Raw genomic sequence first — 70,865 nt, 5'->3', positions numbered from 1 at the left:
GCTGCATCTGACCTTGAATTTAGGAGAGTCTTTTACAGATAGGAAATAATGTATAGGAATAAATGGTCAGATTTTAGAATGGAGAGGTAACCAGAGTGGTCTGTACTGGGAGCAATTTTATTCAACATATTCCTAACTGATCTGGAGAAAGGGGTAAACAGTGAGGAGGAAAAATTTGAAGATGATACTAAACTGCTCAAGATAGTTAAGTCCAAAGCAGACTGTGGAGAATGAAGAGCTTCAAAGGGAGTGTTCAAATCTAGGAGATTGGGCAACAAAATGGCAGATTAATTTTGATGTTGATAAATGCAAAATAATGCATACTGGAAAACACAATCCCAATACCGCATATAAAATGATGGTGACTAAATTAGCTATTACTACTCAGGAGAGGGTCATTGTGGATGGTTTTCTGAAAGCATCCACGCAGTGTACAGCAGCAGTCAAAAAGCAAACAGAATGTTAGGAATCATGAAGAAAGGGATAGAGAATAAGACAGAAAATATCTTATTGCTTTGATATAAATCATGTTACGCCCACATCTTGAACGCTGCATGTAGATGTTGTCGCCTCAGTTCAAAAAAGATATCTTGGCATTGGAAAAAGGTCAGAAAAGGGCAACAAAAATGATTAAGGGTTTGGAACGGCTGCCATATGAGAAGAGATTAATAAGACTTGGACTTTTCAGCTTAGAAAAGAGGAGACTAAGGCAGGCTATGATAGAGGTCTATAAAATCATGACTGGTGTGGAGAAAGTAAATAAGGAGAAGTTATTTATTTGCTCCCATAACACAAGAACTAGTGGTCACCAAATGAAATTCATAGGTGGCAGGTTTAAAATAAACAAAAGGAAGCATTTTCCTCAAACAACACACAGTCAACCTATGGAACTCCTTGCTACAGGATGTTGTGAAGGCCAGAACTTTAACAAGACTCAAAAAAGAGCTAGATAAATTCATAGAGGTTAGGTCCATGAATACTTATTAGCCCAGATGGGTAGGAATGGTGGCCCTAGGCTCAGTTTGTCAGTAGCTGGAAATGGGTGATGGGAGAAGGATCATTTGACGATTACCTGTCATTCATTCCCCTCGGGCACCTGGCATTGGCCACTCTCAGAGGACAGGATGCTGGGCTAGATGGACCTTTGGTCTGACTTAGTATGCCATTCTTATGGTTTTATCAAAATTGGGTTACTCTAAGTGTTCTTACCTTGTGGGCAAGTTGTGTGCAAGTTATGGGTTACTACTATTGGGCCCATGGTCAAGACAGCAGCTTTTGAGGCAGTTCACCAATGATTGTGCTGTCTCTAAATCTTCTATTTTAAGAGAAGTCCATTGAAGTATTTTTACTACCCCTGGGACTGGTGGGGAGGCATTTAAATAGTTCTGAGGCGCCAAAGGATGCTATTGGGCAGTTGCTTGTGTACTCTAATGTTTCATTTGTGTGATGTTCCAAAGGCGCTTTTATGCGACTATTATGTCATCTCTAATTCATTTCTCCCGATTGGTCTGACAGAGATTGATGCTGTTGCACTTCAGAAAGAATAGCAAATAGGATAGGCCACCAGCTTGGCTTAAGAGAAAAATCTTCAGTGAGCTTAAACATAAAAAGGAAACTCACAAGAGGTGGAAACTTGGCCAGATGACTACTGAGGAATATAAAAACATTGCTAGAGCTTGCAGAGGTGTAATCAAGAAGGCCAAAGTGCAACTGGAGTAGCAGCTAGAGAGGGATGTGAAGGGTAACGAGAAGGGTATCTTAGCAACAAGAAGGTTAGGAAACACGTGGGACCCTTTCTGAATGGGATAGGTAACCTAGTGACAGCTGGTGTGGAAAAAGCTAAAGTACTCAATGCTTTTTTTGCCTCAGTCTTCAAAGACGGGGTCAGTCCCCAGTCAGCTCTGCTGGGGAGCACAATATGGGGAGGGGGTGAGCATCACCCACTAGTAAAAGAACAAGGTAAGGCCTATTTAGAAAAGCTGGAAATGTGCAAGTCTATGTGGCTGGATGCAGTGCATCTGAGGGTGCTGAGAGAGTTGGCTGATATGATTGCAGAGCCATTGAGAAAACTCATAGAGATCAGGGAAGGTCCGATATCATGGGGAAAAGGCAGATATCATGCCCATTAAAAAAAAAGGGGGGGAAGAAGGAGAATCTGGGGAACTACAGACCTGTCAGCCTCACCTCAGTCCCTGGAAAAATCATGGAGTAAGTCCTCAAGGAATCCATTTTGAAACACTTGGAAGAGAGGAAGGTGATCATGAACAGTCTATATGCAGGCCCACCAATGGGGAGGGGGGAATTGAAGGGGGCAACTGCTTCGGGACCTTGAAGTTGAGAACCCTAGATCCTTTAAATTTCTGTGGGAGCCATGCAAGGTGCACTTTGGGCACTGAGAACTGCCTATGGGTAGGCATGGTGTGCTCCAGGTGTTCCGAAGAACTGTCTGGGGCAGGCTAGCTCCAGCCCTGCCCAATCTTCCGAGGCCCCGCTCCTTCCCAAGGTGTGGAGATGCCTCCATGCCTTGCCCAGGAGTCTGGTGAATCTGTCAGCCCCACCACTGTCAATAGAGATCCACCAAGGGCATGTCATACCTGACCAACCTAATTGCCTTCTCTGATTCGATAACTGGCTCTGGGGATATGAGTGGACGTGATAAATCTTGACTTTAGCAAAACTATTGATATAGTCTCCTACAGAATTCTTTTGCCAGAAAGTTAAATGGCCTGAATGAATGGACTATAAGGCAGACAGAAAGCAGGCTAAATCGTCAGACTCAGTAGGTAGTGATCAACATCTCAAAGTCTACCTGGCAGCCGGAATCCAGCAGAGTGCCCCAAGGTTTGGTTCCAGGGTTGGCTTTGTTCCATATCTTCATTAATGGTGTGGATGATGGCATGGATTGCATTCTTAGCAAGTTTGCAGATGACACTAAGATGAGGAGAAGAGGTAGATATGTTGGAGGGTAGGGATAAAGTTCAGAGTGATCTAGACAAACTGGAGGATTGGACCAAAAGAAATCTGATGAGGTTCAACAAGGACAAGTGCAAAATCCTGCACTTAAGATGGAAGAATCCCATGCACTGTTATAGGCTGGGAACCAATTGGCTAAGTGGTAAATTTTGCCAAAAAGGGCCTGGGGATTACAATAGACAAGAAGCTGGATATGAGTCAACAGTGTGCCCTTGTTGCTAAGAAGGCTGATGGCATAGTGGGCTACATTAGCAGAAATATTGCCAGCAGATGGAGGGAAGTGATTATTCCCCTCTATTCAGTGCTGGTGAGGCCACGTATGAATTATTGAGTGCAATTTGGAGGTCCCCACTACAGAAAGGATGTGGACAAATTGGAGCAAGTCCAGTGGAGGGCAACAAAAATGATCAAGGGTCTAGGGCACATGACATATGAGGAGAGGTCTCATTTAGTTTACAGAAGAGAAGAATGAGATAGGGATTTGATAGCAGCCTTTAACTAACAGAAAGGGGATCCAAAGAGGATCAAGCCAGGCTATGCTCAGTGGTGGCAGATGACACACCAAGGAGCAATGGCCTCAAGTTACAGTGGGGGTGGTCTATGATAGATATTAGGAAAAACTATTTCACTAGGAAGGTGGTGAAGCATTGGAATTGGTTACCTAAGGAGTTGATGGAATCTCCATCCTTAGAAGTTTTTAAGGCCAGGCTTGACAAAGCCCTGGCTGGGATGATATATCTGGAATTGGTCATGCTTTGAGCAGGGAGTTGGACTAAATCAGTGTTTCTCAATTTTTTTTCAAATAAAGTACACCTTTAAAAAAATTATAAGTACCCCCACTGTTTTCAGACACACACAATTTTTTTCTACCATTGCAACACATTTCTTTAAACAACTTTATCGTAGCTGGGCAGGTGATGAAATTTTTGGGTGTAAAAAGTACAAAAATAATAAAGTACTGTAAAACTTAAAAATTCTGTTTTCTCCAAATTTCAGTTGTGTTGATGTATCTTCCCAGACTTCTCTCGAGTATGCCTAAGGATACTCGTACCACTGGTTGAGAAACACTGGACTAGATGACCTTCTGAGATGTCTTCTAATCCTGATCATCTATGATTCTGTGATTCAAGCCACTTTGCAAGGCCTGCTTTTGTTCAATGTTTCGCCAAGCATGCTGATTTGAAGGCATCTGAATTTTTGTGCATTTTAGAGCATGTTGAATTGACTTTTCTGTCAACTTGGGTATGTTTTACTTTATGTGTGTTTCAGCACCAAAGAAAATTTGCTTATACCTATGATATGCATATTCTATAAATAGAATGATATCCATATACATAGAAAGAGTCTGAAAATTTAAGAATTAGTGAACAATTTTAAAAATACAAAAATCTGGATTTAATCGTCTAAAAATAATCATTGTGTTTTATTTTGGGCACAAGCCATAGAGAGAAAAAAAATCTATGCAATTTAATTTGCGCCTTTGTATTAGTCTCAGTATTTGCCAGTAATGGCAACACTATAATTTGTAGAATTAATTAATGATCTGGCATCTGATTTTGATGCATTAATGCTTAAGCTAGCTAAGTCTCAATTATCCTCTAGACTATTTATTCCTTAACAAGCTTTTAGTTAATGTGATTTTAAAAATAAGTCTTAACTTGCCTTTAAAAGGACAATATTTTTAACACTCCTCTTTAAAATAATAACAACAACTATAATAAAACCCTGCCTAACCTTGGTTCTACTATTGCTATTTTCAAATATAGGTTTAGGGAATTTCAGTGCTTTCACTAAATAAATATTGTGTGTGTGAGTATATATATATATATATATATATATATATATATATATATATATATATATATATATATATATATATATAAAACCATGCTTCAATTTAATCTTGATTAAAAATTTACTGAATTGGAAACTGTGTAATAAAGGACACCTAAATCAGGCTGACCCAGAATAGTTTACTCAGACAGACAGTTAGTAAATAAGAGCACAAGCAAGCAGAAAATACAAGAATTCAAAATTAATTTTATTCTCCAAGGATACAGAATCTAGTACTAAGGGGTGGATTCTGATCTCAGTCACTCTGGTGCAAATCTGAGTTAATTCCTGTAATGTGGATTGCACTACAATTGATTTCAGTGTAACTGAGATGAGACTCTGACCTGGACTCTCCTGGATTATCAGAGTAGGGCCTGCGGTTGGATTAAATTGGATGAAATTAGAGCAATATTGCTCAGAGACATTTTTTATCACCAAACTGGAAATATTTACCAATTAGCAAGCATTTCCCATTTCCCTATAGTAATGATTAACCAATTTACCACAGTAATTAAAGACTTCAAAAAATTTCCCCATGTACTGAAATTTAAGTAACTACTGGGAGCTTTAGGAAAATTTGCTCCAAGATCTCATCTGTGCTTTGGATACAATGACACGAGTAGTCTCAGAAAGTTCCGCAGTTTGGTTTAGATCGTCATGAAACAATTTCATTACCTTTCAGAAGCTGACCTGAACATATCTAGAGCAGATGTGTTCTGCCACTGAGCATTTTTGGTCTCTCCCCACTTTGGGATTCTCCACTTTAAAAGTAATAAAATCCTTAGAAAAATATAAAAGGACACAAAATGTTTTTGTCATTTAGGGTATGTCTACACAGCAATATTATTTCAAAATAACTTAGTCCGCATCTACACAGCATGCAGTTATTTCAAAATAATGTTGAAATACTGTCAATCTGGATATTGAATTAAGATATGCAACTTTTTATTCATTGTACAAGGAGTAAGGGAAGTCAGAGGAAGAGTGCCCTATTTTGAAATAAGTGCTGTGTAGACACTCCCAATTTCAAAATAAGCTATGCAATTCATGTAGCTCAATTTGCGTAGCTTATTTCGAGTTAAGCCCTGCAGTGTAGACTCACTCTTAGATTTGTTTTTAAAGCACATAGCCAAGGGTCTTAAGGCATGTCTACACTAGGAAATTATTTTGAATAGTTATTTCAGGAGTTATTATTTTGAAATAAGTTAATTCAAAATATCGTGTCCACAGGAAAGCCTCAAAATTAGTCAGAGGCAGGCTCCCTTAATGTGGACGTGCTGCCTCGACTTACAGTCTCAGGAAGCACTGGGGTGTAATTACTTTGAATGATTCTGGGAAGCAGTTATTTAGAAATAGCAGAAGTAAAGCATCCACACTACCTCTATTTCAAAATAACTAGTTCAAAATAAGTGTTATTCCCTCAGGAAAGCAAAAGTTATTATTTCAAAATAACCAGCCCATTATTTTGAAATAATGAGCTTGGTAGGGTGGACACTCCACTTGTTTGCTTCTACACAGCAATATTATTTTGGAATAGCGGCCATTATTCCGAAATAACAATACAAGCATCTAACAGCATTTCCATTATTTTGAAATAAATTCGAAATAATGGATGGCTCATTCTGACTTCTGTAAACCTCATGCCACAAGGAATAAGGCCTATTCCGAAATAGCTATTTTGGAATAGCAGTAGAGTGGCTGCTCTACTACTGCTATTTCGAAATAGCTCCTTCCCAAGGCGATTCAGAGTAATTATTCCCCAGTGCCTCCTAGGGCTCTAAATCAAGGTAGAACATCCACATTAGGGAAGCCTGCCTTGGACTAATTTTGAGGCTTCTCTGTATTGTAGACATGCTATTTCAAAATAAGCATGCAGTGTAGGTGTATCCATTTTGAAATAAGGGGAGTGATTTCGAAATAACTCCCTGGTGTAGGCCAGGGCAATTGTGCAAACATTAAAAGATGCACTAAGAAATCAGTGTCATATTACATAAAATAATACATTGTCTCTTCCTACCATTTCTCTTTTTCCCAATGTATCACCCATCCTCTCATCCAGAACTTGGGGTCCAGCTAGGCCCTGATTGTCAACATGGTGATATTTTAGCCACGGAGTCTAAACCCTGCGAGTCTGAATCAGTTGACCCAGCCCAGCTGTGTGTTCTTTATCCCTGTGTAGATGTAGCCTAGGACTTCAGCTCATGTGGCAGAGGCTCATGCACTAAGCTCCAGAGGACCCACAGTTGATTCTGCCCACAGATTTCTGGGGTCTGCTGACATTACACCAGGACTCCTCATAGACAAAGCCCTGGTGCATCTTCCCTTTTTAAACAAGGTAGTTGTTAGCTCACACAATCCCATTGATCACATCTGAAATAGTATCACGCAGGGATGGGTCACATTTTTCAAATCCCAAATCATTTAGGGCTGTATAAGTCAAAGCCAACACCTCACACTCTCTGGGTCAGATTCTCTGGCCCGTTAAATCTGCTTTGCACTGCTCTGGAGACACAAAACAAATTTAAACTCAGTTTAACTGGCCAGTGGAGAATTCTTTTTTACAGGGTCAAGAAATCTACTATTTTAGGGCATGTGTAAGAGGCAGGGAACAATTTATTGCATCTGCATCTGCTGAAGCTTAAGGAGAGTTCAAGGTATGTGGGTAACAATAATACGAGTATATTTTACCAAAAGGCAAATAGAGGAAATAGTATTCAGTCTCTGAGAATAGCACTGGACTGTTGACAACATACCTTTTCTATATTGTGCAGAGAAAAGGTCCGGTAAAAAGCCCTGATCATTTGTAATCAGTCAAATAAGTAGTAAATGTCAATGCGAGGGTTGTTCAATACCAAAAATATGCAAAGCATATAAGTTACAGCTGCTGTTCTCTAATGGAGTCTCCCTTCCTGGTGAATGGTGGAATAGTTAGGCCATCTGGTGGTAAGAGGCAAACTGGCAACCTTTGCAAATTCCAAGAAGGAATAAACATGCTGAAGTTTTGTTGTTGTTGTTGGGGTTTTTTTGGTTTTGGGGGGAGGAGGGGTGTTAAAGAACTGGATAGCTCAGAAAAAAGATAATAGGCTGTCGAGCCCTTCATTTCAAGGTGGTTGGTTTGGAGCCACTTCTGCATAATAGCAACTAAAAATTCTCACAGTCCAATAACTATTCAGTTGTCTGTGTGAAATGGAGCTCTTGATCTGGTTACTGGCCAGTTTCTGCTGGAAGGGTATCCATTATTACAGCTGGCAATCTTAGCAGAGACGCAAAGGAGTGACTGGAAACTGAGCAGGACTTTAAGCTCTAGAGATGGTCAGAATTGAGACAAACTTAGCGGAGCAGGGAGTAGAAGCTCACATTGCTACAGCTACTTGTTATGTGAGTACAGCCCAGACTTCAGCTTCTAGGTCTGTCAATCTGTCACTTTTATTAGCATTTGAACCACTCAGATTATTATTTTATACTTCACCAAAAAAATGGTGCAAATACTCATCACTGCACATTTGAAATTCATTTTTCATGAATATTCGGCAGCATTGTCTGTTGTTTCTGCAAACAGGCCTGCCAGTAAATCTAGTCATCAGAATAGCTGCAGAATATCAGAAACATAAGGGGAGCACATGGCAGGTGTTAACCAATGTAAATCCTGTTTCAGCAAAGCATTTAAGCATATGCTTAAATTTAATGCTTAAAGGCTGAATCCTCCAAAGGAATTAGGCTCCTAACTTCTATTTATGCTCCTAGCTCCCACTGAAGTCAACGGAAGTCAGTAGCATTCAACCTTAATTGCTTTGCTGAACCAGACCATCATGCATTATGGGAAGGTGTTCAGTATCACAATAGATACAAGATAACAATCTACATCAAATAGACACAAAATCATTTTAAAATGAGAAACAATATGCACATTTAATCTTTTTTCCAGTTGTGTTCATAGGAGCCTTTACCAGAGCTCAGATTTCTGAGGTGGAAACAAGTCCTCATTTCTATATATTACCCTTTTGCTGAGCATTGCTCCTGAGCTTGTCTCCTTCCTTCTGTGCCAGTCTAGCCTGAGTGTTCTCATCATTTTCTTGAACGCTTTACAACTCGCCAGACTTGTGACTCACGTTTCAGTCTTCTCCAAGCTATAATGTTTATTTCACAGGATGCCCAATTAAACAGTAATTCAATCTGCTGTGGAGTTTTGTTTCCTTCGCCTCGGGTGATTAGTATAACCTGAATAATGCAGCAAGCCAAATATATATAAAATCAGTAAACAATTTTACCAATATCTGGAGAGCAATCTGCAACTTTTCACACTATCAGCTCAGGTCACAATTTCTGGCATTCCCAAACCCTCATCACTCTCATGAATGACAGTGGGTTCTATGCTGTGATCTTATTACATCGTGAGAAATCTGCCTTTTATGGAACCAATGGACCAGAAAGATAACATGGGGAGGAGGCCCTAGCATGATGCCTCCCTCATTTTCCCCCCAGTTCATATGGCTAATTCTCTTTATGGGGCATAGTGGACTTTTCACCGTGTACTGGTCTTGTTTCTGAGCCACTGTGGCCAAGGCCCCACTCTTCCAATTCATTTTGGAACGGTGCTCTGTGCCCCTCTAAGGGGAGTCTGAAGGAACCAGTTACTGTACTCCCCTAGTTGCATGGAGTACAAGGGTATATCTACACTACAAAGTTAATTCCAACTAACAACCGTTAGTTCGAATTAACTTTGATAGGCGCTACACATACAAACCGCTAGTTCGAACTTAATTCGAACTAGCGGAGCGCTTAATTCAAACTAGGTAAACCTCATTCTATGAGGACTAATGCCTAGTTCGAATTAAGCAGTTCGAATTAAGGGCTGTGTAGCCACTTAATTCGAACTAGTGGGAGGCTAGCCCTCCCCAGCTTTCCCTGGTGGCCACTCTGGCCAACACCAGGGAAACTCATCTGCCCCCCTCCCGGCCCCGGAGCCCTTAAAGGGGCATGGGCTGGCTACGGTGCCCGTGCCAGGAGCAAGCCTGCCAGCACCCAGCCAGACCCTGCACCTGGCATTGCACGAACCAGCTACCCGCCGCCACCCAGCCCTCCGCCTCTTCCTGGGACCAGGCTGGCAGCTCCTGGGAGCCTGCCCGGGTCCGCAAGAGGCGGGCGCCCACCTGGTCTAGTGCGGAGATCGTGGACCTCATCCACGACCTCCGCACTAGGCACAGGAAAGTGGCCATCTAGGGCAGGATAGCTGCCAGCCTGGCCACCCAGGAGCAGGTTTGCATGAAAATCAAGGTGGTCCACTGAGACCCCCGACCCTGAGCCCTGAGCTTAGAATGTCCGTACTGGGTCAGACCAAAGGTCCATCTAGCCCAGTAGCCTGTCTGCTGACAGTGGCCAACACTAGGGACCCTGGAGGGGATGGACCGAAACAATGACCAAGCCATTTGTCTCGTGCCATCCATCTCCAGCCTTCCACAAACAGAGGCCAGGGACACCATTTCTACCCCCTGGCTAATGCCACTCCATGGACCCAACCTCCATGACTTTATCTAACTTCTCTTTAAACTGTGTTATAGTTCTAGCCTTCACAGCCTCCTGCAGCAAAGAGTTTCACAGGTTGACTATTTGCTTTGTGAAGAAGAACCTTCTGTTATTAGTTTGAAGCCTGCTACACATTCATTTCATTTGGTGTCCTCTAGTTCTTCTATTATGGGAACTAATGAAGAACTTTTCTTTATGCACCCTCTCCACAGCACTCATGCTTTTATAGACCTCTATCATATCCCCTCTCAGTCTCCTCTTTTCTAAACTGAGAAGTTCCAGTCTCTTTAGCCTCTCTTCATATGGGACTTGTTCCAAACCCCTGATCATTTTAGTTGCCCTCCCCTCTCCCACCCTCTCTCTTTCCCTCTCCCACCTCCTTTTCCCAGACTCCCCGAGTTTTGTTCAATAAAGAGAGTTTCTATTTTTGAACACGTGTCCTTTATTTTGTACATCAGGAAGGGGGGCTAGGGAGGGGTAAGTGGAAGGAGGTGAGGGAGGAATGGGGTACGAGCCCCTGATGGGGAGGACTGGGCTGGCTCTGCGGGCTTCTCGGGGTGGAAGCTCTCCTGAAGCCCCTTGATTGACCACCCCCCCCCGGATGGCAGCCTGTGGCAAGTGTAGCCGGGCTGATGGCCGAGTGCTGTGATGTGCCGAGTGTGGGCACTCAGGGCACTCCAAGTCAGGACTGCTTTGCAAGCGGGGAACCCCTGAGAACTGTCTGTCCGGGGTGGGGGTCAGGTCCCTTTAAGCACGGCCCTCGGCTAGCCTGAGACAGCATCTCCACGCTCTAAGTCCTAACCTGATGCCCTGCCGGCACTGCTTCCAGCCATCCTTAACCTCGGTTAAGGGTCCACTCAATGTGGACATGCTAGTTCGAATTAGCAAAATGCTAATTCGAACTAGTTTTTAGGTCTAGATGCACTAATTCTAATTAGCTTAGTTCGAATTAACTAATTCAAATTAAGTTAGTTTGAATTAGTGCTGTAGTGTAGACATACCCTAAATGTGCCAGTCAATGCACCTTCTGTCAACAACTGAACACCATTGCAATGGGCAAACACAATCTGGCATTGGATGAGCAATGGGATTGCACCAACCCTCTGCATGGCGTTATCCATCACTCATTTGGCTTCCAAATCATCACTGACTGACTGTAGGGGAATCCCACAGCTTCTCTCATTAATATTTACTTTCCTGCATTCTTTGGGTAGGTTTTTTCCTCCCCAAGTGACCTCCTGTGTTGGTGTGTATGGAAGGAGAAAGATACAAGAAGCTTCCGCTCCCCACACAGTAAGCAGCCAAAAAAATCCACATTCCCTGCCCAAGGCTTCCAAGTCACATGATACTCATGCATATGGCATCCCTGGCCCACATCCCTGGAGCTGATTTTGCAGAGTAGCGTTAATTTGGAGTCAAGGAAATAAAGCTGGGATCAGCAGGATGAATTGGTGTTAATTTTTCAAACATTCAAGAACTATAAACAGGCTGCTGTACATTACACTGGGAGCCAGTAGACACCGCCCTCCCCCCGGCAAATCCAAAATTATTTGCCCTTCCCAAACCCCTACACTCTTCTGTGGTACACTCTGCTCAGAAGAGACTCTGGCCCATTATACTTAACAAAAGAACCCTAACTTTGGAATCCTGGCCAAATTCAACCCTCTCATAAGGAAGTGCAATTTTATTGAAAGCAATGGATTTGCTCCTGTTTACACCAGTGCTGAATTGAGCCTGTTTACACACAAAAAAATTCAAATAGGAATTTACATTTTCAAAAGCACGGTACAAAAATTAACAAGTTCACGGCCACATTAGGCTGATCTTTTACTTACCACCATTGAGGGGAGGCCATGGGGTGTGAGATGCTTGCAGCGGTCCTCCAGGGCCAAGCAAAATTTTATCCCTGGGCACAGGGACTTTTGCATCCTTTTTCCTGAGGACTGTACAATGCCACAAAGGTGGAAGGAAGGCAGTGAGGCCCTGTTCAAATCTATTTTCACTCAGAGCGGCTCATGGAGGGCAACTGGTACACAATAGGTTGTGTAGACTGAGCAGCTGTGTATTCAACATTACATTGGACTGTGCATACATGGCATAACTAAGTTCTCTATTTACAGTATTCTGCCTCTCTTTTCTAACTTTTCTTTTTGGATTGTATGGATGAGAAAGAGATCTGAGCTTTCATTTGTTTGGCTCTAACATCCCAAAATTCTTTCCCAAAACATTTTCAGTGTATGCTTCCCTGAGACTTTTTTTATTTTAGATAGATTAATCGTGATAATTAAATTTCCCTCTGAGTGATCTCTTTGATGAATGGGGCTAGTTAGAATGTTCAATTAAGAACCATGGCCTGCTGTGAAGTCAGACTCAGGTGTCATTTACACTGAGATCATCTGAATTTTTTTTATATTTGATATTTATTTATAGTTTACTTCTTTTTTCACCTGGTTTTCTTTCTAATCCACCTTTTAGAATCCCAGTTTATCAGAGTGTTGCTAAAAAAGGTTTGGTCGTGCTATTTTAATACACTTGAACCGCTTTAGTCAGGCAGCCCTAGGAAACAGGGTTTACCAGACTAAAGATTTTGCTGGGACAGGGAGTGGGTGAGGGGGCTAGGGTAGGGAGTTTACCTGACATTCTGTGTCCCCCTCTCCCCTCCACGTCCCAGGAACCACCCCCTGCTGCTATGAGAGTGCTGGGGAAAAGCCTCTGGCAAAATGTGTCACTATGCCACAGTTCCCCCAGCTGGGGGTGGGGAGGAGAGAAGCAGTGCACAAAGCTGCTTCCTCCTCTCCCTGCCAGAGTCCATACCAGAGATGTTCCCAAGTTAGGGACATCTACAGTATAGAGGTTACAGTGTATTTTTATAACCAGCGTCCTGGAATACTGAAACCTATATATTTTCTCTTACCATACTGATTTCCTTCGCTGCAGGTGCTTGCTAATTTGTTATCACAAGGCTGTTCACAAATTCCAGATTGCTGGTACAGATAAAAAGAATGTGAAACGAAATAGTTTCAAGTAACAACTTAAAAAAAGATAAGGAACACAACCTTGGAAACAGATGAAGTCAAAGTTAAGGACATCAATAGTAATATGCAAATCACGTTCGACTTCATTTGAAGCCAAGGGTTTAATATTTTTATATACTATACACTATACATAAATGTACAACTACTAGGAACTTTTGCATTGCCTGGAATACTGATGTTGGGTTATAATGAATTGCACTGCTGCATTCTAGTTATGTTTGGGGAATAATTTTGTGGCATTTGTAAGTTGCATCAAGGGTTCTTAGAGCCCCATTTTAGTATGTAATTAAAATAAATAAATCTTCCTAATATCTCTTCTTAAGTGTTTCCAACTATTAATCTTTTCCCTCTAATCATATAGCTATAGATATATAAATAATTTTAGGCATAAAATGACATGTGTTTGTATAAGTAGACACACAAGACATCCACCAACTAAATTAAAAAAGCAAAAGCAGTCTGTCAAAATGGTTTTTTAATTGTTATTACACAATAGGCAATTAACCTGTAGAACTCTGTCATAGATGCTATTGAGGACAAGACCTTACTAGACTCCAAAAATGACTAAACATTTATATGAATGGTAAGAAACCATCCACAGATACCCTAACACGAGTTACCAACTTATGTACTTCAAGACAAACCAACCCCTAATTGCCTGGGGTTGGAAGACTATTCTATCCTCCCACCCCACCACCACATTAATATATGGTAAAATTGTCCACTTGGATTTTTACACCTTCCTCTGAAAAATCTTGAAATGACACCTCAAATCCAGGATGCCGGAATGAGGGACTATTTGTTTGATATTCTGTGGCAATTCCTAGTCTTTGCATATTGATATCTTAAGACTCTTTCTCTCCCTCCCTCCCTCCCTTTCTCTCTCCTCTAATACTATGTAATTCATAAGATGTTCATATACAGGCAGTCCCCGGGTTACATGGATCCGACTTACATCGGATCCCTACTTACAAACGGGGTGAGGCAACCCCGCACTAGCTGCTTCCCCCCAGCAGACCAGGGAGACGCGAAGCTAGCGCCCCCTCCCAGCAGACCAGGGAGACGCGGAGCAGCTTTTCTCAGCAGACACCTCAGCTTGAGAATAAAGGACTGAGGGAAGTGAGGTGTGGGAGAATAAAACTGAGCTCTGGAGAAATGTTTGGCTAGAGTTTCCCCTACAATATGTACCAGTTCCGACTTACATACAAATTCAACTTAAGAACAAACCTACAGTCCCTATCTTGTACGTAACCTGGGGACTGCCTGTAATGGATAATAGAATACAGATTGGACCTCGCAAAACTGGGACTCTCTGGTCCAGCAACATCCATTGTCAGCCAGGACAACAGATGTTCCTGGACCAGGGAGGCCTGGCTGGGAGCCCAGTGGTAGGATGGTTGGGAGCTGGGACCAGGGACCAGGGACCAGGGCTGCAGCAGCACAGCAGCCTGATAATAGAGGTGAGTCGTGGCAGCCCGGGGGGGGGGGGGGGGGGAGGTGGAGGGGCAGTGGGCTGGGGCCAGTAGCAGCAGACCTCCCCTGGTCTGACAAATACCCTCATTCAGGATCGGTCAGATATCGAAAGTGTCAGACCAGAGAGATCCAACCCATATATCTAATATATAATTGTATATGTTTACAATCTAAACTTCTAGGCTTGGCCTCAATACAACCAATTATATTGAAATTCTCCATATGCCAGAGTTAGTTTAACATAAATTAAATCTTCCCACTGCACTTTTTTCTTAGAATTTGAAAGGATTGTATGCCATTGGAAGACATCATGTCTTCTCTCCACATATGCATCTAAATGCAGTCCAACCTCAGCTTGTCTGTATGATGCAAAGGATGTTGAATGGATTGTGACCACTGAGAGTTTAGATAATTGAGGGAAATTTCAATGCAATTAATGTAAGTCAAGGAACATGAACTCATTGCAGATGAATTAGGGTTTGTGGATTATTAAAGTGTGAATGTAAATTCAAATGTCAGGTCCCTTTTCTCTCTTCAAAACAAACAACAAGTCTCTATGCATCCAATACAGATTTGTTATACTTAGTGCATGTTTAACTGTTCAAACCATTAATATAAACATGACCAATGCAAAATATTATAGATTTAGGATTAAAAAATGTGATTGTAGTAGACAAATACATGAACTATTAACGAGACAGCATTATATGATTAATATTTATCCAACAGTCTCTCCCTTTGAAGCACATCTTACTGTCCTAGAGGATTGAACTGTTAAAGCAGTATAGGGAAAAAATGTACCTGGCTCCTTTTTTGCTAATGGGAGCTCTGTGAATACCTCTCCATGTGATGCATAGAACAATTTAGTTGTTATTGCTCTGAGGAGGAGAGAACTTGAATAGCAGTGGCTTTGGAGAGCAAAATAAAAAGAAACCTGCTAAGGGCATTTGAAAATACACTTGCTGTGGGTTTTTTTCTTCCTAAGCATTACTGCAGTAAATAACTGCTTTAAGATTTTTCTTTACATAAGTGACATGAAAGGGATAAGAGCATGACTTGCATCATAATCTATTCAAAATGGATGCTTAAGTAACAGTTCTGCTCCCAAACCATCATTTTCCCCCTTCTGGCCTCACTGGGATTGTTTTGAGCCAGGATTTTCACAAATGGGTGCCTAAATTAGGCCTCTAAATCTGTATAGGCAGGAGTGACAGTAATTTAAAAATATTTCCAGTATGGGGGGCATGGTGCTAGGCCCCTGGGAGGGGCAGGGCCTCAGGCAGAAGGGTGTCTGCCTGCAACCCCAGCGGCTATTTAAAGGGCTCATGGCTTTGGTTGCTGCCATGGCAGCACTGGCAATGGTTGGGAGTCTGATAGGGCCTTTAAAATCTCTAGGTCCCATAACACCTGCCACTTTTGCCCCCACCCACCATCAATGGCCTTGCCCCCCTTTTTCTCTCTCCCCCACCCTTTCCCGGTCAGTGGTCCTGGGGAGGGGAAAAGGGAAAGCAATGTTAAAGCATTGCCATGGTAACACTGCTGGACCTTATTGGCAAGGCTGCTGACACGACGGGTGGAAAGGGTGAGGAGAAGCTGTGGCAGTGCTTTAACATTGGGTGTGTACGGGCCGGTACTGGTGGCCACTTCTTACCAGTATGCCATACCGGCCCACTTTCATGTCTGCCTAGAGTGTAAATTTTTTCAGAAATTCTGATGAAACACTTTTCCCCTCAGAGAATGCAGATTTGTCCAAGTAGAAACCTTTCATGGAGATTGTTCAATTTGCCACGAAAGGGCAATGGAAGCTGTGCAGGCTCCTGACAGTACCCTGTCTGGCTTCCCATCAACTAGCTTGCTAAGCTCTTGCACAGTCCACCTGGCAGACAGCAGAGAGCCAAGAAGCCTTGCCTCCCATGCTTACGAACATAACATAAGAAAGGACATACTGAGTCAGACCAAAGGTCCATCCAGCCCCCATCATATTATATGTATAGTTGGGGTTATTTTTTCCAATGTGCATTACTTTACATTTATCAACATTAAATTTCATTTGCCATTTTGTTGCCCAATCACTTAGTTTTGTGAGATCTTTTTGAAGTTCTTCACAATCTGCTTTGGTCTTAACTAACTTGAGCAGTTTAGTATCATCTGCAAACTTTCCCACCACACTGTTTACTCCTTTCTCCAGATCATTTATGAATAAGTTGAATAGGATTGGTCCTAGGACTGACCCTTGGGGTACACCACTAGTTACCCCTCTCTATTCTGAAAATGTACCATTTATTCCTACCCTTTGTTTCCTGTCTTTAACCAGTTCTCAGTCCAGGAAAGGATCTTCCCTCTTATCCCATGACATCTTAATTTACGTAAGAGCCTTTGTTGAGGGACCTTGTCAAAGGCTTTCTGGAAATCTAAGCACACTATGGCTGTGTCTAGACTGCATCCCTTTTCCATAAAAGGGAGACAAATTAGACATATCGCAATTGCAAATGAAGCGGGGATTTAACCCTCCCCCACTTCATTAGCATAAAAATGGCTGCCACTTTTTTCCGGATCGGAGATTTGCCCGAAAAAAGTGCCAGTCTAGACGCGGATCTTTCGGAAAATAAAGCCTTTTCCGAAAGATCCCTTATCCCATTCATTTAAAGAGGGATAAGGGCTCTTTTGGAAAAAGCTTTATTTTCCGAAAGGTCCGCATCTAGACTGGCGCTTTTTTCCGGCAAAGCTCCGAGCCAGAAAAAAGCGGTAGCCATTTTTATGCTAATGAAGCAGGGGGGATTTAAAACCCTGCTTCATTTGCAATTGCGATATGTCTAATTTGCCTCCCTTTTACAGAAAAGGGATGCAGTCTAGACACAGCGTATATCTACTGGATCCTCCTTTGTCCACATGTTTGTTGACCCCTCCAAAGAACTCTAAGGGTATGTCTACACTACAGAGTTAGTTCGAACTAACGGATGTTAGTTCGAACTAACTTTCATAGGCGCTACACTAGCGCTCCGCTAGTTCGAACTTAATTCGAACTAGCAGAGCGCTTAGTTCGAATTAGGTAATCCTCATTTTACGAGGATTAAGCCTAGTTCAAACTAGCTAGATCGAATTAAGGGGTGTGTAGCCCCCTAATTCGAACTAGTGGGAGGCTAGCCCTCCCCAGGTTTCCCTGGTGGCCACTCTGGCCAACACCAGGGAAACTCTATTGCCCCCCTCCCGGCCCCGGATCCCTTAAAGGGCACGGGCTGGCTACGGTGCCCGTGCCAGGTGCAAGCCTGCCAGCACCCAGCCAGCAGACCCTGCACCTGGCACGGATCGAGCCAGCCACCCGATGCCCCCCAGCCCTCCCCCTCTTCCCGGGACCAGGCTGGCGGCTCCTGGGAGCTTGCCCGGGACTGCAAGAGGCGGGCACCCGCCTGGGCTAGTGCGGACATCGTGGACTTCGTCCGCGATCTCCGCACTAGGCACAGGAAAGTGGCCGTCTAGGACAGGAGAGCTGCCAGCCTGGCCACCCAGGAGCAGGTGTGCATGAAAATCAAGGGGGTCCACTGAGACCCCCAACCCTGAGCCCTGAGCTTACAATGGCCGTACTGGGTAAGACCAAAGGTCCATCTAGCCCAGTAGCCTGTCTGCTGACAGCGGCCAACCCTAGGGACTTTGGAGGGGATGGACCAAAGACAGTGACCAAGCCATTTGTCTCGTGCCATCCCGCTACAGCCTTCCACAAACCTTGGATCAGATCAATCCACTAATTCTTTCATCTTGGAGATCAAAGCTAGCAAAATGTTATTGTTCGAAAAAGTGTCAACTACAGGCAAGAAAGAGACAACAGAATTTTCTCAGTTGAGAAGCCTTTTCCTAAGTGTGTTTGGATAGGGAACTTGAATGGGATGGAGAAGACCAGGGTTAATTCCTACTTCAGCCTCGCACCTACTGTGTAACCTGGAGCAAGGTGATTAATTTAGCAAGTTCACCATCTATAAAATGGGATGTATTTTTCCACCTACAATCCATTACAGAGTGTGAGGTTCTTTGAATGGCCAAACACCTAGATTCCTCATTACAGGAACTTTGAGAGCAAAATTATCCAACAGAAGTGTGCATGCCTCTTGATTAGGTTTATCAGCACGTGCTATCCTTATTCCCAATGCTTAATTTATTACAAAATATTAACGGATTTTTGTGCATGTTTGGGAGGTATAACTGGGAGGGGGTACAGAGGGAAGAAAAGTGTTCTCTGTATTAAAGGAATAATAACATAATGAGAAAAAGGGAAATAGTATCTTTGCATGCAATAGAGATAATAAATATGTGCCTTCCATTTTGATCTATATATCCAATACATTCTCAAGCATTCTTTGTCTTTTGCATTATTTTCTGCCTATTGTGCCTTCTTTGATATGAAGAATTCATGTATAAAGATTGCAAAAATTCTCCAAATATATCCAAGTCACACAAAAGAGCTATGTACACGTATTTCCTGGACTGAATATCATCAAGTCTCTTACTAGTCCTTCACAAATCCAGTTATCATTTTCAGCCCCCCCCCCCTTTTTTTTACCTTTCTATGCATCTAACTTCCTTGAGTATGTGGGCTTCAATTAGATTGTGCCTATCAAAAACTAAGTGTGTGAGACAGGCTTGAGCTCTGTAAATCTGGGTTCAGAATAGGTTACAGAAACTGTACTGCTTTAACGTCTTTGGTGATTTGCTTCTCTTTCCCAAGGTTTAATTTTACTTGACGTACCACATCTGCAAACTCAATACCATTGATCAAAGCATTCCCTCTGATCAGTTAGTCTGTGTTCATGTTTCAGTGCCTATGCTATATTTATTCATGTTATAATTTAACCATCCATGTTATTTCTAAAGGGTACCATACATGTTTTCTCTTATACGTTGTTGATGGTTATCTTTGAGGGTTCTGTTAGACTCTCGTTGATTTTTCTTTCTTAGCATCCTCCTGGGGAAGCTAATTTCAATGAGCGGAGTTAAGGATAACATTTCCATTGGTGATATTCAGAATTATTTGTTTTCTAATGCTATCTATGGATGTGCTATGCAACATCTCGTTGTTTACAGACAATGGAAATATCTTTCCTTTTCTTAATTATAGATTGTAAAGTCAGAACTTTCAGGATAATAGGCACTAAATAAATACAAGATGTTTCATTATCACTATAAATATGGACAAAATTGAAATCTCATATTTATCCTTTGATATTTCTGTACAATGACTTTGTTTCTACTACTATGGATTTGATTCTTGTCCTGTTTATATAACATTCCTGAATGGAATCTGGAATTCATTGTTGAGTGCAATGTGTCTTACTATTGTATTTTAGTAATTCAGTGTTGTCAACATTTGTCTTATATTACAAGAAAAGCACACTGAGGCTATGTCTACACAGCAGAGTTTTTCCGGGATCCTGGGAAAACTCTGCCACATCCAGGGAACGCGTCTCCTCTTCCGAAACTTTTTTCGGAAGTACAGATGCGCTTTTTCGGCAGCCCTGTAAACCTCATTCTGAAAAAGGGATGTTCTGAAAAAGTCTTTTTTTCAACATTTGGCCCAGTGTAGATGGGCCAAATGTCGGAAAAGGCTCTTCCAAAAAAAGAAGCAGAAAAAGCTACGCAAATTGCGAATTGCAATTTGCATAGCTTTTTCCGGAAGAATAGTGTAGTGTAGACATAGGCTGAGATTCCATGCTGTGCTCCAATACTGAGGAGGCCTTAAGCATCCTTTGTGTATTCTGGATTCTGGGCCCCTCCCAGTAACTTCTTTAATTTATGTCAACCTCCAGAAGACATCAAAATGACCATACTTGGTCAGATCTATGGTCCTGGTAGCCCAGTATTTTGTCTTCTGACAGTGGCCAATGCCAGGTGCTCCAGAGGGAATGAACAGAACAGGTAACCATCAAGTGATCCATCCCCTCTCATCTATTCCCAGCTTCTGACAACCAGAAGGTAGGGACACCTGACCACCTTGGCTAATACCCATTGATGGACCTAGCCTCCGCAAACTTATCTAATTCTTTTTTGAACCTCATTATAACTTTGGCCTTCACAAAATCTCCTGGAAATGAGTTCCGCAGGTTGAGTCTGTGCTGTGTGAAAAAATACTTCCTTTTGTTTGTTTCAAACCTGCTACTTGTTGATTTTAGTGAGTGACCCCTGATTCTTGTGCTTTACTTTTTCCAGCTCAGTCATAATTTTATAGATTTCTATTAGATTGCCTCACAGTTGTCTCTTTTCCAAGCTGAAAAGTCTCCATCTTTTTAATTTCTTCTTATAGGGAAGATGGTTCATACCTTTAATCATTTTTGCTGCCCTTCTGTGTACCTTTTCCAGATCTAATGTATCTTTTTTGAGATGAGGTTACTGGAAATGCACACAGTATTCCAGGTGTGGTTGTACCATGAAGTGATATAGCAGGTAGTTGGTGGATGTCTTTTTATCTTTCCATTTCCTTATGGTTTCTAATGTGTTATGTTTTTATTGCTGTTGCACAAAAAGCAGATGTTTTTAGGGAATTATCCATAATGATGCCATGAGCTCTTCTTGACTGGCGGCAGCTAATTTAGATGTCATCCTTTGGTCTGTATAGTTAGGAATATGTTTTTCAATGTGCATTACTTTGCATTTATCTAAAGTGAATTGAATATGCCATTTTTTTGCCCATGTTCCCTGCTTAGTGAGATACCATTGTAAGTCTTCACGCTGTGCCTCAGACTTAATCATAGGTGACCCCAGACTTGTAATGCAATTGGTTCCCGGGGAAGCGTTGCAAGTTGGGGGCATCGTAACTCAAAACCCTCATTGACACCAGGTGCCATTGTAAATGCATGCCGAGGAGCTTTCAGCCATTTCTTCACTTTAAAAAATGCTGTAAGTGCAGGGGGTTGCAATTCGGGAGTTTCCTTTATTTTGAATGAGTTCAGAGCAGCTCACAATCTCCAAAAGTGCTTTGGGTTTTGGATCCATTGTCTGGCATGCACTGATGTATGCGGGCCAAAGTAAAACCCCTTCCACAGTTCTCTGCTGCTAAAACAATAGTTCAAGCCATCATAGGCACTGGGTTCTTCAGGGCTGGAAAAAATAGTGGGTGCTCAACTTCTCAGTGATCAGCTTCTCAGTGGCAGGAGGAAGGTGCTGGGACAGGAAAGAGCAGGGACGGGAAGGTGAAGGGACAGAAAAGTGCAGGGAAGGGTGCTGGAAGGTGCTGGAAAATGAAGGTGCAGGTGCCAGAAGGTGCGGGGACAAGAAGAGGAAGTGTGATGATGGGGCTTTGGGAGAAGGAATGGAATAGAAGGGAAGGTCTTTGGAGTGGAAGGGGCGTGGAGCACCCATCCTGAAATATGAAACAGCAACTATGCAAGCCATAATAACAAGCTTGTAAATCTTTACAATACTTTACCCCACATGCATTTTGTAACTTAGGTTATTAACTTGCAACTTATTGTCATCTTTTTATTGATGGAAAAGTGAGGCAAAGGCACCCATTTTTAGATGCCTACCATTACACACACACACATACCATGGCTAAAAATTTGATTGCTAACGGCTTCAGAGGAAGTTTAATTTACAGTCAAAATTTGAAACCTGTTTTCTAGCTCTGTGTCCAAACAGCTGGTCCCTTCCTTCACTACTTCCATTGCATTACATTTGGACTATTATAATGACCATTGCTACTTCTTCCTATTGATGGTATGAGAGTGAAAAGTTGATCTAGCCTTGTCATTCATGTTTCTTCATTATAGTGTTGTGTACTGTTGGTTACCAAGATAGCTGAGAATTAGCTCGTGAGAGTGGTTGTCTGTTCATTGATGGGACTGAGGATCTGGTCTTATAACTTTAACTAGAGGCAGGGAAAAAACCAGATATTTTCAAGCCTCCTTAAACATTAGAAAGATATGGGGTCCTGGGTGGGAGTAGGGGAAGGAGAGGCCACAAATACACTTTCATTCTCTCTTGGGAAACAAAAATAAACAGTGACTTTTCCCTGCTGCCCGCCACCAAAAGGGATCAGAATGCAGGGCTTTCATTTAAAGTGTTTTTGGCCAACTATAACATCAGAATCTAAGCATCTCATATGATATTGCTGTCATGTGTTGAGTTACCCATTTGAGTTATCCTCTTCTTATTCCATGAGTTCTCTATGAGCAGACTCCTGGAACCCTAATTTAACCCATTGAAGTAAGGAGGCACTACACAGGAGCAGAGGACCCTCCTCATATTAATATTATTATTATTATTATTATTTCCAAAGCACCTGGAGCTTCTGACCCCACTGTGCTAGGTTCTGTACAAATACTGAACAAAAAGGCAGTCCTCCTACCCCAAAGAGTGCCCAGACTAAGACAAGAAAAAACAAATGGGAACAGACAGACTTAAAAATACAAGGAAACATTGAGACAACTGGTCAGCATGATACGCTGAGGTACCAGTACATCAGTGACCTAATTATTGTCGAAGTCTGTAGGCATCAAAAGGAGCATTTTAAGGAGAGATTCAAAGGAGGATAATGAGGTAGCTTTGCAGATGTTTACAGGGTACACCTCTGTGTGTGTAGAGACCATGGGAGGCAGCATGAAGGTGCCTTGAAAATTTAACAAGTGGAGAGGCTGATATTGTGTGTTGATTGGAAATAGGGGTCAACATTTCAGTGGCAAAAAAGGGGATAAGTAGGCTGGAGACAGATTGTGAGAGCTCTGAAAGTGAACATTGGTAGTTTATGTTTGATGTAAAAGAGAAGGGGGAACCAGCAGATGGATGCAAAGACAGGGATTATGTGGTCAAAGTAATGAGCTAGGAAAATGAACTGGATGGATGGATAAATGGATGGATCTAAGCAGGGCAAGGTTGCATGAGTCATGGCCAGAGAAAAGAATGTTGCAATGACTGAGACATGGTATGATGAGAACCTGGATAAGAACGTTAGGTGTGTGGATGGGTAGCCAAGGCCATACCTTAGAGAAGTGATGCAGAAAAAAAACAAAATACATATCTTGTATGTGAGAGCCTAGAAACAGGTCTGAGTAGAACATGATACCCAGATTATGAGCTTGAGTGACAGGCAGGATTGTGGTGGTGTCCACAGTGGTTGAGGAAAAATGTGTCCGTCATTTGGAGGGGAGAATAAGGGGAAGGTTTAGCAAGATCATGATGGCACCCTCCCCCCCGTATTTGCTTCCTGACCTCCAGTTTAGCCTTCTTCTGTTTTACCATGAGTTAAATCAAAAGCAAGGTAAAGCAGTCCCTAGCTGGAACAAACCATTAGGAAAAAAGCATGCAAACATGATTTCTCCCTGCACGGACAAAATCTTGATCATCCGCGCTCACAAGTTTGTGTGTGTCTAGTCCAGTTCAGAAAATATGAATCTTTTCACCCAGCTCCAGTAATAACTGTACAGGCCATACCCAGTTCTGTTCTCTATTCCTGGAATAAGATTACCAGTAAGATTAAGACCTCTGGTTGTGAGGAGATTTCAGAGGATTAAATGTTATCCACTCTAGTTTCAAAACAGAGAACAAAATACAGGCAAGGACAGTGAATTATATTACTGAGAATACTGGAGACTGCAGGGGACTAGTACCTGCAATTAAAAAAATTAAAAGGTAAAAAATACAGGAGCAAAATAAATCACTTGGGAAAACCATTGTCAGGCTTACAATTCTTATATGCAACCAGAAGAGGGCACTTCCATCCTTCTTATGGTTTAAAAGATTTAAATCACAATTTCCCTGGATAACATTTTACAGGCATAAATCAAAACCAAACGAATAACCTTTGATTTATCATTCCTAAGGGAGATGTATATCATATTGGTGTGTCATCACATTTTACCATTGGCCATTATGATGCCAATCATATAGTAATTTTCTTCCATGTCATCATCAGTGATGAAGATGTACATTTCCATTCAGCACAATTAGATTTTTGCATTACTTAATGGTAGCTGAGGGCACTAGGCAGCATACCTGTTTATGCGGCTTCTCATTCTTTCATGTCTGGGCTTTTTTAAAATCATGTGCCAGCCAATGCCCCCCGACCAGTGTCCTGTTCTTAAACGTCACCTTTGCTCATATAGCTGAAAAATATATTGCTACCAACTGTAGACCTGTAGGGGTGTGTCTAAACTACATGGCTCCATCGATGGAGCCATGTAGATTAGGCTGATCGGCAAAGGGAAATGAAGCCGCAATTTAAATAATCGCAGCTTCATTTAAATTTAAATGGCTGCCGCGCTGAGCCGACAAACAGCTGATCAGCTGTTTGTTGGCTCAGCGCACTAGTCTGGACGCTCCCATGCCAACCTGAAAGGATGAGGTTTACCAGGGAGGTCGATAAAGGGCTTTCATGTCAGCGCGGGAGCGTCCAGACTAGCGTGCTGAGCCGACAAACAGCTGATCAACTGTTTGTCGGCTCAGCGCAGCAGCCATTTAAATTTAAATGAAGCCGCGATTATTTAAATAGCGGCTTCATTTCCCTTTGCCAAACAAACAAATCTACATGGCTCCGTCGACATAACCTGAGACTCTACATACCAGTTAAGTATATGCTATCAGAAAACACCTGCTCTTACATTTAAGAGCTATTCGGTACACTATGGGAAATTAGTTGGGGGCTATCAGTCTAATTGCCAGTGGACTAATGTCCACAACACAATACCCTTGTTATCAGGTTGAGCACAGAGGCCAAGGTCTGAATGGGCCTGGAGAATAAACTAGGTTCCCAGCCTTAGATGTCCCTCCAGCTCAGGTTTAAACAGCGTTGGCACAGAAAAAGTGAGCATTGCTGCTGTTTATATTGAAATTCTTCCACTTTTGATGCTTAAAGCCCTGAACTGGGCTTCAGGATATGTGGGTGCAATTCTTGTCTCTGTCAGACTTCCTGGGTGAGTTTGGGCAAGTCACAAGAGACCAGATTTTCAAAGGTCTTTAGAGGTGTATCTGCGCTTCACCATAGTTCGAAATAAGATATGCAGTTTGAGCTTTGCAAATTGTGTATCTTATTTTGGTCTTATTTCGAAATAGCTTATTTCAAAATTTGGCGCTATCCACACTTATTTCAAAATAAATTGCTATTCTGAAATGTCCCTTACTCCTCATGGAATGAGGTTTACAGGGATGTCGGAATAGCGAGCCCGTTATATTTCAAAATACCGCAGGTATCCCGAAATAGTGCAGCAGTGTAGATGTAGCCTAGGGTGTGTCTAAACTACATGGCTCCATCGATGGAGCCATGTAGATTAAGCTGATCGACAAAGGGAAATGAAGCCATGATTTAAATAATCGCGGCTTCATTTAAATTTAAAAGGCTGCCGCGCTGAGCCGACAAACAGCTGAGCCGACAAACAGCGCTAGTCTGGACGCTCCCATGCCAACCTGAAAGCCCTTTATCGACCTCCCCGTTATGCCTTGTAGGATGAGGTTTACCGGGGAGGTCGATAAAGGGCTTTCATGTCGACAGGGGAGCGTCCAGACTGCCCCGATCTGCCGACAAACAGCTCCGTCGACGGAGCCATGTAGTCTAGACATACCCGTAGTGTCCTAAAATGCAGACAGATGGCTGGCAGGACTTTCAACTGCATCAAGATGCCTAATACCCATAATTGCACAATGTAATTTGGACACCAGACACTTCTGCAAATGTCACTAATGCCTGTTTGCACTATTAGGTGCCTACTGACCTTTGAAAATCTGGGTCTTAATTTCTCTGCACCTATATTCTCCCTCTAACAAACTAGACTACTAATGCTGTCTTATTTCAAGAGGGTGCCGTAAGGATACATTACACATACTCTGGTGATGGGGGATAAATATATAGAGCAGTAGAGTTCTGTATAATCAACACAAATTTCGCAACCTCTATAAAAACACCTGCACTTTAAAATGATTGTATATTTTCAAATGTTATAAAGGCAAAGATTCACTTAATCTGTTACTTTGAGCTTACTGCATTAGTAAATACAGCTTGGGGGGGGGGGGGGCCCTGAGTACATTAGCTGAACACATCAGTAAGAGTGACATTATATATGGGTCAATGGAGTAGGAGCATGGTAAGCAAATAAAGTGCAGTTTAAATATTACCTACCTCCTCCTGTTTCAAGTTACATTTGAATGGGTCAGCAATTAGCAGACATCACTCTAAGGGTATGTCTACACTAGCCACCCGGGCATCATTTGCATGTTCCCAGGTGCTCCCATTTTTAAATGCCTGGTAGTTCGAACTACCTGCCCATGGCTACATGTGGCACAGGCTAGGCAGTTCGAATTAAAGCTCCTAATTGGAACTACTGTTACTCCTCCTGCAATGAGCCACGGGCAGGTAGTTTGAACTACTGGGCATTTAAAAATGGCGGCGCCCGGGAACATGGAAATGATGCCCGGGATAGTTAAATCCCGGGCTTCATTTGCAAGTTCGAATGACTACATTAGCCACCCTAGTTCGAACTAGGGTGGGTAGTGTAGACATACCCTAAGAGGCAAGTTACATTACAAACTGGAGAGGGAGGCATTTGGGCAGTTTAGAGCCACAAAAGAGAGTCAGCCAGGGTATCATTTCTGAATAAGTCAGAGGAGAGGTGTATGCCAGTGTAGCAGCAAATCTTTATTTTCTAGGACACTGTGCTTGTAAAGGATTCCAGTGCAGATCTCCTTGTCAGTCAGGCTCAAGGCCTCTCTCACAGTGAGCCCATGACAGCCAAACTATGGAAAGGTGGTGGAAGACACAGTGCCAAGTGGCATAATTTGGGGGGGGGAGGGGAAGGGTCATACTACAGCAGGGGACAAGGTTTTTTGGAATGTGGTATCAGGCAGCTAGCAGCAGCGTATCCGTGTATCCAGAGCCTCACAACAAACCGATCAGTTTGCAGGAGAAAGAAAAAGCTGCCCTGCTTGTGACCCGCTTGACAGCCTGCATAACCCAAGCTACATCTCTGCTGCCCTTGGTAGCACCTCTCTCTTCCACATAACACCCTTGCTCCCCTCCTTTCAACGGTGCCCTCCTTCTTCCACCTACTGCCTTCCTTCCCCCTCCTTCCCAGCCTATCAGTGTCTCTCCTGTGTTCTCAGAGCTCTCCCCAGCCACTAGAATTTGCTGCTCCCACCTGCACCAGGAATGAGACACACAAGCAGGCTGTGAACATGGCTCGTGCTGTGGGGGAAGGAGGGCCAGGATGTGCTAACACTGCAGCAGGTGCACGCAGGCAGCAGCTGGAGAACAGATCCCTTAGCAGCTCGGGGAACATCAATAGAGCGATGAGCCTTGCAGCATGCCCGCCTGGGGGATTAATTGTCCCTGGCTAATGACACCCCTGGTGTTCAGAGCGGTAGTTAACCATCAGGGCCACTGTCAACAGCGTAAAACTGTCTGTCGAGAGCCTGAAATGGCATGATTTAGATGCATATCAAAGCATATAAAAGCCAATCAGCTGCCTCCCCCTCGGCCAATGAGGGGAAAGAAAGAGTGGGAAACGGCAGAGCAGCTGCTAAGGCCCTTTTCACTCTGTGCAGGAGGAGAACATGGGAGGAGGGCAGGAAGAAGGAGGGGAGTTTAATCCAAAATATCATCTCTATTTTATCCCAAACCCACAGATCTTCCCAGTGTAGCTAGCGCCGACATTGGCAGTGACCCAAGATGCCTTAATCACGCCTTGCACTGAGAACATCAGCCTACCAAACTTCTCCCCCTGCATTTGCTCCTTGGAAGATATCAAGTCGGGCTCCAACAGAGCTCATTGTTAACCCCCTGGCACCAGGCTTGTTCCTTATATGGAGCACGACCTGCCCGAAAGTCAGTAGTACATGGCCTGTAGGCCATTTATGGCCCAATCAGCACACAGCTGTGGCACATGTCATCCTGATGGCCATGCAGGTAGGCTGTATAGTACGTGGAGGCAGCTCACAGAACACACGGGGAGCTGTATATGTGGCTGGCAGTGACGATGAGGCTGAGAACCACTAAGTGATCGATCATCAGAAGGCAGAGTCCTTCCCCCCCCCCCCCATCACAAATCAATCCGCTTGCAGTTTAAAACTCATGGAGCAGGGGGGTTTTAACACTGAGGGTGTGGGGCCAGAGAGGTGGCTGGGTTACAGTTGCGCTCCTTTGAGGAAATTTCCCGTCTTCCCCAGCAAGCTGGAGAGATACAAGCCAGCCCTGCCCAGCACTGATTTGTGATCATTCCTTTCAGTGTTGGGTTTCCAACCAGGGAGGCAGGGAGTGAAAAAACGAGTGTTCTCTCCACCCTGCTTGCCAGGGCCAGGGCTCCACACTGGGACCACCCACTCTGGTCCTTGGAGAAAGGTGGGGATGTCTGCTTCTCTCCACTCCCGTGTGGAGGGAGAGAGATCTGGCAAGTCGTTAGTGCTTCCTCTGAGCTCAGCTTCAACACCTCCTCCCCCCCAGTTCAGACAGGGATGCATAAAAGTGTATAGAAAAGAGACAGAATCATCAGGGAGGTGAAAGGGGCTGGCTGGGCCTGCTATACTTTGCTCATTGTTTTAATCATACTGGAATCATTTTGCATTTTAGTTAGAAGCATGATTTGATGATGTAACACAAGTCAAGGCAAGGACTGAGAGGTTCAGGAGGGTTTATAACAAACAAACGTTTGGGTTTAAGGCAAATGAGAAGAGTACATTCCATTCCCTTGCCTATAAATTATGAGAAAATCTGCATGGTGAAGATATATTGTTCCAAGGCAGTGGGTTAGTGAAAACAATTAGAAACCACTGGTCAATTCATGGATCCATGGGAAGGCCTGAGCAAGAACTAACTTAATGAATCAGAGGGGTTTTCCTTGGACAATTGCAAACACAGAATAGACTTTGATTGCTGAAGCATACAGGACCAGAAAGACAGGGAAGTATTAATGAGTGTGGATCTGGGAGGGAGTCAAGAGAACAACCTTCTTTGGGGCACATAACTGTCATAAGCTTATTTTGGCTTTTGGCGCTGTCTACACAACAAAAAATCCAAGAAAGAGCACTCTTCCTCTGATTTCCCTTACTCCTCATAAAATGAGGATTACAGGAGTTGGAGTAAGAAGTCTTCTAGCTCAACATTATTTTGACATTATATCGAAATAACTGCTTGTAGTGTAGATGTGGTCTGTGTTATTTTGGAATAATGTCAATTATTCTGAAATAACACTGCTGTGTAGACGTACCCACAGTGAGCTAACTCCTCAACAAAACCTTGAGAAAATCAAAGCAGCTTTTGTCTGAGAGAGAATGAGGAGGAAATTTAACTTTATTACATTTCCTATTGTTGGTTCCACATTTTTTAGTCTGCATCACTTTCTCATTCATAGGCTTTGTCTACACTGCCAGCTATTGCAGGCAGAGAGTATGCAAATGAAACATGGATTAGCATTCTATCACACTTCATTTGCATAATCTATTCAAGCCATTTTTGGACAAAAACAAGCAGTGCGGACATTTTCTTTTTGCTCAAAAACCCCTTTTGCACAAGATCCTTATGCCTCTCCCAGAAAGGGATAAGGATCTTGCACAAAAACAGGTTTTTGTGCAAAAAGTAAACGTCCACACTGCTTGTTTTTATGCAAAAACCCCTTGCACAAAAACTGATAGACTAGATTCTGCAAATGAAGTGTGACAAAATGCTAATCAGCACTTCATTTGCATACTCTCACATAGGCTGTGTCTACACTGGCAAGTTATTCCAGAAAATCAGCTGCTTTTCCGGAAAAACTTGCTAGCTGTCTACACTGGCCGCTTGAATTTCCGAAAAAGCACTGACAATCTAATGTAAAATCATCAGTGCTTTTCTGGAAAAACTATGCTGCTCCCGTTCGGGCAAAAGTCTTTTTCCAGAAAACTGTTCCGGAAAAGGGCCGGTGTAGACAGCACAGTAGTGTTTTCCGCAAAAAAGCCCCAATCGCGAAAATGACAATCGGGGCTTTTTTGCGGAAACGCGCATCTAGATTGGCCACGGACGCTTTTCCTCAAAAAGTGCTTTTCCGGAAAAGCGTCCTGCTAATCTAGACGCGCTTTTCCGAAAATGCTTTTAACGGAACACTTTGCCGTTAAAAGCATTTCTGGAAAATCATGCCAGTGTAGACGTAGTCATAGAGTATAAATGTGGATTAACTCCACTGAAAACAGTGGAAGCACACTAGAGTTAAAGCAGTCTAGGGAAGAGGCAAATGACACTCTTAATATAATATATGCTGCTAATGAGTGATACTAGCTGTAAATGTCATTCCCAGCCTCCTTGCTTTTTAGTTTTGTTTGTTGTTGGGTTTTGTTTTTGGGGGTTTTTTTTGTTTTGTTTTTTTGTGGTGCTCTTAAAGGAATTGTACAATTTTGTGGCTAAAGGCTTGGAGTTAGTTCTAACTAATAGGACTAGAAAAGGAGTAAAAACAGAACCTAAAATGTGATCCGTTTTGCATTTCTTTGTGAAGGATTCAAAATCCTCAGAACTGAACTTGTTCCTACAAGGTTTGATTCTGGGGCAGTTCACAGAAGTGATAAGACTGAAATTCCCAGTTTGTAGTTTGGATATGGGTGAAATCTTGCAAGAACTTCTGATTATGAGATTTCATGATTTTATGAGTAATTGGAAGTAAGAGAAGGTAGGCACACCTGCTATGTCTACACTACAGAGTTTTTATGGAAAAACAGCCATTTTCCTGCAAAAACTCACAGAATATCCACACTTCAAGCACGTTTTTGTGCAAGTAAATTGAAAGATCAGAGTGGTTTTTGTGCAATTGGTAATCCTCATTCTATGAGGAAGAATGCTTTTTTGCGCAAGAGCTCTTGCACAAAAAGGCATGTGTGGATGGGGAAGAGGGGTTTTTCGTGCAAGAAGAGGGAAGAGGAAAAAGCACAGGTGCCCTGGTAGCCATTCTTTTCATAGCAATCACTGCTTATTTGCGAGAAAGCATCCAGGCAGTCTGGATGCTCTCTTGCGCGAAAGCACATAGCTTTTTCGATATGCTTTTGCAGTGTGGACGCTCTCTTGCTCAAGAAGTTTGTGTAGAAGATCTTTTCCAGAAGCCAGCAGTCTAGATGTAGCCTCGGTTAACTTTGATTAGAGTAGTTGATGCTATTCGTCCTGCTTCCATGAGGAGTAAGGGAAATCGAAGGGAGAGTGTGATTCCTTCAACTTCCTGCTATATGGACAGCGCCAAAAGCAGAGTTAAAGTACTCTGACTTCAGCTATGCAATGAACATAGCTGAAATTGTGTATCTTAATTCAACTTTATCCCATAGTGTAGACATACCCTGAGTGTTTTAAAATGTGAAGATGAGAAGACTGAGTTGAATTCAGAAGAGCAGACCCTGTGCAGAGATTTGAAGAGAAGGAGGTGGGTGGGAGGAGAGGGGAAACATATATGACTAGGGCAAAGGAAAAGGCAGGTTTGGGTGGCAGTGTTTTAGGCAGACAAGAAGGGGTACCACTTAAGAGGAAAGTAATAAAAGTTTTCAGGGATGGAAATTACTGGGGCATAGCTCAAGTTTTAGCAATGATCTTCAGCTAGTTTCAGTGGGTATCATTTCTTTGAAGTCCATGGAGTTACACCAATTTATGCCAGGTGAGAATCTGGCCCACAGTTTTTAAACTGGTTTGAGGTCTTCCAGGAGAAAAGTGATATTCTGTGTAAAGTACTGTTACTATGGTCAGTGCATCAAATGGTCAGAAAGTGCCAAGGTGTTACTCTGCTTTCTCTTCATCCATGCTGAATTTCTTCTCCGAGCTATACAAAGCAACCTATGTTTTTTCTATTCAATACTGCAATTAATTCCTGTGATTTTGAAAGGGCAGCTCTAGCATGTGGCAGGGGAGGCCAGCAGAGATTATTATGCATCCATCATTTCCTTTTTCAATGTTTGAGATGTGGTGATAAATATTTTTTCCCCGTGGGGATAAAGTGTAGCTGAAAGCTTTCCCCTTACACGCCACATCCCACAGTATTGCCTACAGGTATCACCTTTATTCTGCAAGATGAGAAATTCTTTCATTGGATCAGCCATTTTACTGCGTGTGTGGGCCTGTGAGATAAGGAAACAGCAGTCTATCCTTGAAAAGAAAGCCTACGCATCTGAGCAGCATGTGTGTGTGTCTCTCTGTGTGTTTCTTTCCGTCTGTCATTTATTAACTTCCACACGTGACATACACCGATTTTTTGAGAAGGTCCAAGGGCCTGTGGCTGTGTAAGGGCTTCATCCTGCATCACTGACATCAACTTCTGTTGGGTTGGACCCTTAATGATTACTGATATAATCAATACATGAGGTTTTTTTTCAATGAAGGTTGTATCAAAATCATCCTCCCAGCATGACGTACAGGCTGTGAAGCAGGAAAAATGTAACTTCTCTGTGTCAGGAGTAAATGTGATTTTTATATTCAGGTCTAGAAAATGATACTTTACAATTATAATGCATGAGTGAAGCTTCCCCCGCCTCCAGTTCCCAGTGGTATTGATGTATTATTTAATCCCTTTGCAGTCAGCTAGAAGAAACCGCTTGCACAGGGATTCAGTAAGTCAATGGGAACTGAGATCTCTCAGTGCCTTGCAGAGTCATAGCTAATATGCTAACTGTGAGCATAGGAAGGGGATTCGGTGCCTTGTCTGGCCAGGCAGGAAAAGACCCACAACAGCCCCATGGTGGGCAGAACCAGGACATCGTAGCCACCCCGCCAGAAGTAGAAGGGCAGGACAGGGTATGGGATGATAAAGGGCCAGTCCTCTAACTTGGCTGGAGAAGAGCTGCCAGAGGAGAAGGATGTCTCTTCCCCACTGCAGGAGCCTGGAGCCGCCCAAGAGCTGCCAGAGGAATAGGACATCTCTCCCCAAAGGCTGGAACTAGTAACAGTCTGAGACTGCTGCTGTGTCAGAGGCCCAGCAGGACTTCCAGAGCTGCTGGATGCCAGCAACTCCAATGAGCTGCCATGGTTGTCACTTGCAGTTTACCCAAGAGAGATGGAGGACAAACCTGGAACCCTCAGACTGGGAAGGCAAGGTAGGAAGTAGCCCAGAGAAGCTGAATAGGATTTAGCTGGGGGACTGTTTGTGGACTGGCCAGGGAGTGAGGGCAGATCCAAGCTGATTTAGTGGCAGATTACCCTGCCATTGATAGGGCCCTAGGCTGGGTGGAATGGGAGATCCTGCTTCCCTCTACCCCAGCCACCTCATCCTTATAGGAGTAGCCATTTCCTCACCAATAGGCCAGGAGGTCTGGATAGGTCTGCTGCCTGCTGGAGCTAGGGTGTCAGACACATTTGCTTTAGTGTTGTACCAACTAAAAGCAAGCAGGATCTTATGAGGGGGATAAGGCAAAAAGCCACATTTATTGTAAATATAATAATAAAAAATAAAGAAAAGATAGAAGCAAACAACGTTGTTTAACTACTTAACCCTTATACATATAAACATTCATTCATCCATTCATTCAGGTTCTGTATATTTGTTATAGTTACCAGCCTGGAAGTTGCTTGTGACAGAATACTGGCCAGGTACTCTGTACACAAGTGATGGTAGTGGGGAGCGAAGTCCTGATCAGATGCACATCTGAAGCTCCTGGTAGGCTGGCAGCAGAACCTTGGACTCTGATTCCATAGTTTTTTAGTCCAGTTCTTATAGGAATTTCTTCCCATGCCAGTCTATGGAAATTGCTGCATCATGCTGATGTCTCCAGGGTGGCTGCCAGGTGCTCGTCAGTGATCTCATCGGGTGGACCTCCAGTACTTGGTTTTCTCCACTTGACACCTTTTGGTTGCACTGGCACCTGACGCCTTCTTCAGCCCTTTGTTGCTGTATTCTCAGGCTGGCACCTCTCAGAACCATTCACTCATCATCCAAGCACTCTCTCATACATTCCCTAATTAATGTTTCCCATACAGTATTTTGTATAATAATAAAAGTTGTAGTTACAAAAATTTCTGGGTGGTATTGCTTAAAACATTCTCTGAGAGCTGAGTAAAGTTATAATGTTTTAAAGAGAACGGGCGTCAATTATGTAACAATGCCCTTAGTCAATTACAGGGCTTGGCTCCCATAGCAGAGTTAGTGCCTTGACAATGCATTGTTACAATGTATCTCTGCAATGTCAATTTCAAGCAGCCCCTTGCACAAGCTTGAGCATGCCCTGGGGCACAGAGAGGGGGCTGTTTCTGGCTACATAGGATTATATTCTTAACAGTTCTAAGTTACATGACCTAATACATTATATTCTAAAGGGGCAATAATAATAATAAATCTAAACATTTAACAATCTTAACAAATAATAATAATAATAAGAGGAATTAATAATAAATCTAAACACTTTAAGTTGTGGGGAACAAATTATGGGGAGTCACTTCCATTTGGAGGAATCATTTTCAATACATTAATATGTTATCCCTATATTAGCTCCTGCCTGGGAGCTAATTCCCCCACTGAACTACCAATGGCACACTGACTGTTGGGTGTCCTACCCTGGCTGGTAGCAGTTTAAAAACAAAGGGAAGTTTTTCTTCACACAATGCACAGTCAACCTGTGGAACTCCTTGCCAGAGGATGTTGAGAAGACCAGGACTTTAAAAGGATTCAAAAAAGCGCGAGATAAATTTCATGGAGGTTAGGTCCATCAATGGTTATGGTGGCCATAGCCTTTGTTTGTCAGACATTGGGAATGAGTGATGGGGAGGGATCATTTGATGATCCCTGGTCTGTTCACTCCCTCTGGGGGATCTGGTATTGGCCATTGTCTGAAGACAGGATACTGGGCTAGATAGACCTTTGGTCTGACCCATACTAATGTTCTTATGACTGAGGGACCTGGGCAGTGAGACTGATTAATTGCGTGAACTGATTGTCAGCCAGGCCCTGTTAACTGTTGGCTGCCCTGAGAGAGATTGTGGAACAGAGAGACTTCCTGATAACCAGCTCTGCCCCAGTGATTCCTCACTGATTCCCCTGGACTGAGATGCTCCAGGAGGGGTGGGGGAAGCAAGGGAGTGTGGTCTCCTGCCCAGCTAGCCAGAGAGAGACTCACAGACCTCCTACAGTGAGACTGTCCTTATCTAAAGCCATTCTAGATGACAGTACAGAATCAGAACAGAACTGAACTTGATTTGCTGTGATTCTATTTTTCTTAGGTTTATTCATTGTATCCACCTTGCAAATGTGAGAGCTGAGACGCCATCACCTGGCCTATACAGTACACATCACAATGCTGTAAATCTCTTGATTTCTAGTCTTCCTTCATGGATTTAAAATTTTAATTTTAAATACAGTTTAATAATGTGTTCACTTTTTTAATTGTATTCCTTTGGTATATATGGTCATGCCAATTCTCTTTATGAATATGATCTGAGTAAGTGGGTCTGGCTCACGAAAGCTCATCACCTATTAAACCATCTTGTTAGTCTTTAAAGTGCTACATAGTTTTTTCTTTCATTTTAGCAAAGATCCGACTAAAACGGCTACCTTTCTATTACTATTCATGGATTTAAGACGTTTCATATATAGCTTCAAAGGAAACACAAACATCTTAAAATCCACATGAAATTTATTCTCTAAACTGCTTTATCTCTCTTGCTCTGATCATATACGTGTAACCCTTCTGCCAGGTAGCACCGGCAGCAGCCAGGGTCAGGTTCAATATCTAGGGGTTCCTTTTCATCCATCCATCACAGAACTAGCTCGAGGTCCCATGCTGTATCCTGGAAAATTCACACAACACCCCTGGGCACCTCTGGGAGGCATTGCTTCCCCACTTGCAAGCACAGAGTCTGAGCGTAGAAAATAAACTTATGGCTGTGTCTATACTGGCATGAATTTCCGGAAATGCTTAAAATGGAATACTATTCCGTTTTCAGTTTTTCTGGAAAAGGAGCATCTACATTGGCAGGCTGCTTTTCCGGAAAAGCCCCTTTTCCGGAAAAGTGTCTGTGGCCAATGTAGATGCGCTTTTCCGGAAAAGAGCCCTGATCGCCATTTTTGTGATCGGGGCTTTTTTCCAGAAAAGACTACTGGGCTGTCTACACTGGCCCTTTTCCGGAACAGTGTTCCGGAATAAGGACTTATGCCCAAGGGGGAGCAGAATAGTTTTTCTGGAATAGCGGCTGATTTTGTACAGTAGAGCGTCGTTTCTTTTCCGGAAATTCAAGGGCCAGTGTAGACAGCTCGCAGCTTATTCCGGAAAAGCGGCTGATTTTCCGGAATAAGTGGCCCAGTGTAGACACAGCCCTAATGAAAGAGGGAGAGAAGTCACATGGCATTATCTTGAGAAAACACCACAAACAGTGTTCATAACCAAACCATGAGTAAATGTCCCAGATCAAATGGATTGAGCAATGTCCTTTGCCTCTCAGGCTCACAAGTCCAGCAATGTAAGGGTACGTCTAAACTACATGGCTCCATCGACGGAGTCATATAGATTTGTTGTTTTGGCAAAGTCAAATGAAGCCGCGATTTAAATGATCGCGGCTTCATTTAAATTTACATGGCTGCCGCGCTGAGCCGACAAACAGCTGATCAGCTGTTTGTCCGCTCAGCGCGCTAGTCTGGACGCTCCCCTGCCGACATCAAAGCCCTTTGTCGGCAGCCCTGGTAAACCTCATCCCACGAGGAATAACGGGGCTGCCGACAAAGGGCTTTGATGTCGGCAGGGGAGCGTCTAGACTAGCGCGCTGAGCGGACAAACAGCTGATCAGCTGTTTGTCAGCTCAGCGCGGCAGCCATGTAAATTTACATGAAGCTGCTATCATTTAAATCGTGGCTTCATTTGACTTTGCCTATGTGTCTAATCTACATGCCTCTGACGACTGAGGCACGTAGTCTAGACACAGCCTAAGTGTCTCATTCACATGCCCAAACTTTCTCCTTCCTCAGTCACAGTTTCTGCCTTGGTCAGGGCAGATCAGAGCTCAGAGGTGATTTTCAGAGCTTACCTCCCACCCTTGGGAGGGTGGGGATAGGAGGCATCTCTCCCACTTCATTGGCCACTCACCACCAGCTCCTGCCAGACCCTCTTTGCCCTGCTGGCTGCCTGCTTCTGCCAGACTCTGTGCTTACAAGTGGGGAAGCATTGACTCTCAGAGACACCCAGAGGTGTGTGAATTTTCCAAGCTCCTGGGTGAGGGCTCGAGCCAGTTCTGTGTGAGATGGATGAAAAGGAACCCCTAGATATTGAACCTGACCCTGGTTGCTGCCAGTGCTACCTGGCAGAAGGGTTACATGTATATGATCAGAGCAAGAGAGAAAAAGCAGTTTAGAGAATAAATTTCATGTGGATTTCAAGATGTTTGTGTTTCTTTTGAAGCTATATACGAAATGTCTTGACCATCCATCAGGCCTATAAGCACTGGCCGCCTGCTCCTGCAAGCCACCCCGTTGGCCGCCTGCCACTGCTCCTTCTGGCTGCCTGATGGCCACTCCCGCCAGTGCCCTTCTGGCCACCTGCTCCTGCCAGCTGACCTGCTGGCTGCCTGCTGCTATTCCTGCTGGCTGCCTGCCTGCTGCTCCCACCAACTTCCCTTCTAGCCACCTGCTCCTGCCAGCTGCTGCTTCCACAATGAGTCTGGCTCTGGGCTAAACCTAGTGATTTCTGCACTTTGTTAGTTTCTCAGTGATTTCAGCTCTTGGCCTACCACCTAGGCTGGCCAAAAGATTCCAGCTCCCACTGGAGTAATATTTCAAAATAACAAAGACACTCCTTATGGAGTCTGTTTTAGGTCTATCCTTAGAGCGGGGGAGAGCAGCAGGAGGGAAGAGACAGGCTGAACCAGTCTTACAGCTCACATCTGGAAGGCATGTAGACTGCTGGTTCAAGCTCCTTCCCCTCAAGTCCACTCCACTTGAGTCTGGAAGGGGGAATCTTTTCCATCCAAGACTCTTTACAATGACAGTGTCTCTCCTGCAAGCACTGGCGGTCATATTTTACAATTCCTACATTTAGGGTTAACATGGTTTGTGACCCCACAACAGCCAAATTAGTTACAATACACCATATTCCATTCTAACAAATTAATCATCCATCAGGCCGATAGCATTGGCTGAACAGGGTTTACATAACCAGACCCAGGACTCTTTTCCCCTTTCAGTTTGCCTGCATTGGAAGCAGTGGTTCAGACCTTCCTAACATATGGCTCCTTCTTTTCTCAACCTGACTTACAATTAAGTCTCTTCCATTATCATCCATGTCAGTAGTATTTTCCCATCTTTTATAGATGACTGTAGTGGGGTGGAATGGCCACCCACTGAGCCGGAGGCGGAGGAACCCCTCCGGCGGCCATTTTGGGCCCGGCCTAGCCCCGCCCCCTCACCTGACCGGAAGTCAAGGGGCGGGACTAGGACTATAAGAAGGCGGCCTGGGAGCTCAGTCAGAGGCCAGCCTCCGAAGGAGTCGGAGGCCCGGCTGGAGCTCCTGTCTGGGGAGGCTAAGACCCGGGCTAGGCCGCCCTCAGTCACCTTCCCAGAGGCCGGCCAGGGCCTCCCTGCCCGGGCTACTAGGGCCTGGCCCGGCCCGCCAGCTGAACCACTCACGGACCCAGAGGACGGGACCGAGCCGCTGGACCAGCTGGACCCCCGGTGGGTACGGGAACGCCGGGCCGGACAGCCCCCGCGGGACACTACAGAACCCTGACCTCTTGCCCCCTGGATTGGGCCGCCGGCCCCTGCGGAGACGACGCGGACTTCAACTCCCCGACAGGCCGCTGGGGCTACAGGTACTGGGGAAGGGGGAAGGGGGAGACAAGAAGCGGCCCAGGGGGTAGTATGGGCTGAGAACAGCCCTAGGCCAGCAAGTTGCGGGCTGGAGCCCCTGCTGAGCCCGTAGCAGCTGAACGGCTGCTCCAGGGCCCCTGGGCCGGGGCGCAGTGGAGTGGGTGGGTCTGCGCCCCCCTGCCACCCACTAACCGGGTGGCAGTCTCCCACCCCCTTGCCACTGTTGCAGCTACACTGCCTGCCCCGCTCGTGAACTAGGAGCTCCTACAGACCGGTGGGTTTGTTTGGGGCCCGCCTTGAGTTGGGGCCTGGCCGCCAGTTACTGCCCTGCCCTGCTCGAGGGCCTGGGCGTCCGTAGGAGGGTTTTTGCATTCGGCCATGATCCGGATCGGACCTTTAAAGGGCCAGGACTCGGACTACTGTAAGGCATGGTGGAGCCATAGGGCGGACTAGCCATCCACCGTACCAGGGCGGAGGACCCGCCTCCTAAAGGCCTGCCGGCCTACAACGAACTTTCCCCCGGAAGGGGACAGCTTAGAGGCTATGGTTGTCACTGCCGGAGGGCAGTGACCAAAGGGCGACGTGGCGACGAGAGCCACCCGCTACAGATGGTGGAGAATGTGGGCACTGTGATCCCGACCCTGACGTAAGGGACGGAACGGGTGCCTCAGTTTGTCAAAAAAAAAAAAAAAAAAAAAAAATCCTTAGATTAACCCCCCCCCCCCTCCCCCCCCCATCCGGCCGTGGGGACTGTTTACCTAGTGGGCCGGGAGTTTTCCCCATTTCCCCAAAACAGGATGGAACTGGACCGAGTGGGGAGAGCAGTGGCGGAGCGCCAGCGCCAACAGCTGCAGCAGTTGGCCGCTCAACACTGGCAGATCGCTCAGCAGTTGATACAGCAGCTGGGCCTTCAACTCCAGCATCTCCAAGCACTCCAGCAGCAGGACCTTCAGCCGCTGTTCAGTTGCGGGCCCCAACCTGCCGAGCCAGGGCCGGGACCAGCCCAAGAGCCTGCCTACCCGGCCGGGGGGACGTCACCCCCAGGGGAAGGGCCGGAAACCCTGCCTGAAACCTGTATGGGGCAGAGGGACGGACGTGGACCCAGGGGTTCTACGGGGCTGAGGTCGGGGGCGCCGACACCCGCCAACCCCTACACTCTGCCGGTCGACCAGGGGGAGTTGCTGATCCAGGCCCCGAAGGACTCCGAAGGAGTAGCCGTCTTTCTGGACTCTGGCTGTATGCAGACCCTCGTCCGGCGGGATCTCCTTCCTGAAGACCTGAAGCCAGAAGGGGAGCTGTACCTGCGGTGTATACATGGCGATGTGAAGGCCTATCCCCGAGCAAAAGTCCGACTCACAATCCGAGGGCGGTCTGCTGAGATGGTTGTAGGGCTCGCCACGACGCTCCCCTACCCTATCATCCTGGGAAGAGACTGGCCCGGATTCGCAGACCTAGTGCGCGAGGTAACCCCCAGGCCTCCAGCTGACCGGGAGAAAGTGGAGACCAAGCTTCTGGGAGAGAGACCACCAGAAGATCAGTCCAAAGAGGCACCTGAGGGTGAGCAGCCTCGTGGGGAAAAGGCAGGTGAGGGACCCGATGACCCCGGGACCCCGGCAGAAGCCAATGCCCAGACCCTTACCCTGGCCGACTTTCCGCGGGACCAGAGGGAGGACCCCACACTGAGGGCGGCCTATGAACAGGTGGCCGCGGTTGATGGTACCGTAGTAGACCCCCGGAAGGCAGCCCAGTGGCCCCACTTTGAAGTAAAAGGCGACCGTCTCTATCGGGTCATGCAAGACCCCCGGACCCAGGAGGTCAAGACCCAGATCCTCGTCCCTGGCTGTCATCGCCGGGCGGTGTTGCGTCTGGCCCATGACATTCCTGCGGCTGGCCACATGGGGACAGAAAAAACACTGGCGAGAGTACTGTCCCGGTTCTTTTGGCCTGGAGTATACCAGGAAGTTCGGGATTACTGCCAGTCGTGTCCAAATTGCCAGTTAGCCTCCGACTCAGGAGTGCCGAAAGCCCCGTTAATCCCCCTCCCGGTGGTGGGGACCCCCTTTGAAAGGGTGGCCATGGACCTAGTCGGCCCGCTGCCCAAAAGTAAGGCGGGGTTCCGCTATATCCTGGTTGTAATGGACTATGCCACCCGGTTTCCTGAAGCCATACCGCTGAGAAACACCTACGCCCGAACCATTGCTTCGGAGCTGGTAAAAATCTTCGCTCGGGTGGGGCTTCCCCGAGAACTCCTTACGGACCAAGGGACTAATTTCACATCACAACTGTTCCGACAGGTGTGTACAATACTAGGGATACATAAACTACAAACGTCAGTATACCATCCCCAAACCGACGGCTTAGTGGAGCGGTTCAACCGGACCTTAAAGGGGATGTTAAGACGGTTTTCCCCAGCAGAACTGCAACAGTGGGACCTTTTACTGCCTCCACTGCTGCTTGCGGTCCGGGAGGTGCCACAAGCGTCCACTCAGTTTTCCCCTTTCGAACTCCTATATGGATATCGTCCTCGGGGGATCCTGGATCTCGTGAGGGAAACGTGGGAGTCGACCCCTTCAACGTCACAAGGCCTCCTGCAATATGTTTTCCAGCTCCAGGAGCGATTGAGACAGGCCGGAGCCCTGGCTCGGGAAAATCTACAACTAGCCCAAGCCGCCCAAGAACGGACCTATAATCGACAAGCCCAGGAAAGAAGTTTTAAACCAGGGGACCTGGTGGTACTTCTGCTCCCCTCAGAGGAATCCAAACTCCTGGCCCGCTGGAAAGGGCCCTATGAGGTCATTCGTCAGGTCGGGCCGGTGAACTACGAGATCTATCAACCGGATCGGAAGAAGAAAACCCAAATATTTCATGTGAATTTCCTGAAGCACTGGCGAGAACGGGAGGCCCTGATGATTACTCCCTACCCAGTGGAGCCCCCTTTAGGGCCGGAAATACCTGATCTGGGGGAAGAAAGAGAACCACAGCTGGGAAATACCCTCTCTGCAACCCAAGTGAAACAAGCACGTCGTCTCGTAGAGGCATTTCGAAAGACCTTCACGACCCAACCCGGCTGTACTGGGGTAATAACACATACCATTTGGACCCCTCCAGGCCAGGTGGTACGAGAAGGTACTCGGCCTCTCCCCCGCCGGATGCGGAAGATAGTCGAGGAGGAAGTCCAGTCGATGCTGCAACTGGGAGTGATAGAGCGCTCCCAGAGCGAGTGGCGTAGCCCAATCGTCTTGGTGCCAAAGCCAGATGGCAGTGTCCGCTTCTGCATCGATTTCAGACGAGTAAATGCAATTTCAAAATTTGACGCCTACCCCATGCCACGGACAGATGAACTGTTAGAACGCCTGGGGAAAGCCGACTTTATAACCACCCTGGATCTTACAAAGGGTTATTGGCAGATCCCCCTGGACCCCGAATCGAGAGAAAAAACTGCCTTTTCAACTCCTTCGGGATTGTTCCACTTTAAAAGGATGCCGTTCGGACTCCATGGGGCCCCTGCAACATTTCAGCGAATGATGGACCGCTTGCTATCCCCGCACACGGCATATGCAGCCGCGTACCTAGATGATGTGGTAATTTACGGCCAAGAGTGGGAGGAACACATCGAGCGGGTAGCGGCCGTAATGCGGACCTTGCGGGATGCTGGCCTGACAGCTAATCCCACGAAATGTAAAATTGGCTGGCAGGAAACCACCTACCTCGGGTACCAGCTGGGACGGGGTCTGGTCCGGCCCCTAGTAGGGAAGGTGGAGGCGGTCAGAAACTACCCGACACCCACCACCAAGAAGAAAGTAAGACAGTTTTTAGGATTGGCAGGTTACTATCGCCGGTTTGTGCCACATTTTGCAACTCGAGCCGCGCCTCTCACGGCGCTCCTCAAGAAAGACAGTCCTCAAAGGATCAGGTGGTCGCCCGAATGCGAGACTGCTTTTCAGGACCTAAAAGCCGCTCTGTGCAGCGCGCCGGTTCTGTTCAGCCCTGATTTCTCCCGGCCCTTCATTGTCCAGACGGACGCGTCAGACTGCGGACTGGGGGCAGTACTGTCCCAGGAAATTGAGGGAGAAGAACACCCAGTGCTGTATATCAGCCGAAAACTATTCCCCCGAGAGCGTCGCTACGCCGCAATCGAGAAGGAGGCCCTAGCAATAAAGTGGGCCATCGAGGCGCTGCGATATTACCTCCTTGGAGACTCTTTTATTCTTTTCACAGATCATGCCCCCCTGCAATGGCTCCATCAGATGCGGGACACCAACAGTCGCATCATGAGATGGTACCTGTCCCTCCAACCGTATGTATTCACAGTGAAACACCGAGCGGGGAGGGACAATGCAAATGCCGATGCCCTGTCCCGCAGGGAGGAGGAGCAGAAGCCCAGTCCCGGAGATCGGGAGCTGGACTTAAGGGGGGAGGAGTGTAGTGGGGTGGAATGGCCACCCACTGAGCCGGAGGCGGAGGAACCCCTCCGGCGGCCATTTTGGGCCCGGCCTAGCCCCGCCCCCTCACCTGACCGGAAGTCAAGGGGCGGGACTAGGACTATAAGAAGGCGGCCTGGGAGCTCAGTCAGAGGCCAGCCTCCGAAGGAGTCGGAGGCCCGGCTGGAGCTCCTGTCTGGGGAGGCTAAGACCCGGGCTAGGCCGCCCTCAGTCACCTTCCCAGAGGCCGGCCAGGGCCTCCCTGCCCGGGCTACTAGGGCCTGGCCTGGCCCGCCAGCTGAACCACTCACGGACCCAGAGGACGGGACCGAGCCGCTGGACCAGCTGGACCCCCGGTGGGTACGGGAACGCCGGGCCGGACAGCCCCCGCGGGACACTACAGAACCCTGACCTCTTGCCCCCTGGATTGGGCCGCCGGCCCCTGCGGAGACGACGCGGACTTCAACTCCCCGACAGGCCGCTGGGGCTACAGGTACTGGGGAAGGGGGAAGGGGGAGACAAGAAGCGGCCCAGGGGGTAGTATGGGCTGAGAACAGCCCTAGGCCAGCAAGTTGCGGGCTGGAGCCCCTGCTGAGCCCGTAGCAGCTGAACGGCTGCTCCAGGGCCCCTGGGCCGGGGCGCAGTGGAGTGGGTGGGCCTGCGCCCCCCTGCCACCCACTAACCGGGTGGCAGTCTCCCACCCCCTTGCCACTGTTGCAGCTACACTGCCTGCCCCGCTCGTGAACTAGGAGCTCCTACAGACCGGTGGGTTTGTTTGGGGCCCGCCTTGAGTTGGGGCCTGGCCGCCAGTTACTGCCCTGCCCTGCTCGAGGGCCTGGGCGTCCGTAGGAGGGTTTTTGCATTCGGCCATGATCCGGATCGGACCTTTAAAGGGCCAGGACTCGGACTACTGTAAGGCACGGTGGAGCCATAGGGCGGACTAGCCATCCACCGTACCAGGGCGGAGGACCCGCCTCCTAAAGGCCTGCCGGCCTACAACGAACTTTCCCCCGGAAGGGGACAGCTTAGAGGCTATGGTTGTCACTGCCGGAGGGCAGTGACCAAAGGGCGACGTGGCGACGAGAGCCACCCGCTACAGATGGTGGAGAATGTGGGCACTGTGATCCCGACCCTGACGTAAGGGACGGAACGGGTGCCTCAGTTTGTCAAAAAAAAAAAAAAAAAAAAAAAAATCCTTAGATTAACCCCCCCCCCCCTCCCCCCCCCATCCGGCCGTGGGGACTGTTTACCTAGTGGGCCGGGAGTTTTCCCCATTTCCCCAAAACAGGATGGAACTGGACCGAGTGGGGAGAGCAGTGGCGGAGCGCCAGCGCCAACAGCTGCAGCAGTTGGCCGCTCAACACTGGCAGATCGCTCAGCAGTTGATACAGCAGCTGGGCCTTCAACTCCAGCATCTCCAAGCACTCCAGCAGCAGGACCTTCAGCCGCTGTTCAGTTGCGGGCCCCAACCTGCCGAGCCAGGGCCGGGACCAGCCCAAGAGCCTGCCTACCCGGCCGGGGGGACGTCACCCCCAGGGGAAGGGCCGGAAACCCTGCCTGAAACCTGTATGGGGCAGAGGGACGGACGTGGACCCAGGGGTTCTACGGGGCTGAGGTCGGGGGCGCCGACACCCGCCAACCCCTACACTCTGCCGGTCGACCAGGGGGAGTTGCTGATCCAGGCCCCGAAGGACTCCGAAGGAGTAGCCGTCTTTCTGGACTCTGGCTGTATGCAGACCCTCGTCCGGCGGGATCTCCTTCCTGAAGACCTGAAGCCAGAAGGGGAGCTGTACCTGCGGTGTATACATGGCGATGTGAAGGCCTATCCCCGAGCAAAAGTCCGACTCACAATCCGAGGGCGGTCTGCTGAGATGGTTGTAGGGCTCGCCACGACGCTCCCCTACCCTATCATCCTGGGAAGAGACTGGCCCGGATTCGCAGACCTAGTGCGCGAGGTAACCCCCAGGCCTCCAGCTGACCGGGAGAAAGTGGAGACCAAGCTTCTGGGAGAGAGACCACCAGAAGATCAGTCCAAAGAGGCACCTGAGGGTGAGCAGCCTCGTGGGGAAAAGGCAGGTGAGGGACCCGATGACCCCGGGACCCCGGCAGAAGCCAATGCCCAGACCCTTACCCTGGCCGACTTTCCGCGGGACCAGAGGGAGGACCCCACACTGAGGGCGGCCTATGAACAGGTGGCCGCGGTTGATGGTACCGTAGTAGACCCCCGGAAGGCAGCCCAGTGGCCCCACTTTGAAGTAAAAGGCGACCGTCTCTATCGGGTCATGCAAGACCCCCGGACCCAGGAGGTCAAGACCCAGATCCTCGTCCCTGGCTGTCATCGCCGGGCGGTGTTGCGTCTGGCCCATGACATTCCTGCGGCTGGCCACATGGGGACAGAAAAAACACTGGCGAGAGTACTGTCCCGGTTCTTTTGGCCTGGAGTATACCAGGAAGTTCGGGATTACTGCCAGTCGTGTCCAAATTGCCAGTTAGCCTCCGACTCAGGAGTGCCGAAAGCCCCGTTAATCCCCCTCCCGGTGGTGGGGACCCCCTTTGAAAGGGTGGCCATGGACCTAGTCGGCCCGCTGCCCAAAAGTAAGGCGGGGTTCCGCTATATCCTGGTTGTAATGGACTATGCCACCCGGTTTCCTGAAGCCATACCGCTGAGAAACACCTACGCCCGAACCATTGCTTCGGAGCTGGTAAAAATCTTCGCTCGGGTGGGGCTTCCCCGAGAACTCCTTACGGACCAAGGGACTAATTTCACATCACAACTGTTCCGACAGGTGTGTACAATACTAGGGATACATAAACTACAAACGTCAGTATACCATCCCCAAACCGACGGCTTAGTGGAGCGGTTCAACCGGACCTTAAAGGGGATGTTAAGACGGTTTTCCCCAGCAGAACTGCAACAGTGGGACCTTTTACTGCCTCCACTGCTGCTTGCGGTCCGGGAGGTGCCACAAGCGTCCACTCAGTTTTCCCCTTTCGAACTCCTATATGGATATCGTCCTCGGGGGATCCTGGATCTCGTGAGGGAAACGTGGGAGTCGACCCCTTCAACGTCACAAGGCCTCCTGCAATATGTTTTCCAGCTCCAGGAGCGATTGAGACAGGCCGGAGCCCTGGCTCGGGAAAATCTACAACTAGCCCAAGCCGCCCAAGAACGGACCTATAATCGACAAGCCCAGGAAAGAAGTTTTAAACCAGGGGACCTGGTGGTACTTCTGCTCCCCTCAGAGGAATCCAAACTCCTGGCCCGCTGGAAAGGGCCCTATGAGGTCATTCGTCAGGTCGGGCCGGTGAACTACGAGATCTATCAACCGGATCGGAAGAAGAAAACCCAAATATTTCATGTGAATTTCCTGAAGCACTGGCGAGAACGGGAGGCCCTGATGATTACTCCCTACCCAGTGGAGCCCCCTTTAGGGCCGGAAATACCTGATCTGGGGGAAGAAAGAGAACCACAGCTGGGAAATACCCTCTCTGCAACCCAAGTGAAACAAGCACGTCGTCTCGTAGAGGCATTTCGAAAGACCTTCACGACCCAACCCGGCTGTACTGGGGTAATAACACATACCATTTGGACCCCTCCAGGCCAGGTGGTACGAGAAGGTACTCGGCCTCTCCCCCGCCGGATGCGGAAGATAGTCGAGGAGGAAGTCCAGTCGATGCTGCAACTGGGAGTGATAGAGCGCTCCCAGAGCGAGTGGCGTAGCCCAATCGTCTTGGTGCCAAAGCCAGATGGCAGTGTCCGCTTCTGCATCGATTTCAGACGAGTAAATGCAATTTCAAAATTTGACGCCTACCCCATGCCACGGACAGATGAACTGTTAGAACGCCTGGGGAAAGCCGACTTTATAACCACCCTGGATCTTACAAAGGGTTATTGGCAGATCCCCCTGGACCCCGAATCGAGAGAAAAAACTGCCTTTTCAACTCCTTCGGGATTGTTCCACTTTAAAAGGATGCCGTTCGGACTCCATGGGGCCCCTGCAACATTTCAGCGAATGATGGACCGCTTGCTATCCCCGCACACGGCATATGCAGCCGCGTACCTAGATGATGTGGTAATTTACGGCCAAGAGTGGGAGGAACACATCGAGCGGGTAGCGGCCGTAATGCGGACCTTGCGGGATGCTGGCCTGACAGCTAATCCCACGAAATGTAAAATTGGCTGGCAGGAAACCACCTACCTCGGGTACCAGCTGGGACGGGGTCTGGTCCGGCCCCTAGTAGGGAAGGTGGAGGCGGTCAGAAACTACCCGACACCCACCACCAAGAAGAAAGTAAGACAGTTTTTAGGATTGGCAGGTTACTATCGCCGGTTTGTGCCACATTTTGCAACTCGAGCCGCGCCTCTCACGGCGCTCCTCAAGAAAGACAGTCCTCAAAGGATCAGGTGGTCGCCCGAATGCGAGACTGCTTTTCAGGACCTAAAAGCCGCTCTGTGCAGCGCGCCGGTTCTGTTCAGCCCTGATTTCTCCCGGCCCTTCATTGTCCAGACGGACGCGTCAGACTGCGGACTGGGGGCAGTACTGTCCCAGGAAATTGAGGGAGAAGAACACCCAGTGCTGTATATCAGCCGAAAACTATTCCCCCGAGAGCGTCGCTACGCCGCAATCGAGAAGGAGGCCCTAGCAATAAAGTGGGCCATCGAGGCGCTGCGATATTACCTCCTTGGAGACTCTTTTATTCTTTTCACAGATCATGCCCCCCTGCAATGGCTCCATCAGATGCGGGACACCAACAGTCGCATCATGAGATGGTACCTGTCCCTCCAACCGTATGTATTCACAGTGAAACACCGAGCGGGGAGGGACAATGCAAATGCCGATGCCCTGTCCCGCAGGGAGGAGGAGCAGAAGCCCAGTCCCGGAGATCGGGAGCTGGACTTAAGGGGGGAGGAGTGTAGTGGGGTGGAATGGCCACCCACTGAGCCGGAGGCGGAGGAACCCCTCCGGCGGCCATTTTGGGCCCGGCCTAGCCCCGCCCCCTCACCTGACCGGAAGTCAAGGGGCGGGACTAGGACTATAAGAAGGCGGCCTGGGAGCTCAGTCAGAGGCCAGCCTCCGAAGGAGTCGGAGGCCCGGCTGGAGCTCCTGTCTGGGGAGGCTAAGACCCGGGCTAGGCCGCCCTCAGTCACCTTCCCAGAGGCCGGCCAGGGCCTCCCTGCCCGGGCTACTAGGGCCTGGCCCGGCCCGCCAGCTGAACCACTCACGGACCCAGAGGACGGGACCGAGCCGCTGGACCAGCTGGACCCCCGGTGGGTACGGGAACGCCGGGCCGGACAGCCCCCGCGGGACACTACAGAACCCTGACCTCTTGCCCCCTGGATTGGGCCGCCGGCCCCTGCGGAGACGACGCGGACTTCAACTCCCCGACAGGCCGCTGGGGCTACAGGTACTGGGGAAGGGGGAAGGGGGAGACAAGAAGCGGCCCAGGGGGTAGTATGGGCTGAGAACAGCCCTAGGCCAGCAAGTTGCGGGCTGGAGCCCCTGCTGAGCCCGTAGCAGCTGAACGGCTGCTCCAGGGCCCCTGGGCCGGGGCGCAGTGGAGTGGGTGGGCCTGCGCCCCCCTGCCACCCACTAACCGGGTGGCAGTCTCCCACCCCCTTGCCACTGTTGCAGCTACACTGCCTGCCCCGCTCGTGAACTAGGAGCTCCTACAGACCGGTGGGTTTGTTTGGGGCCCGCCTTGAGTTGGGGCCTGGCCGCCAGTTACTGCCCTGCCCTGCTCGAGGGCCTGGGCGTCCGTAGGAGGGTTTTTGCATTCGGCCATGATCCGGATCGGACCTTTAAAGGGCCAGGACTCGGACTACTGTAAGGCACGGTGGAGCCATAGGGCGGACTAGCCATCCACCGTACCAGGGCGGAGGACCCGCCTCCTAAAGGCCTGCCGGCCTACAACGAACTTTCCCCCGGAAGGGGACAGCTTAGAGGCTATGGTTGTCACTGCCGGAGGGCAGTGACCAAAGGGCGACGTGGCGACGAGAGCCACCCGCTACAGATGGTGGAGAATGTGGGCACTGTGATCCCGACCCTGACGTAAGGGACGGAACGGGTGCCTCAGTTTGTCAAAAAAAAAAAAAAAAAAAAAAAAATCCTTAGATTAACCCCCCCCCCCCCCTCCCCCCCCCATCCGGCCGTGGGGACTGTTTACCTAGTGGGCCGGGAGTTTTCCCCATTTCCCCAAAACAGGATGGAACTGGACCGAGTGGGGAGAGCAGTGGCGGAGCGCCAGCGCCAACAGCTGCAGCAGTTGGCCGCTCAACACTGGCAGATCGCTCAGCAGTTGATACAGCAGCTGGGCCTTCAACTCCAGCATCTCCAAGCACTCCAGCAGCAGGACCTTCAGCCGCTGTTCAGTTGCGGGCCCCAACCTGCCGAGCCAGGGCCGGGACCAGCCCAAGAGCCTGCCTACCCGGCCGGGGGGACGTCACCCCCAGGGGAAGGGCCGGAAACCCTGCCTGAAACCTGTATGGGGCAGAGGGACGGACGTGGACCCAGGGGTTCTACGGGGCTGAGGTCGGGGGCGCCGACACCCGCCAACCCCTACACTCTGCCGGTCGACCAGGGGGAGTTGCTGATCCAGGCCCCGAAGGACTCCGAAGGAGTAGCCGTCTTTCTGGACTCTGGCTGTATGCAGACCCTCGTCCGGCGGGATCTCCTTCCTGAAGACCTGAAGCCAGAAGGGGAGCTGTACCTGCGGTGTATACATGGCGATGTGAAGGCCTATCCCCGAGCAAAAGTCCGACTCACAATCCGAGGGCGGTCTGCTGAGATGGTTGTAGGGCTCGCCACGACGCTCCCCTACCCTATCATCCTGGGAAGAGACTGGCCCGGATTCGCAGACCTAGTGCGCGAGGTAACCCCCAGGCCTCCAGCTGACCGGGAGAAAGTGGAGACCAAGCTTCTGGGAGAGAGACCACCAGAAGATCAGTCCAAAGAGGCACCTGAGGGTGAGCAGCCTCGTGGGGAAAAGGCAGGTGAGGGACCCGATGACCCCGGGACCCCGGCAGAAGCCAATGCCCAGACCCTTACCCTGGCCGACTTTCCGCGGGACCAGAGGGAGGACCCCACACTGAGGGCGGCCTATGAACAGGTGGCCGCGGTTGATGGTACCGTAGTAGACCCCCGGAAGGCAGCCCAGTGGCCCCACTTTGAAGTAAAAGGCGACCGTCTCTATCGGGTCATGCAAGACCCCCGGACCCAGGAGGTCAAGACCCAGATCCTCGTCCCTGGCTGTCATCGCCGGGCGGTGTTGCGTCTGGCCCATGACATTCCTGCGGCTGGCCACATGGGGACAGAAAAAACACTGGCGAGAGTACTGTCCCGGTTCTTTTGGCCTGGAGTATACCAGGAAGTTCGGGATTACTGCCAGTCGTGTCCAAATTGCCAGTTAGCCTCCGACTCAGGAGTGCCGAAAGCCCCGTTAATCCCCCTCCCGGTGGTGGGGACCCCCTTTGAAAGGGTGGCCATGGACCTAGTCGGCCCGCTGCCCAAAAGTAAGGCGGGGTTCCGCTATATCCTGGTTGTAATGGACTATGCCACCCGGTTTCCTGAAGCCATACCGCTGAGAAACACCTACGCCCGAACCATTGCTTCGGAGCTGGTAAAAATCTTCGCTCGGGTGGGGCTTCCCCGAGAACTCCTTACGGACCAAGGGACTAATTTCACATCACAACTGTTCCGACAGGTGTGTACAATACTAGGGATACATAAACTACAAACGTCAGTATACCATCCCCAAACCGACGGCTTAGTGGAGCGGTTCAACCGGACCTTAAAGGGGATGTTAAGACGGTTTTCCCCAGCAGAACTGCAACAGTGGGACCTTTTACTGCCTCCACTGCTGCTTGCGGTCCGGGAGGTGCCACAAGCGTCCACTCAGTTTTCCCCTTTCGAACTCCTATATGGATATCGTCCTCGGGGGATCCTGGATCTCGTGAGGGAAACGTGGGAGTCGACCCCTTCAACGTCACAAGGCCTCCTGCAATATGTTTTCCAGCTCCAGGAGCGATTGAGACAGGCCGGAGCCCTGGCTCGGGAAAATCTACAACTAGCCCAAGCCGCCCAAGAACGGACCTATAATCGACAAGCCCAGGAAAGAAGTTTTAAACCAGGGGACCTGGTGGTACTTCTGCTCCCCTCAGAGGAATCCAAACTCCTGGCCCGCTGGAAAGGGCCCTATGAGGTCATTCGTCAGGTCGGGCCGGTGAACTACGAGATCTATCAACCGGATCGGAAGAAGAAAACCCAAATATTTCATGTGAATTTCCTGAAGCACTGGCGAGAACGGGAGGCCCTGATGATTACTCCCTACCCAGTGGAGCCCCCTTTAGGGCCGGAAATACCTGATCTGGGGGAAGAAAGAGAACCACAGCTGGGAAATACCCTCTCTGCAACCCAAGTGAAACAAGCACGTCGTCTCGTAGAGGCATTTCGAAAGACCTTCACGACCCAACCCGGCTGTACTGGGGTAATAACACATACCATTTGGACCCCTCCAGGCCAGGTGGTACGAGAAGGTACTCGGCCTCTCCCCCGCCGGATGCGGAAGATAGTCGAGGAGGAAGTCCAGTCGATGCTGCAACTGGGAGTGATAGAGCGCTCCCAGAGCGAGTGGCGTAGCCCAATCGTCTTGGTGCCAAAGCCAGATGGCAGTGTCCGCTTCTGCATCGATTTCAGACGAGTAAATGCAATTTCAAAATTTGACGCCTACCCCATGCCACGGACAGATGAACTGTTAGAACGCCTGGGGAAAGCCGACTTTATAACCACCCTGGATCTTACAAAGGGTTATTGGCAGATCCCCCTGGACCCCGAATCGAGAGAAAAAACTGCCTTTTCAACTCCTTCGGGATTGTTCCACTTTAAAAGGATGCCGTTCGGACTCCATGGGGCCCCTGCAACATTTCAGCGAATGATGGACCGCTTGCTATCCCCGCACACGGCATATGCAGCCGCGTACCTAGATGATGTGGTAATTTACGGCCAAGAGTGGGAGGAACACATCGAGCGGGTAGCGGCCGTAATGCGGACCTTGCGGGATGCTGGCCTGACAGCTAATCCCACGAAATGTAAAATTGGCTGGCAGGAAACCACCTACCTCGGGTACCAGCTGGGACGGGGTCTGGTCCGGCCCCTAGTAGGGAAGGTGGAGGCGGTCAGAAACTACCCGACACCCACCACCAAGAAGAAAGTAAGACAGTTTTTAGGATTGGCAGGTTACTATCGCCGGTTTGTGCCACATTTTGCAACTCGAGCCGCGCCTCTCACGGCGCTCCTCAAGAAAGACAGTCCTCAAAGGATCAGGTGGTCGCCCGAATGCGAGACTGCTTTTCAGGACCTAAAAGCCGCTCTGTGCAGCGCGCCGGTTCTGTTCAGCCCTGATTTCTCCCGGCCCTTCATTGTCCAGACGGACGCGTCAGACTGCGGACTGGGGGCAGTACTGTCCCAGGAAATTGAGGGAGAAGAACACCCAGTGCTGTATATCAGCCGAAAACTATTCCCCCGAGAGCGTCGCTACGCCGCAATCGAGAAGGAGGCCCTAGCAATAAAGTGGGCCATCGAGGCGCTGCGATATTACCTCCTTGGAGACTCTTTTATTCTTTTCACAGATCATGCCCCCCTGCAATGGCTCCATCAGATGCGGGACACCAACAGTCGCATCATGAGATGGTACCTGTCCCTCCAACCGTATGTATTCACAGTGAAACACCGAGCGGGGAGGGACAATGCAAATGCCGATGCCCTGTCCCGCAGGGAGGAGGAGCAGAAGCCCAGTCCCGGAGATCGGGAGCTGGACTTAAGGGGGGAGGAGTGTAGTGGGGTGGAATGGCCACCCACTGAGCCGGAGGCGGAGGAACCCCTCCGGCGGCCATTTTGGGCCCGGCCTAGCCCCGCCCCCTCACCTGACCGGAAGTCAAGGGGCGGGACTAGGACTATAAGAAGGCGGCCTGGGAGCTCAGTCAGAGGCCAGCCTCCGAAGGAGTCGGAGGCCCGGCTGGAGCTCCTGTCTGGGGAGGCTAAGACCCGGGCTAGGCCGCCCTCAGTCACCTTCCCAGAGGCCGGCCAGGGCCTCCCTGCCCGGGCTACTAGGGCCTGGCCCGGCCCGCCAGCTGAACCACTCACGGACCCAGAGGACGGGACCGAGCCGCTGGACCAGCTGGACCCCCGGTGGGTACGGGAACGCCGGGCCGGACAGCCCCCGCGGGACACTACAGAACCCTGACCTCTTGCCCCCTGGATTGGGCCGCCGGCCCCTGCGGAGACGACGCGGACTTCAACTCCCCGACAGGCCGCTGGGGCTACAGGTACTGGGGAAGGGGGAAGGGGGAGACAAGAAGCGGCCCAGGGGGTAGTATGGGCTGAGAACAGCCCTAGGCCAGCAAGTTGCGGGCTGGAGCCCCTGCTGAGCCCGTAGCAGCTGAACGGCTGCTCCAGGGCCCCTGGGCCGGGGCGCAGTGGAGTGGGTGGGCCTGCGCCCCCCTGCCACCCACTAACCGGGTGGCAGTCTCCCACCCCCTTGCCACTGTTGCAGCTACACTGCCTGCCCCGCTCGTGAACTAGGAGCTCCTACAGACCGGTGGGTTTGTTTGGGGCCCGCCTTGAGTTGGGGCCTGGCCGCCAGTTACTGCCCTGCCCTGCTCGAGGGCCTGGGCGTCCGTAGGAGGGTTTTTGCATTCGGCCATGATCCGGATCGGACCTTTAAAGGGCCAGGACTCGGACTACTGTAAGGCACGGTGGAGCCATAGGGCGGACTAGCCATCCACCGTACCAGGGCGGAGGACCCGCCTCCTAAAGGCCTGCCGGCCTACAACGAACTTTCCCCCGGAAGGGGACAGCTTAGAGGCTATGGTTGTCACTGCCGGAGGGCAGTGACCAAAGGGCGACGTGGCGACGAGAGCCACCCGCTACAGATGGTGGAGAATGTGGGCACTGTGATCCCGACCCTGACGTAAGGGACGGAACGGGTGCCTCAGTTTGTCAAAAAAAAAAAAAAAAAAAAAAAATCCTTAGATTAACCCCCCCCCCCCCCCCCCCCCCCCCCCCCCCCCATCCGGCCGTGGGGACTGTTTACCTAGTGGGCCGGGAGTTTTCCCCATTTCCCCAAAACAGGATGGAACTGGACCGAGTGGGGAGAGCAGTGGCGGAGCGCCAGCGCCAACAGCTGCAGCAGTTGGCCGCTCAACACTGGCAGATCGCTCAGCAGTTGATACAGCAGCTGGGCCTTCAACTCCAGCATCTCCAAGCACTCCAGCAGCAGGACCTTCAGCCGCTGTTCAGTTGCGGGCCCCAACCTGCCGAGCCAGGGCCGGGACCAGCCCAAGAGCCTGCCTACCCGGCCGGGGGGACGTCACCCCCAGGGGAAGGGCCGGAAACCCTGCCTGAAACCTGTATGGGGCAGAGGGACGGACGTGGACCCAGGGGTTCTACGGGGCTGAGGTCGGGGGCGCCGACACCCGCCAACCCCTACACTCTGCCGGTCGACCAGGGGGAGTTGCTGATCCAGGCCCCGAAGGACTCCGAAGGAGTAGCCGTCTTTCTGGACTCTGGCTGTATGCAGACCCTCGTCCGGCGGGATCTCCTTCCTGAAGACCTGAAGCCAGAAGGGGAGCTGTACCTGCGGTGTATACATGGCGATGTGAAGGCCTATCCCCGAGCAAAAGTCCGACTCACAATCCGAGGGCGGTCTGCTGAGATGGTTGTAGGGCTCGCCACGACGCTCCCCTACCCTATCATCCTGGGAAGAGACTGGCCCGGATTCGCAGACCTAGTGCGCGAGGTAACCCCCAGGCCTCCAGCTGACCGGGAGAAAGTGGAGACCAAGCTTCTGGGAGAGAGACCACCAGAAGATCAGTCCAAAGAGGCACCTGAGGGTGAGCAGCCTCGTGGGGAAAAGGCAGGTGAGGGACCCGATGACCCCGGGACCCCGGCAGAAGCCAATGCCCAGACCCTTACCCTGGCCGACTTTCCGCGGGACCAGAGGGAGGACCCCACACTGAGGGCGGCCTATGAACAGGTGGCCGCGGTTGATGGTACCGTAGTAGACCCCCGGAAGGCAGCCCAGTGGCCCCACTTTGAAGTAAAAGGCGACCGTCTCTATCGGGTCATGCAAGACCCCCGGACCCAGGAGGTCAAGACCCAGATCCTCGTCCCTGGCTGTCATCGCCGGGCGGTGTTGCGTCTGGCCCATGACATTCCTGCGGCTGGCCACATGGGGACAGAAAAAACACTGGCGAGAGTACTGTCCCGGTTCTTTTGGCCTGGAGTATACCAGGAAGTTCGGGATTACTGCCAGTCGTGTCCAAATTGCCAGTTAGCCTCCGACTCAGGAGTGCCGAAAGCCCCGTTAATCCCCCTCCCGGTGGTGGGGACCCCCTTTGAAAGGGTGGCCATGGACCTAGTCGGCCCGCTGCCCAAAAGTAAGGCGGGGTTCCGCTATATCCTGGTTGTAATGGACTATGCCACCCGGTTTCCTGAAGCCATACCGCTGAGAAACACCTACGCCCGAACCATTGCTTCGGAGCTGGTAAAAATCTTCGCTCGGGTGGGGCTTCCCCGAGAACTCCTTACGGACCAAGGGACTAATTTCACATCACAACTGTTCCGACAGGTGTGTACAATACTAGGGATACATAAACTACAAACGTCAGTATACCATCCCCAAACCGACGGCTTAGTGGAGCGGTTCAACCGGACCTTAAAGGGGATGTTAAGACGGTTTTCCCCAGCAGAACTGCAACAGTGGGACCTTTTACTGCCTCCACTGCTGCTTGCGGTCCGGGAGGTGCCACAAGCGTCCACTCAGTTTTCCCCTTTCGAACTCCTATATGGATATCGTCCTCGGGGGATCCTGGATCTCGTGAGGGAAACGTGGGAGTCGACCCCTTCAACGTCACAAGGCCTCCTGCAATATGTTTTCCAGCTCCAGGAGCGATTGAGACAGGCCGGAGCCCTGGCTCGGGAAAATCTACAACTAGCCCAAGCCGCCCAAGAACGGACCTATAATCGACAAGCCCAGGAAAGAAGTTTTAAACCAGGGGACCTGGTGGTACTTCTGCTCCCCTCAGAGGAATCCAAACTCCTGGCCCGCTGGAAAGGGCCCTATGAGGTCATTCGTCAGGTCGGGCCGGTGAACTACGAGATCTATCAACCGGATCGGAAGAAGAAAACCCAAATATTTCATGTGAATTTCCTGAAGCACTGGCGAGAACGGGAGGCCCTGATGATTACTCCCTACCCAGTGGAGCCCCCTTTAGGGCCGGAAATACCTGATCTGGGGGAAGAAAGAGAACCACAGCTGGGAAATACCCTCTCTGCAACCCAAGTGAAACAAGCACGTCGTCTCGTAGAGGCATTTCGAAAGACCTTCACGACCCAACCCGGCTGTACTGGGGTAATAACACATACCATTTGGACCCCTCCAGGCCAGGTGGTACGAGAAGGTACTCGGCCTCTCCCCCGCCGGATGCGGAAGATAGTCGAGGAGGAAGTCCAGTCGATGCTGCAACTGGGAGTGATAGAGCGCTCCCAGAGCGAGTGGCGTAGCCCAATCGTCTTGGTGCCAAAGCCAGATGGCAGTGTCCGCTTCTGCATCGATTTCAGACGAGTAAATGCAATTTCAAAATTTGACGCCTACCCCATGCCACGGACAGATGAACTGTTAGAACGCCTGGGGAAAGCCGACTTTATAACCACCCTGGATCTTACAAAGGGTTATTGGCAGATCCCCCTGGACCCCGAATCGAGAGAAAAAACTGCCTTTTCAACTCCTTCGGGATTGTTCCACTTTAAAAGGATGCCGTTCGGACTCCATGGGGCCCCTGCAACATTTCAGCGAATGATGGACCGCTTGCTATCCCCGCACACGGCATATGCAGCCGCGTACCTAGATGATGTGGTAATTTACGGCCAAGAGTGGGAGGAACACATCGAGCGGGTAGCGGCCGTAATGCGGACCTTGCGGGATGCTGGCCTGACAGCTAATCCCACGAAATGTAAAATTGGCTGGCAGGAAACCACCTACCTCGGGTACCAGCTGGGACGGGGTCTGGTCCGGCCCCTAGTAGGGAAGGTGGAGGCGGTCAGAAACTACCCGACACCCACCACCAAGAAGAAAGTAAGACAGTTTTTAGGATTGGCAGGTTACTATCGCCGGTTTGTGCCACATTTTGCAACTCGAGCCGCGCCTCTCACGGCGCTCCTCAAGAAAGACAGTCCTCAAAGGATCAGGTGGTCGCCCGAATGCGAGACTGCTTTTCAGGACCTAAAAGCCGCTCTGTGCAGCGCGCCGGTTCTGTTCAGCCCTGATTTCTCCCGGCCCTTCATTGTCCAGACGGACGCGTCAGACTGCGGACTGGGGGCAGTACTGTCCCAGGAAATTGAGGGAGAAGAACACCCAGTGCTGTATATCAGCCGAAAACTATTCCCCCGAGAGCGTCGCTACGCCGCAATCGAGAAGGAGGCCCTAGCAATAAAGTGGGCCATCGAGGCGCTGCGATATTACCTCCTTGGAGACTCTTTTATTCTTTTCACAGATCATGCCCCCCTGCAATGGCTCCATCAGATGTGGGACACCAACAGTCGCATCATGAGATGGTACCTGTCCCTCCAACCGTATGTATTCACAGTGAAACACCGAGCGGGGAGGGACAATGCAAATGCCGATGCCCTGTCCCGCAGGGAGGAGGAGCAGAAGCCCAGTCCCGGAGATCGGGAGCTGGACTTAAGGGGGGAGGAGTGTAGTGGGGTGGAATGGCCACCCACTGAGCCGGAGGCGGAGGAACCCCTCCGGCGGCCATTTTGGGCCCGGCCTAGCCCCGCCCCCTCACCTGACCGGAAGTCAAGGGGCGGGACTAGGACTATAAGAAGGCGGCCTGGGAGCTCAGTCAGAGGCCAGCCTCCGAAGGAGTCGGAGGCCCGGCTGGAGCTCCTGTCTGGGGAGGCTAAGACCCGGGCTAGGCCGCCCTCAGTCACCTTCCCAGAGGCCGGCCAGGGCCTCCCTGCCCGGGCTACTAGGGCCTGGCCCGGCCCGCCAGCTGAACCACTCACGGACCCAGAGGACGGGACCGAGCCGCTGGACCAGCTGGACCCCCGGTGGGTACGGGAACGCCGGGCCGGACAGCCCCCGCGGGACACTACAGAACCCTGACCTCTTGCCCCCTGGATTGGGCCGCCGGCCCCTGCGGAGACGACGCGGACTTCAACTCCCCGACAGGCCGCTGGGGCTACAGGTACTGGGGAAGGGGGAAGGGGGAGACAAGAAGCGGCCCAGGGGGTAGTATGGGCTGAGAACAGCCCTAGGCCAGCAAGTTGCGGGCTGGAGCCCCTGCTGAGCCCGTAGCAGCTGAACGGCTGCTCCAGGGCCCCTGGGCCGGGGCGCAGTGGAGTGGGTGGGCCTGCGCCCCCCTGCCACCCACTAACCGGGTGGCAGTCTCCCACCCCCTTGCCACTGTTGCAGCTACACTGCCTGCCCCGCTCGTGAACTAGGAGCTCCTACAGACCGGTGGATTTGTTTGGGGCCCGCCTTGAGTTGGGGCCTGGCCGCCAGTTACTGCCCTGCCCTGCTCGAGGGCCTGGGCGTCCGTAGGAGGGTTTTTGCATTCGGCCATGATCCGGATCGGACCTTTAAAGGGCCAGGACTCGGACTACTGTAAGGCACGGTGGAGCCATAGGGCGGACTAGCCATCCACCGTACCAGGGCGGAGGACCCGCCTCCTAAAGGCCTGCCGGCCTACAACGAACTTTCCCCCGGAAGGGGACAGCTTAGAGGCTATGGTTGTCACTGCCGGAGGGCAGTGACCAAAGGGCGACGTGGCGACGAGAGCCACCCGCTACAATGACCAAACTAACATTTGAGGAATGCAACCACAAACAAGGAGCAAATGTGGCTGAAGGGAATTAATTTGAGACATCAAGGTATTATCAAATGAGAATATTTTTGTTACTCTCCCCTCTGTAAATATAAATGAAAAAGATGCCATAAAATTCCTGCTGAAAGTGTCTCATGCTACTGCCAAACAAAATTCAACTAAAGTGTATTTATGTGGGTGTGTGTATAACCTTAATTATTATTTTTTCTTCCTTTTGAAGCTATGTGTTTGCCCTGATCAGTTTAGACTGTCTTTCCTTCTGTCTTTGTGTATTCCCTCATAATAATGTTTCCACAAATACATTTTTGAATGCCAATCTTAATCTTTACTCTTAGAGCATCGCTCCTTTCCCCTTTATGCTACTCAGCAAACATGAAGCAATGTAAACCCTTCTTAATCACTTAAGCCTTATTTAGGGCTGTTCTATCTTGTTAGACCAGAACAAAGCAGGCAAAATGTACCATGATTCTAGCTCATAGGCCTCTTTTTTTTCAGCCTTACTCACATTTTTTCCCTGCAGTATGTTCCCTTTACCTTCTTTGGGGTTATTGATAATTTGCAGGGAAACATGCCCATCAATATATTCCATGAATAGTTTTCCACTAGTTGTCAAAGGTATTCAATTAATATTGCTTTTCAACATCCAGCCAGTTCTGCTAATCTACAATCAGTTTCAGTCACTTCTCTTGTCCCTTTCCTAAGTCCAGTTTTCTTGCTCTCTATGCAAATCCTTTATCCCCATGTTCTCCCTCTCACCCTTTTTGTGGAGCACTAGGATTGCAGACCTGGACTGAACAAAATCTCTTTCCAAGCCCCTGGAGTATCAGCATCCATCAGACCAGTAATGATTTTTTTTAGCCACAAACTGTAACTCTGTTGGCTTATTCCTCTTAAGTTCAAGTGCTTGAGTCAAATTCCATTGAAGTAAACAGAAAAATTCTCATTGACTATGCCAAACAAGAAGGAGGAACAAAATAGAGTGTCTATATTTAACGGCTTCAGGGGGTAGTCGAGTTAGTCTGTACAGAAAAAAACAAATGGTCTGGTAGCACTTTATAGACTAACAAAACATGTAGATGGTATCATGAGTTTTCATGGGCACAACCCACTTCTTCAGATGACTGGAATTCATGTTTAATGGCTGGGCCCTGCAGTTTGGAGTTAGGAAGCCCTGGTTCCATTCCTGACTGCCACGGAGTTGGCTGAGTGGCTTGTCCTTGGGCAAAGCACTTTTATTTCTTGTATTATTAGAGACCATCATAACCTGATTGCTAAGTGAATTCTAAATATTTTTCACCAGAAGGGTGCTGAAGCACTGGAATGGGTTACCTGGGGAGGTGGTGGAATCTCCATCCCTACAGGTTTTTAAAGTCTCGGCTTGACAAAGCCCTGGCTGAGAAGATTTATTTGGGATTGGTCCTGCTTTGGGCACGGAGCTGGACTCAATGACCTCCTGAGGTCTCTTACCAGCTCTAGGATTCTATACTTCTAAGGCTTCTCCTTTATGCTGTTGGATTTCTTCAACAGCATAAGGATTTATTCAAGGGAAATCAGTGGCTTTGCATCAGTGTAAAATAGGCAGAATTGATCTCTTATGGCGTAAAATATCTTCAGAGTAAGCTGAATTCTCCTCCCAGTTCTTTCCAATTGTTAAAGAAAAAAACAAGTTATGAATCATTCTATAGTACTAAAGCATATGCGTGGGAAATTATTGCTTAATGAGTGGCCCCATCTTATTTCCTAAAATTCTTGGTGCTTCTTGCAATACTGGCAATCAGTGAATGTCTCAGAAGTACATGAAAAAATAATAATTCTAATAAATGTATAAGCAAGATAAGATTACAGTTTCATTTGTTGTTTTTTCATGCTCCAGACAGTAACAAAAGAAAGAGTTAAACAACTCTGACATCTCAATTTAATACTTAATGACCACTGCTGTGAGTGCTTGCATGAGTGCAAGGACTATAATTCTGCCCAAACCCCACACCCAGCAAGTCATAATCTGGTTCTAAAGAAGGAAGTAATAGCAGTGATCTTGCTTTCACTAACTTCAATGGAAGTTTGACTACTGAATTTGATGAGAGCAGGATCTGGCTAAATATTTTTAAGACTCCTTACTATATTGTATTTTAGCTATAATCTTTAAGTCAATTGGAACTAGGATAAGATTTAGATTATAATTGATTTTTCCCTTTTATGAGAGGAAATAAAATTCTATTTTTTTCCCTGAGGTCACAGGCAGCTTTGCCTTTACTAATGTACCTAAACAAACCTTCAGAATAAGCGATGCAATTAAGCTGAAACTCTTTATAAGATTATTTTGGGAATCTAACTGGAACTCAAGTTTGCTTTTTCCTGCGATTCAGAAAATGCATCCAACATTTTACTTTCTGAAATTGCCCATTTTCTTATTATAATAAAGTCACGTGTAGGCTAAGGAACTAGGCCAACTAGGTTAATAAAAGATAGAGCTAACTTGTTTTACCGAACACATTATCAAACAGCACTACAGCTAAAGCATAAAGATGTGTTTACTAGTCATGGTCAACCCTACATGGGACCACTGGGTTGGCCGTGATCAGGTGAGTTTATAGAGGCATCAAATGTTGTTTCCATCAGTGTTCAAATATATGGACAACATGTTTTAAAATATGATCTCTTTGTCTAGTTTAGTCACAGCCAAAAAATACCCATGGGCTAAAACCAGTTCAAAGCATCAGTACTATTATGGAACCCCTCATTTTATGACATTTTTGCTCAGGACAGTAGTAGCGTTCAATGATCAAAAGGTAAAAATTATCTATGTGGTATAAAAGGGTTATAGTAATATCCTTTTCCTATCTTTCTTTGTAGTGGAATGGCCTTCTGTACATTATTTTGCTGCCTCTTTTTCTTTAACCAATTTAACTTTGGTGACTGATTTCTGTTGCACATATATCTAAGGATATGTCTATACTGCAGGGCAAAAGTCAAATTAAGATATGCCACTTCAGTTATGTCAATTGTGCACCTAAAGTCGAAATAGCTTAATTCAGCTTTTGGTGCTATCTACACAGCAGGAAGTCAAAGAAAGAACATTCTCCCTTCAACTTTCCTTACTCCTCATGAAATGAGGGTTACAGGAGTCAGAGTAAGAAGTCAACCATCTTGAAATTATTTCAAAATAGTGGATTGCTACGTAGACACACACTTTGTTATTTCAAAATAATGTCAGTTATTCCAAAATAATGCTGCTATGTAGGCATACCCTAAAGTACTAATAAAGCCCTTCTTATCATGGTGTCTGAACACCTCATGATCTTTGATGTTTTTATCTTCGTGACACCTTTATAAGGTAGGAAAGTAGTATTTTCCAATCCTTTATAGATGAGGAAATAAAACACGGTAAAACTAAGTTATGTGGCCTATGATACACTTGACATCTCAATTCTGGCCAAGAGTAGAAACCAGGTCTACCAAATCCCAAGCTAGTTTCTTAACCACTGGACTCCTTTCTCTCTCTACAATAGGTGGTAGCTGTTTTCAATGCCTAGGCGAGACCAGGCATAAGCAAGATTATTAAATAACACCTGGAGGCCCAAATTGTTGAGAGAATCTGGGCGCTGTTAAAAAGCCAAAGAGCTACAAGATTTTTTCTTTGTCTAAAGTGGGTAATATCAGATCCAAAATGGCTCCATTTCTAGTTGGCTTTTCTATTATCTGAAAATGAAAATTCTCTTCATGGTCCATTGATGATTCATGCTTTTCTGTGTGCATTAACAGATGGTAGTTTAGCTTTACTATCCCATGATTATCTTTTTGGATCACTGTCATGTTTGACTGTCTTCAGTGATATCTGTTTTAGCAGCACTTCACCCTTATCTGGTGAACTCTCTCAGATGCTACACATATTTTTCCTTTCATTTAATCTCTTTCTTATCATGTATCATAAAACATCATTAACACTTCTTTCATTATTTAACTGTGCTGCACTCCTTGCACATAAGCTTTTGATGTATAGTGCAACCTATTCTCATTTTTTTCCCTGTACAGATTGCATCCATCAATATTAACATGTCAGCTCGGTGATTTATTTCATTACATTTCTGTAATATCTACCAAGTCATAATTTCTTTCCTATAGTATCATTTTAAGTTCATTTCCCATACTCTTTGAATTTGTATATAGATAATTACAGGGCATATTGTTCATTTCCTTCCAACTAGCCTAGGTTTTTCAACTTAGTCTTTATCTTCAAATATTTAATATTCATGGGAAATCCCTGTGTGATATACTGTATCCTCTTATGCTAAATCCAAAGCTCTCCTGAAAAACTTCACTAATGTTGAACCCAGGCGGTCGCATTTTCATGTGTTCCAGTGGTCAACTTTGAATCAGAACTACCAACTCTCACACAAAGCAGGTATTTGCCAGCCTTCATTGCTTGCATCTATGCAGAGATATGGACTCTGCATTCCAGTGGCCAATGTAGATTATTTGTAAAATGTAACTCTAAGGAGAAGGCTGACATGACTTATCCACAGCTTAAGTTCTTCTTAAACCCTCAACGTAAGACTCCAGGTGTATATAGTCCTTATACTGGCCCTGACAAAGGCGTGAATTTCACCATTATCAGCACTATTGATCAGTATTTAATCTGAAAGAAGTTTTGGGGCTCAAGCAATTTTTTTTAACTTTCACAACTGACATCACCAACCCAGAGGTGCTGGGATTATGAACTGCCCAGCCTAGAGCTGCTGGGGCTCAGCCCTGGCATGTAAAAAGTCCAGTTTCAGCACAAATTCAGCACAAATGTTATTGATATGGGACCAGGAACAATGAAGAAATTGCAAATCTACTGCTGAGTGTGTGTGTGACAAGTTCTCTATGCCAGTCCTCAGAGGCTAAGTTGTTACAGCCCATAGCCACAGAGGCTTGCTGTTTTGCTTATGCTGTAATAGCTTGTGTTTTTAGCTCTGACGGTTTTTGTCTCTGTCCCCAAGGTGTCAGCTAACACAGGGGTCACCATGCAACCACTTTTTGGACACTTCAAGAGAAGTTGGCCACAACTAAAAAGTTCCCCCTCAAAGTCCTAGGTACCATGTAAGACTCATGTTAAGAGACAACTCCTGCACTTACCTCTTCAGCTACAAAGTGTTTCCTGATAATAGTTCCACTGGCAAGAAGAGAGTGCAAGATCTGAAGGGGCTGCACAAATTCTCTGAAGTGTGGGGACCAGCTGTACATGGCAGCAGCAGGGTCTGGGACAGAGTTGAGTCAGGAAAATTCTTTCTCCCCTTATAGAGGAGTGAAGAAACTTGTCCAACTACCACAGAGTGGCTCTGCTGTCTTAGAGGGAAAGGTATTTTCTACCTTCTCCCAAGCTGAGGTACTCTGGCAGAGCACTGAGGACTGCATTAAGAGCTTAAGTGGGTCTTACAGGGAACACAGAGTCCTGTGTGAGTCCTCTGCATTAGGGTGAATTTCATCCTAAAACTTAAATGACAGATTTCTTTAATGTTCGGGAATCATAGTTCAGATTTCCAGTCCTTTTTAATCTGCCTATTCCTTTCTTTTAAAGATGGAGGCTGCTGTTTTAGTTTTGCTTTTCACTAGAGGGTGCTGTCTGATAAGAAATAAAAGTATCTTAATAGGCGAGATACTATGCAATCAAATGGAATCAATGCGCATGACGAATCATTGATACACACCTGACTTAACTGAGGAAAATGTAGTTATCGATGCAATAAAGCTAAGGAAATATTTCCCACACTAACGGGCCATATAGAAATCAGTGAACAAAGAATGTGGATGAAAAGAGAGAAGTTATTTTGGTAAAAGCGAATAGTTTATTCAGAGAGGGTATGTCTACACTACCCTCCTAATTCGAACTAGGAGGGTAATGTAGGCATACCGCACTTGCAAATGAAGCCCGGGATTTGAATTTCCCGGGCTTCATTTGCATGAAGCCGGCCGGCGCCATTTTTAAATGCCGGCAGTTCGAACCCCGTGCCGCGCGGCTACACGCGGCACGGAGTAGCTAGTTCGGATTAGGCTTCCTAATCCGAAATAGCTGTACTCCTCGTGGAATGAGGTTGGGGGTTGTAGGTGATGACAAGTGGTGTTCTATTGTTGGTTTTCTTGGGTCTGTCTTGAAGTAGATGGTTTCTAGGTATTCGTCTGGCTCTTTCAATTTGCTTTTTTATTTCTCTGGGTGGGTAGTTGAGATTTATAAATGCTTGGTAGAGATCCTGAAGCTTCTGGTCTCTGTCAGTGGGATTAGAGCAGATGCGGTTGTATCGAAGGGCTTGGCTATAGACGATGGATCGTGTGGTGTGTTCTGGATGGGAGCTGGATGCATGTAGGTAACTGTATGAGTCGGTGGGTTTTCTGTAGAGAGTGGTGTCTAATTTTCCATTGTTGATTTGTACGATGGTGTCCAGGAAGTGGATCTCTCGTGTAGAATGGTCACAACCCCCAACTTAAACCTGTCCAACACATTATCAATAAACTACAGCCTATATTGGAACAGGATACCATACTCAAAGAGGCTCTGGGAGACAGACCCATAGTCTCCTATAGACAACCACCTAACTTCAAGATGATTCTTACCAACCACCACAGGACATACCACACTAATACCAATCCTGGTACCTTCCCTTGCAACAAACCCCGTTGCCAGCTTTGTCCACATATTCATTCTGCTGATACCATTATTGGACCTAACCAAGTGAGTTATAAGATCAAGAACACATAGTCCTGCGCATCCAGAAATATAATCTATGCTATCATGTGCCGAAAGTGTCTGTCTGCTATGTACATTGGACAAACATCTCAGACACTTCGCCAAAGGATTAATGCCCACAAAACAGATATCAGACAAGATCACAAAGAGAAAACAGTTTCTTGCCACTTTAACCAGAAAGGACACTCTCTGGGGGTATGTCTACACTACCCCGCTAGTTCGAACTAGCGGGGTAATGTATGCATACCGCACTTGCTAATGAAGCCCGGGATTTGAATTTCCCGGGCTTCATTAGCATAAGCGGGGAGCCGCCATTTTTAAATCCCCGCTGCTGAAACGAGGAGTACCGGTAGTTCGGAATAGGCACCCTAGTCCGAACTACCTAGTTCGAGCCCCGTGTAGCCGCGCTACACGGGGTTCGAAGCAGCGGGGATTTAAAAATGGCGGCTCCCCGCTTATGCTAATGAAGCCCGGGAAATTCAAATCCCGGGCTTCATTAGCAAGTGCGGTATGCATACATTACCCTCCTAGTTCGAACTAGGAGGGTAGTGTAGACATACCCTAAATGACTTAGCCACCTGCATTCTGCTACAAAGACCTTTTACATCTGCACTTGAAAGGGAATCCTCTGAATTGTCATTCATGTTAAAATTCGACACTTGCCAACAAGGACTTAACAAGAATTTGAACTATCTCACCCATTACCAAGACAGTTTCCCCAATTATCACCTGTAATACCATTAACTCACAAACATCCCACTCTCCCTACCTTTAATATCATCAATTCACAGACACTTACCTTCCTTCCTCCCCCTCCCCCCCCCCCCCCCCGCATCCCCCTTCTGTTCTGCAATGTGATTTGTCCTTTTCATATTTGTTCACTTTTTTAATTGTATCCTTTGGTATATATGGTTGTGACTACTTTCTTCCACTATTTGATCTGAGGAAGTGGGTCTGGCCCACGAAAGCTCATCATCTAATAAACCATCTTGTTAGTCTTTAAAGTGCTACATTGTCCTGCATTTTGCTTCATAGTTTGTGTGGTGTGTGTGTGTGGGAGGGGGGTTGTTTTTGTTTTTCATTCATCACCTATGTATGGCTCAGACATTATGAACTTATATATGACTTTCAGGCTATCCACCTGAAAAAAACCCAAAAGAACGTTAGTGCTTTGCATTGGACAGAAAGGTTATTAATAAAAACATTCTAAAAGTACTGATATATTTATTGTTCTGGAATTTGAAAGCACACAGGATTACCCATGACGAAAAAGGTTACATGGCTAAAAATTATGTAAAATGCATTACACTGAATGGTAACATTTGTTGTGGTAAAATATGACAAAAACAGGTAATATGTTTGTATCTATGTCTGTGTATAATTACACATGCATTGACACACCTGGTTTAAGGCCCAGAGGGGTGTTCTATGCCAGGGTCAGTCCCCATTTTGCCTGTCTGTTCTTAGCACAAGTTTGTAACTGAACTGCGGGGAACGAATGTTAAATACTGTTCCTTGTGCCTCAGGCATTATTTCCTGTGTCTCGGGAAAGCCGGAAAGATGTTCAGGCCATAAATATACGCAGCTGAATTTCAGCCCGTGGAGTGTGTGTCTGTGCTTTTGGGAAAGGAGGTCTATGCAGTGCAGGGAAGTAAAGAGAAAAGAAGGAGTAAAGTCATCCTAGGTGTAGAAGGAAGTCACCCTGTGGGGAGAACATTGACTGCTATGGATGTCTATGGATGGAGAGATCTGTGCAGACTTACCCTGACCTGGAAGGGGGTTGGCCTGTAAGGTCAATTTGGCTGGCTAAAGAGACACCCAGAGTAGAAGGCACAGATATTCATTTATATGGATCCAGCTGCCATCGTAGTCTGCTCCACCAGTGCAAAGCGGCTACAACGTCTATTTCACTGTGCTAACATCACATTTGCCTTTGTTTCATTGGCTTCAAAGGGACTATGCACAGGAGTAAGAGTGAAATGAAGACCTCATCTTGGAATATTTTATATATATAAATTAGTAATGCAGCCAAAGGAGGCCCCATGCTCTTGCTTGTAAATAGCATGTGAGTGATTTTTTTTAATATATGCAGTTGATTCACCCTTTGCACTTCTTTATATCCAGTCATGAACATTTTAAATACATGATTTATTGAGTGATAATCACTTGTAGTGAGACTAGGCCAGAGGCATGGCCTCCCTCTGACCTGGAAGAAGAAGGGTTCCCTAATATTCCTTAGTGGGCTCCCTAAGATTCCAGACTCACCCATCCCCACCAACAAGAAGCAGGAAGGCAGGACCAGAAGTAAAAGAACCAGAGCTCAGTTGGAACCTGGCCGCTGAGCCAGCCAGATGCTTGGCCCAAGGTCTGGAGGAAGAAGGCCCAATCGTGCTGACCTTGAAGGGAGGACTGGGTTGGGCCATCAGGGCTACTGCCGGGTCCAGAAGACTGGCCAACACCGCCGAGGCCACTGCCAGGCCTAGGAGACTGACCCAGGCTACCAAGACTGACTCAGGACCCCAAAGATTGGCCAGGACCCCTAGGACCGCCTCCGAGCCCTGAAGACTGTGCTGGGATACCCGGGCCCCTGCATGACCCTGACCCAAAGCCCCTGAACACACTGCTGGCACCTCCGTTCCTGGAAGACTCCGCTGAACTGAAATGGAGCCAGGTAGGTCCCCAGGGGAAACTGGGAAGCAGCCCAGGGATAACTGACCTCAGGCCAGCTGAGGAGATGGAAGTCAACTGGACAGCATGTTGAGGCTAAGATCTCCGCTGACCCCGCGACCTGGCTGGCGTGTTGTGGCCAGGATCCCCACCGACCCAGTGGAAGGCCGTGCTGCCACGGTTAGGGCACTGGGCTGGGATGCAATGGAGCGGGTGGGCCTGCTTCTCCCATCCCCCCCAACACCCCTCTTTGGGTGGCACGTTCCCCTGATAGAGGTAAAAACCCCTGTGCTTGTCAGCTCTCCGCCAGCGAGGAAACCTGAGCCCTGGTCAGCCTGTAGATAGGCCTGAGCTTTAAACTGTTTAACTATTTGTTCTGTGCTTGCTGCCCCATCCTGACTAAGAGCATGGCTCTAAACCCGTGGGCTGGCCTGGCCCCGGGCACGTGGCGCACTGTGAACGCCGGCCCCGGGGGCGCCGCGGATTCACCCCCCGCGGCGCTTGGGGGAGAGCGCCGGCCCCGGGCGCGCTGCGCTTGTGGGGGGGGGGAGAGAGCGCCAGTGCCGGCCCCGGGCGCGCGGCGCTTGGGGGAGGAGGGGGGAGAGCGCTGGCCCCGGAATGCGGCTATGGGGGGGGCCCCGCCCCTCCGGGCGCCCGGCGGGTGAACGGCCACGCCCCCTGGCGCCCTGCAACCCCAAACGATTGGGGACCACTGCTCTAAACTGTATGCTCAGACTGCAGCCAGGCCCAAGCCCTTGAGCTGCTGTTTATGTGTGCCCGCCCCGCCCTGCGCCATGGCTTGGACTGGTATAAAGACTGCTGAACTACTTTTGGGTACCTGCCCCGCCCTGTATTCTGGGCCCGTGCTGAAAGGGGACCTCCAACTGTTTACTTACAGGCCTGAGCACAGGTCTGAGGTCTAGGACTAAGTCAGCTGGGCCTACACCCCTATAATAGCTCATTAGACACCATAGTCATGGGTTAGGGACACAAATACACCATAGTCACCATTCTGCTAGTCACTGGTTAGGGACACAAATACATGGGGATTACATTTCTGGAGCTATTACATTAGGCTGCATCTGATTTGCATGCTGTACATACATAATAAGTCTAGAGGTTCATTGTCAGGACATTTTTATTGGAAAAATACTTACTGCTCATGCACAAAGGAAAATCCCCCTCAAACTATGGCCTGCAGATCTACATGCAAAATATAATTCTGGATTGGAGTGGGTTTGGGAGGCATGGAGATGGCGCAGGTCAAAGGGGATCTTTATGGTTTAGGGAGGATTCCCAAGGCCTCTTACAAATCTTCCCACAGCACCACACTACAAAAGAAAAATATGACGGGAAAATCTCTTCCAGGGACCTTTAGCAGGTGATATCACGGGAAGGTCAATTAGACTTTATTAGAAATTGCAGTGTTTCATTTAATCCGTGCTGTATTATCTGTATTTGATTTAAAGCCGAGGAAAGGAATTTACCATATGTGATGTCTGTACAATGCCAAGCGCAATATCAGCATTCAACAAAAAGGAGATCACTGGACCAAGAATGTTGATTTTTCAATAAGACTTGGAACACCGGGGACGTTCTAGAAGAAAGCAAATGTTATGTGCCAATTTGTGAAAGGGTAAATAGGATGACCTG

The 70,865-nt window shown here is 48.1% G+C and overlaps 4 protein-coding genes across 4 annotated transcripts; all 4 read left to right on the top strand.

Annotated features, from left to right (window-relative positions):
* Positions 1-40,459: 40,459 nt before the first annotated feature.
* On the top strand, positions 40,460-45,121 carry LOC142829553 (uncharacterized). Its single transcript, XM_075929684.1, has 2 exons — positions 40,460-40,591; positions 40,690-45,121. The coding sequence occupies exon 2, from the start codon at positions 40,756-40,758 to the stop codon at positions 44,347-44,349; it is 3,594 nt and encodes a 1,197-aa protein (XP_075785799.1). The 5' UTR covers positions 40,460-40,591; positions 40,690-40,755; the 3' UTR covers positions 44,350-45,121.
* Positions 45,122-45,372: 251 nt separating this feature from the next.
* On the top strand, positions 45,373-50,013 carry LOC142829552 (uncharacterized). The gene is made up of 2 exons (XM_075929683.1): positions 45,373-45,504; positions 45,603-50,013. Exon 2 carries the CDS (start codon positions 45,669-45,671, stop codon positions 49,260-49,262), a length of 3,594 nt encoding a protein of 1,197 aa, XP_075785798.1. The 5' UTR covers positions 45,373-45,504; positions 45,603-45,668; the 3' UTR covers positions 49,263-50,013.
* A 274-nt stretch (positions 50,014-50,287) lies between these two features.
* LOC142829551 (uncharacterized) lies at positions 50,288-54,962 on the top strand. The gene is made up of 2 exons (XM_075929682.1): positions 50,288-50,419; positions 50,518-54,962. The coding sequence occupies exon 2, from the start codon at positions 50,584-50,586 to the stop codon at positions 54,175-54,177; it is 3,594 nt and encodes a 1,197-aa protein (XP_075785797.1). The 5' UTR covers positions 50,288-50,419; positions 50,518-50,583; the 3' UTR covers positions 54,178-54,962.
* A 248-nt stretch (positions 54,963-55,210) lies between these two features.
* Positions 55,211-60,799, top strand: LOC142829504 (uncharacterized). Its single transcript, XM_075929186.1, has 3 exons — positions 55,211-55,342; positions 55,441-58,651; positions 60,717-60,799. Exons 2-3 carry the CDS (start codon positions 55,507-55,509, stop codon positions 60,797-60,799), a joined length of 3,228 nt encoding a protein of 1,075 aa, XP_075785301.1. The 5' UTR covers positions 55,211-55,342; positions 55,441-55,506.
* Positions 60,800-70,865: the final 10,066 nt, after the last annotated feature.

The sequence above is a fragment of the Pelodiscus sinensis genome, chromosome 5 (assembly GCF_049634645.1).
Source record: "Pelodiscus sinensis isolate JC-2024 chromosome 5, ASM4963464v1, whole genome shotgun sequence".
NCBI classification, from domain to species: domain Eukaryota; kingdom Metazoa; phylum Chordata; order Testudines; family Trionychidae; genus Pelodiscus; species Pelodiscus sinensis.
Note: the sequence above shows the minus strand (reverse complement) of the source record. Positions and strands in the feature narration are given on the sequence as shown.

What these genes read in the sequence shown, in the direction of transcription:
- LOC142829552 (XM_075929683.1), top strand. Translation starts at nt 45,669, where the DNA reads ATGCAGACCCTCGTCCGGCGGGATCTCCTTCCTGAAGACCTGAAGCCA.
- LOC142829553 (XM_075929684.1), top strand. Translation starts at nt 40,756, where the DNA reads ATGCAGACCCTCGTCCGGCGGGATCTCCTTCCTGAAGACCTGAAGCCA.
- LOC142829551 (XM_075929682.1), top strand. Translation starts at nt 50,584, where the DNA reads ATGCAGACCCTCGTCCGGCGGGATCTCCTTCCTGAAGACCTGAAGCCA.
- LOC142829504 (XM_075929186.1), top strand. Translation starts at nt 55,507, where the DNA reads ATGCAGACCCTCGTCCGGCGGGATCTCCTTCCTGAAGACCTGAAGCCA. An exon ending in GGAGGAGGAGCAGAAGCCCA is followed by an intron (nt 58,652 to 60,716) that starts GTCCCGGAGATC and finishes ATTCCTCTTAAG; the next exon opens with TTCAAGTGCTTGAGTCAAAT.